Raw genomic sequence first — 72089 nt, forward strand, 5'->3', positions numbered from 1 at the left:
TAATTCAGGTAAATTGGGCAGCTTCGCAATCAATGCCCCTTCTTTTGGCAATAGAAACATATGGACTCTTTGGTAATGGTACATGGGACTATCTCAGACTTAGCCTTTCTCTTTACCATTTGGTCAACCGGGTTGACTATGGCCGATCCCTTTCCATTGGGAAGAGAAGACTTTTCTGGACTTCCAATGTCTCCAATGTCAATGTCCATGAAGGTTTGGGAAGTAGATCTTCCAATCAAATTTGCTTTACCAGTGCCCTAAATCATTGTTGATTCAGCAGCAACAAGCAAATATGTAAGATCAATAAGAGTCATGTCGTGGTCTGTCATTAGGGAGTGACTGAAGAACCAAGTCAACAGCCAGCTACCTCAAGACTTCGACACCCAACTCTCCCAGCCTATCAATATGTAACTTCATCTCCAAGATGTAAGCATATATAGACTTTTCTTGCCAATAGGAATTAAGTGACCTTGAACTTTTCAAGAACTTGTGGGTTAGGGAGAATAATTGGAGGAGGTGGAAGAAGAGAAGTATGATTTCCATGATCCAATCGTGGGACATCATCTTCATTAGGAAAGCTTGTTTCAAGAGATTTGGGAAGATCATAGTTGTCTGAACCAGACATCTCCAATGGGAGAAATTCAAGTCAGTTGATTTAAGTCCTTAATAGAAAACCCAATATGAAATATTAAGGCTAGGACCCAACACAATATTTTATAACTTGGAGGAGGGATGCCGTAATCCAAGCTACAAAATATTTGAAGGCATGTGAATGACGATTCACTAATTTTCACCATGAAAAACGAAATAGGTATTAGGTTTTAATTGGATTGAAACTCCAAGATCTTTTGAGATTCATTGAACTTTTCAATGGCATGTTTAAATCTCGATTGTGCCCCCTCAAGTTTGTGACTGGGATCCCGAGGATCACAAACAAGGTGTGAATAACCATGCAAATTAACTTGGTACCCTTAATTTTATCACCTAATCGATGCGCCGGTTACCCACACGCGCTCCACCGATCTATGATAAACATTAAGTCACCCTTCCCCACTCTTACTAGTCCGTGTTAGTGTGTCGGTTACCCACACACGCTCCACCAATGTCTTGGTAAGGTATTAAGTGTAATTTCATGGGTTAGCACCAATTTCACATTTTCCTAAAGTAACTAAGATTGGGAATTTATAAAAGGTTTAGTTACTTTATATTTATCATTATACTTTTAATGAGAATTATAGTCCTTGTCCTACCCGTTCGACTAACGACCCTCCACCAGTCAAGGAAGCGGTGGGTGAGAGTGGACACCCATTAAGTTGCCATTTTATAGGCAACAACCTTATACCCCCCTTATAGACCGACTTCGTGAATGAGGCCTACTAACGGTAAGACTGACTTGCTCTTATACATATATATATTATTAACTTATAATACTATAAAGTATAAGGGTTGAATTTTAACTTTTAAAACTCTAGGGTTTGGAATTAAAGTGTGTGTGAGACTTTACAAATTCCAAAACTTGAGGGCAAGTTTTGAAACTATTTAAAAACATTTTATTTCTATAACTTATGAGTTTTAATGGTTTTAAAGAAAAAACTTTTGGAATTCCATAGCTTGAGGACAAGTTATGGAGTCCATTAATTGGCATTTAGATCAAGAATTACACTAACAAACAACTTGCAAATAATTCCTATGATCTACTAAAACTCATAAGTATGAACATTCATGTCAACAATTTCAAGAATCATATAAACATATACAAAAATTAAAAATTTGATAATAACCATTGAAAATGGATTAGAATAATCATTATCACACTAAAAACAGATTTTATAAGTCCAAACCAGTTTCGAGTAATGATTCTAGTCCATTTCTAGCAGCAAAACTCGAAAATCTGCACACAGGGCCTCCTACTCGTCGAGTGCAAGAACCTACTCCACGAGTAGGATGAGTTTACACTTGGAATCGTCGAGTCCCTCCATGGACTCGGCGACTCCACTGAACAGTGAACAGTTTTTCGACTTTTTTTTAAAGCATTTTGCATCAAGTATAATGAAAACAAGCATAGGATCTGATACCACTTATAGGTTTTGAGCATTCTAACACTCCTCTGGTGTACATGCAACCCTAGAAACCTTGGATCTATGTTTTCTCTATTATACATGCAAATATGATTTTTCCAAGGTTCTCATCCTAACTAGCATACCATGGGGTACTTGTAATATAAAACTTAGTAGGATGACATACCTTTTTCTTGTGGTTGATTCCTTGGAGCTTCAAGAGCTGAACACCAATAATGTGGATGCCTCAAGTGGAATCAAAAATCACCAATGCAACTTGGAAAACTTGAGAGAATAGTAAGCACACTAGAAATCGGTCCACTCTTGTTCACTCACACACTCTAGTCATTTCATGTGCCAAAGACCTCTTTATATAGTATGGTGGGTTAGGGCTACATCCATGTAAACCCTAATACCCATGACCTTTCATTTCCATAGGATCCATGGGTTAAAAACCCCATGGACTATCCATGCAAGCTTAGCCCATCCTCAATGAACATTGGCCCATTCTATATATATAAGAGTCCATATTTAATTAGTCTATTTTGATCACCAAATTAATTCTTGATCAATACTAATTAAATAATATGATTTCATATTAATATATTATAACTTATAATATATTAATAAATCATAAATATACTATTCTCAAAAGTTTATTCATACAAATTGTTTCGGTGAAGTGCAACCCAAATGGACCATGCTACTCTCGGGTTGAGTACATACCAATAATATTTATGGGCTTAGACATCTAATCCAACAGGTTTCCAGACCATACCTCTTGCGGAGTCTTCAAGTCAATAGTAGTTGATGGTGATCAGCTCACCAGATAGCAAGGGTGTTAAAAACCCCATGGACTATCCATGCAAGCTTAGCCCATCCTAAATGAACATTAGCCCATTCTATATATATCAGAGTCCATATTTAATTAGTCTCTTTTGATCACCAAATTAATTCTTGATCAATACTAATTAAATAATATGATTTCATATTAATATATTATAACTTATAATATATTAATAAATCATAAATATACTATTCTCAAAAGTTTATCCATACAAATTGTTTCGGTGAAGTGCAACCCAAATGGACCATGCTACTCTCGGGTCGAGTACATACCAATTATAGTTATGGGCTTAGACATCTAATCCAACAGGTTTCCGGACCATACCTCTTGCGGAGTCTTCAAGTCAATAGTAGTTGATGGTGATCAGCTCACCAGATAGCAAGGGTTTTAACTGCTTCCGCCCAGAATTGCTTGGATAAGTTAGCAAATATTTGCATGCACCTTGCACGCTGCATGAGTGTTTGGTTCAGTCGTTCTGCAACTCCAATTTTCGGTGGTGTGTGTTGTATGGTGCGGTGCCTCACTATACCTTCTGCCTTGTAGAAATTATCAAATGGAGCATTACAGAACTCCAACCCATTGTCAGTCCTCAGAGTCTTGACCTGTTTTCCAGTCCTTTTCTCAACCATGGTCTTCCACTCCTTGAACTTCCCAAACACCTCATCTTTGGTCTTCAGAAAGTACAACCAAACCTTCCTTGAATACTCATCAATGAACGTCACAAAGTATGAGCATCCTCTTTGAGATTTCACTGGTGCAGGACCCCACAGATCTGAGTGAACGTACTCCAGGATTTCCTTGCTTGTGTGTTGACCGGTACCGAACTTCACTTTCCAATGCTTCCCCTTAACGCAAGTTTCACAAAACTTTATCTTTCCAGTAGCCTCTGCCCCAAGCAGTCCTTGTTTACTTAGAATTGACATGCATTTCTCACTCATGCGCCCCAACCTATGATGCCACAACTATGTCTTGTCATCACCTTCATTCAAGGATTCGGAGATAGCCATCGTTCCCATTACCGTACTGCCTTCTAGGATATAGATCCATCCACGATTCATCTTCCCTTTCATTATAACCAGAGAGCCTTTGGTCGCTTTGACCCAGTCACCTTCACCAGCATATCTTATCCCATTCTTATCCAATATGCCAAGGGAAATTAGATTCTTCCGAAGTTCTGGAATGTACCAACAATCTAACTTCCTGACCATGCCATCGTGCATCTTGATCTGCACCGTGCCACTACCTTTGATAGGGCTGTGCATGGGTCGGTTTGGGTCGGTTTTGGACCCAAACCCAACCCAACCCATAAATGGTCGGTTTCTGGTTTTTAGAACCCAATAGGATCGGTTTCTGGTTGGTTCGGTTTCTTGGGTTCTGAGGTCGGTTTGGGCGGTTTTTCGGTTTCTTGGGTTCAACCCATACATTCATGGGTTCTTGGTTTAAACCCATAGGTTTTGGGTTTTAACCCATTTTCTATAAATGAAGCAACAAGTTAAATACTTCAAAAAACACCAAATTTAAGTTAAATACTTCAAAACACATGAGTCTTACAACAAATGGTCTATTACAAGTTACAACCAAAGCTCAAAAGAGTCTATTACAACCAAAAAACAATCAAGTATGGGTCGGTTTCTTGGGTTGGATGGGTCGGTTTCTTGGGGCGGTTTGTCGGTTTTAAGTATGGGTCGGTTTCTCGGGTTGGATTGGTCGGTTTCTGGGTAAAAACCGAAACCGAACCCGATTTTTCGGTTTTTAAAAAATTCAAACCCTAACCGTCGGTTTTGCTTCGGTTTCGGTTTTTTCGGTTTCGGTTTCGTCGGTTTTAGTCGGTTTCTCGGTTTCTTGGTTTGGGTTTGCTCACCCCTAACCTTTGATACTAATCACCCAATCATCACCCATCTTGATTGTTCCATCCCACTCTTTGAATGATTTGAACCAGTCACGATTATACGTCATGTGATAGGATTCTCCAGAATCCAAGACACAGTCAAGTAGAACTTGATGTACATATAGTTAATACATCACCATTGTCCCCTTCATCAGAACTTTCCTGAACCACGAGAACAGTGTTATTGCTGCTTGATTCACTCTTGGACTTCCTATTCTTCATTTGTGGACAATTTTGCTTGAAGTGTCCCATCTCCTTACAGTTATAACACTTGGCATTCGATGAACCTTTATACTTCGACTTAGAGCGTGATCTCCCTCTGTTTCCCCCTTTCCTCTCTTCTGTCCTTCCTCTTACTGCGAACAAACTAGAACTGGACACCTCCTCTCCAACTGAAACTTTTCTTTTCAGTTCCTTAGACATCAGAGAGTCCTTCACATCATTGACAGTGATTGTTGTCCTACCTTTGAGCATGTTATCAACAAAATTATCATATGAGTTAGGAAGAGAACATAAGAGAATGAGCGCCTGATCTTGATCTTCAATCTTCACATCAACCCCTTGTAGATCCAAGATAATGCGATTGAAGTTATCTAGATGATCTTTCACTTGGGTACTTTCAGACATTCTGAGAGTGTACAACCTTTGCTTCTGATACAACCTGTTCGTCAGTGAGTTTTTCTGGTACTTGTCATAAAGTTTATCCTAGAGCCCAGAAGCAGTTGTTGGATCCACGACCTCCCTCAATACTTCATCTGTTAAGCTCAACGGAATGACACTATATGTCTTTGTCATAATGTCCAACTTCTTATCAGCCGCCATGTCCTTTGGTAGTTTTTCCTCTCCTTCCAGTGTCGTCACACATCCTTGTTGAACCAGAAGAGCCCTCATCTTCACCTTCCACAAAGCGAAGTCATTTGAACCATTGAACTTCTCCGAATCAAACTTGTGAGTAGACATCTTTAATCACAGGAATACAAACTGCAGCTTTGATACCACTTGTTAGGAAGTAAAGCGGAAAACTAGCAAAATACCATAAGCACACAAGACACAGTATTTACGTGGTTTGGTCAAGGTGACCTACGTCCATGGGTGGGAGGGGAGTATTCTTTTATTTCAGATCTCTCAAACAGAGGTTACAAGTACAATTACGCAGAGATTCGCCTATTACCCTAGAATTCAAGATACAAAATGACCTAGCATGCATCCCTATTTATACTTGAGGGATCAAACCTAAAACCCTAATGGGCCAAGCCCATTGGCCCATTAATGGAGGCAACCAATCATATTCCGCCAAGCAACATCTCCTGGAACATTCTTGAGCATCATATAGGACTTCAAAGCATACTTGGCTCATCAAGGACCAAGATGGTCCAACTTGCACCATGATGGCGCAACAAGTGTATGGATAGCGCAACAAGGTTCAAGTGTGGCACAAGAACATCAAGATTGAATCAACAACACCACCTTGGCGCAGCATGCATATACATGGAACAACAAGGCCATGCATGGAGCAAGAGCATACTCCGTGGGTCAACATGAATACCATATGGCGCAAGAGGGATCCTCATGGCGCAATAGGAACCCCTCATGGTGCAATAAGGAGTATAATGGTGCAAGAAGGTATGCCCTTGGCGCAACAACATCATTATTCGCCCATCCCTTCAACATATGGTGCAACAAGGTTCCCTTGTTGCTCTATATCACTCCTAAGTGCTCCAAACCTCTTCCAGATGCTCCAACCCCCTTATGTATGATCCGTTCCTTTGGCACTTGATCCATTCCTCTGTCAGACGATCCATTCCTTTCTCAGATGATCCATTCCTTTCTCATGTGCTCCATGAACCCTAAGTGATCCATCGAGTTCCAAGTTCTCCAAATTCTCCATGAACATGATCCAAATGCTCGAGTCACATATAACAAGATATGTAGCTATAGCTGACCCTTATCCACAAAGGGCATCTAGAATATATTGAGCCCTCAAGTCATCTCTCCTACATGATCTTCCTTTAGGGAAAGATTTAAGGTATCCAAATACACAATAATTCTCTGCTACAAGGGGAGGTTCAGAAAATATGGGGCTCTGCATGGATGGGGTGGCCTAAATGGTTACTTGTCCTCCGAAGCTTTAATAGTATCACCATTGTATGACACACCGCCAGAAGAGCATAACACTTTCAGTGATGCAGTCAAATGCCCATCTGTAACCTTACGGAGGCACTGTCTAATGTTGGTGTTACTTGGTGGTGTCTCCTTTTGAAAGATGCCTCCACCCTGTCCCATGAACCCCACCCTAATATTGTCTAACATATTTTTATCTAACATGTTGATGTCATCCTTTTTACCCCATGTATCCAAGGACTTCAAGATAGAACATTGTTGTAAGTATTTTCTATTCCCAGACCTACATTCTTGTCTATTCTTGGCCCTAAACACTTGCAACGTGCAACGGGGAAGGAGTAACAGACAAATACATGCCTCAACAAAACCGGGTTGGGAAATCACCTTGTAAAGAACTATTTTCAAAGCCTGAGAAAAAACGAGGCGACAAATGTGGGGGATACTTTTCAAAGCCTAATAAAAAGCGAGACGATCAAGGAGCCCAACGTCCAAAACCAAACCCACAGTAACATTTGTTGAGGACTCTTGGGTGGACGAGTTTAAGATACTAAAAATGTAACGATCAAGTCGTCAGCCCCTGTAATAAAACGAACAAGACCATTCGGGTGATGAGAAGGACGACTAACAGCATGCAAAGTCACACACTTCCCACACATCCGTTCACAAAAAGCCTTCAATGTTTCCTCCACCGCCATAAATAAACCATCGTCACTAGAAAGTGCTTCACACAAAACACATTTACAATATTTATTAAGGATATGATGCCTTTTGATGTGTGAAATCATACGGACAATCCCCTTACTTCCCACTTCATCATTTAGGCAAAGCTTCTGAGCGGACACGGGAAAATACCACTCGAATTTGTAGAAGAAGAATCAATAAAAGAAAGCAAGCCTCGAGATGAAGCTTAATCTATGAAGCATGAAATTAAAAGGAGAAAGGGAAATGACACACCAACACATAGTTGGTGTGAATAGGAACAACTCAAATTAAACAGACTACATTATCACGAAACATAAAGCTGCAACCGGAGGGAAAACTGGATTTGGCATTTTATCAAACACTTTGAGGGCATAAGAAATGTCTCCTGGGAATTCCATCTTCTTCCATTAAAAAACCAAACCATGTTAGTTCATAATATTTTGATGGCAAAGCATTAGCATGGTTTCTAATCTGAAGACAAGTTTAGTATTGAAGGACTTAGGAGGGGGGTGAAGAGATGAAGTCCTAGAAGTCTGATCAAACAGAGATTTCTATTGAACAAACAACCTCTTTTAAACAAAATATTGGACTGTCAGCGCTTTCTACAAGTGTATCCAGCATCCAGTGACAAAGATCGACTTTCTTGCTCTCGTTCTTTTCTTCTGAAAGCCGATTCATAATCAATTTGTACCCTCCCAAGAAATCAATCGAAAGTCTTCTTTCCTTCTTTACCCTTGAGAATTATATGTTTTTTTTGATATTTTAGGTTGAAAATGAGGATATTATCTTGTTGTGTTTCTTATTTTGAACAGAATCACGAGCCATCATCTGATACTATGCCGAAAAGTACAAGTCACAAGGAACCAATTTACTAGGAAAGACAATCGAAGAACAAGGTCCGTAAGGAATGCGATTAAGTGTAACTGGATGTTGACAGAAGAGAATGACAGTATTATACTTGTTAAAAAAATACTTATGAAAATGAGAAACTCATTATACTTGTTGAAATATTGAAAGACATATGCTATCGAGGAATCCCATATCATCCCACATTATTGGTGACCTAGGTCCAAAATGGTGGTTATTGGAGGTATACGATGATGCTAGATGGTAAAAGAGGGAGACAAACAGAGTTCAATGGTTTTCAGTGGTGTGTGGTTTCGGCAGAGTTGAGAGAGAGACAGGGGTGGTTATGCAGATTTCTGGTGGTTGCCGACTAGAAATCTTGTGGATTTGATGTTGGATGTAATTGGTGGTTGTTTGATTATGATTCTAATATGAAATCAAGAAAAAAAGGTGGGCAAAATTCGACAAAGGTTATAAACGTTACGTTATCTTATGTACGAAGCTTATTAAGGGCTTCTTCATCACAAAACAGTTTGAAAAGGCAGTTAAACGCATCCAGATGCTCGAATCTCTTGGTGAACCAGATGTTTTCGCCTATAATGCAGTAATCAGTAGGTTTTGTAAGTCGGCTCAAATTGATTCAGCCAACATAGTGCTAGACTGGATGAGAAATCAAGGGTTTCACCGGATGTGGTTACTTACAATATTCTAATCGCAAGTCTATGTAGTAGAGGGAAACTTGGTTACTTACAATATTCTGATCGAGAGTCTTTGTGGCAACATTTATCTTGATATTCGCAGTATTCATACGACATTTAATGGTTATCTAGTTGGAGATGGGTTTCAAGGTAGGCATGATGGGTTTCAGTTTTGGGTTCAAGGGATTCTGGAAGAAAAATTGGATTAATGGCGAGAGAGAGGGGGGTTAATTGGTTTTCTATTTTGTTTTAAGATATTTTTAATAAAAAAAATAACAAAAGAAAATATCATGGGCAAATCCGTCATTTTAAATATTATTAAAAAAATTGAAACAAACTCGTAACAAAATGAAAACTTTAGACATCTTGTGCTAGTCCAAACTTATTTGGACCAAAATGACAATTTTCAACTAACCATAAGAATCATTCTTGCAGTTTTGCCTATTTATTTTTTGTATTTTTGTGTTTTTATTTTTGTTGTTGTGAATTTTTTTTTATTTCAATTAATGAAAATTTATATTTATATTTAAACTGAATTGTTTAAATAAATTAAAAAAATTATAAATATAATACAATTGAGATGGTAATGATGTGCCAAAAAAATAACAACTAAGACACAACTCGTTCCAGATGTTGGTAAAGTACATTTATGTGGGTCTCAATCCAGATATTGGTAAAGGACATTTATGTAGAATTACTAAGTACACAGGAACGAAGCCCTTTAAATGATACGTATAAATGGTGCATGAGGACTTTGTTATTAGCCACCACAAATTAATAACGATGGCAACATATTACCAGCTTTGATTAATTAATTATATCAGATTCAAACACATGTAAGTTGCAAAAACTGGTACTTTTTATTAATAGGATGGATGGTAGCTTAGAGTATTGAATGTACACATGTTATAAAAACTAAATACAAAGACTACCGACAACTAATATTAATGCAAACATTAATATTTAACAATACAATTCGATGATTCATGATTAACCTTCTTTAGTGGCAAATTTAAACAACAAATACTACTATCTTCAATGTATTCATTAATCTGAAAAACACGAAAAAAAAATATGCAAACGGAATATATAACATTTATTTAAGCTTTTTTGTAACATTATTCATGGCCAACCATTTTTTTTAAAATTCCATACACTTTATTATCTAGAGAGGTAACCTATTGTGAAATTTGTTGCAAATTGGTCGCCGTGTGAACATATTACGGTATCAATTTATTTTTATTTAAACCGTATATCATACAAACTATAACTGATATAAAACTTTTTATACTAATATCATACCAACTTGTTCGACTATCAACAAGTTTAGTTGATACAAATTAATAATAATATATTACTAAATTCTTTATAATTTTCAATTTTAATAATTAAAGACCACAAACAGTATTTGACAACTTTACTATCTATTAAATAAATTAGTAATGATTACTTAGTTGGTACGATATTATTAACCAAATATGTTGACTATCAAACATATTGGTTGTTAAGTTTCTTACTTCGAATAATCATATGTTGATACATATTTAAAAGCCCTAATGATATATACATGTTATAGCAAATTTACAAGTTTTATATTTTGTCCTATCTTTTATTTTTATTATGATCTTGGCCCCGTTTTTTTATATATAAAAATTCTTCTCACCTTGTTTACAATTTTATTTTACATGTTTTTAGAAAATTAATTTTACAATTTTTTTTCTTTTGCAAACTTCGTTATATAAATTGTTTTCAAAATTTTTTACATATTTGCTTTTATTTATTTTTTAAGATTTTTTCATTTTTATAAAGTAATTTATTTTTATATTTTTTTTCTAAGTTTTCTACACAATGATTTTTATTCATGTAAAAGTTGTAAAAGCATCTACTCAACCCATGTGGTCATGGAAGTTCATCTGCAATGACTCCAGAACATGAAACATAGCATCATATTTACAGCATGTGATTAGTCGGTGTATGAAAACTAGCCCAAAAACTCTTGTTATGAAAGTTCCCTTTCCACAAAAAAAGGTTATAGAAAGAATGTAAAAATCTATTTTTTACAAATTCGTTTTTACAATCGATTTTAACAAACTCATATTATATATATATATATATATATATATATATATATATATATATATATATATATATATATATATATATATATATATATATATATATATATATATATATATATATATTGTCGAAAGCATGTTAAAACTTGTAAAAGAACATTTAAAATTTTAAAAAACATGTACTAATTCAATTTTACAAAATCGAATTTTTAAATAAACATTTAGAACACAAATTGATATATATATATATATATATATATATATATATATATATATATATATATATATATATATATATATAAAAGTTGTAAGAAAAAATTTAAAAATCATGCATAAGAACCAATATGTAAAAGAAAAATAGAAAGCGAATTTTAAAAAACAAATTTATAAGAAAAAAGTAATTTTTAGAAAAATGTAGACACCAAGTTGTAAAAAAATTGAGGCAAATTTGTAAAAATAAATAAATTAGGACCAAATACATAATAAAAAATTAAAACATTGGCCAATAATGAAAAAGAAATTTGGATAACTTACAAACCTACCGTAACATGCTAATGAGACCAACTTGGAACAACTTAAATAATCGTTCGCCACTTGAGATAATAAAATGTATGAAATGATATTTTGTATACATTAAAAATAATAATGGAAAAAAATGATAAATTGTACCGTTTAAACGACCAACATAAACCAGTCTCGGGTCCACATTTAAGGTTAATCGCAGAACATTTGTAATATTTTGGGTGTGTCAAGGTTTGAAATAGATACATCCTTAGTGGAATTTCACTCCTTAACCACTATGATATTATTGTGGGGAAGAAAATAATTCGTTGGCCATAAGGGTGTATGGAGTGAAAGAAATTTTGAAGTGCACTAAGGGCAGTAACTTTGGCTACATCGTCCTGAGTTCGGGTGGTACCACTAAAAGGTGCTTTAAATGGTAAACTAACTCACTCATTTTTAGTTCAAGTTTTGGTTAGTTGTAATTTATACATAAACTTGTACCAAAATAGTAATGTATGTTTTTAATTATTTTGTGAATTAGTCTTGTGTGCTTTTAATATTTTATGAATTAGTTTTGTATGTTTTGAATTAGTTTGTATTTGTTTTAAAATTAAAAACTAAGTAGGATGGAAGGAATGGGGGCGATGGATTTTCATATGTTATGAGATAGGAGAAGTAGAAGTAAGAAGAGAGAAAAAAAATGATGTAACAGTGACGTGACAAATCGATTAGAATGGTGGGAATGATGGATTCCCTCCGCCCTAGTTCCGGTGTTTTAATAAAGAAATAAAGATAATGGGAGGGAAAATATGAAGAGAAAAAAAAGAAAAATATATATTGATGTTCCTCAGTTATAAAGAAATTAGAAAGAAAGAATTAAGAAAAAACAAATCCTTAAACATACATCCCTCTGAAATCCCTCTAATTCGGAAGGAAAATTAGGAGATGACATTTTTGGTATGTCCATCTCATATTCCACCTATTTTTTATTTGATTATTTATATTTGAAATACCAATTCTTTATGTAATAATTTATAATATCTTCATTAAATAAAACCATGAAGTGAAAAGTAAAAGCCCTAGGCTTCTCTGTTGGTTGATGCCATTCACTCGTCAATTATGAGAGTTTTACTAAGGCTTCAGGGAATAGGCTCGATATACACCATGTCATGCTCGAAGAACACCACCCTACCATAGTGGCATGTCAAGTATGTCCAGGTCAAACAACATTCTAGTGCTGATGAGAGAGAATGGAGAGGTGAGAGGATAACGACTAGTTTTGAATAACGACTATTTTTGTATTTGTTTTTTCAAATTTCAAAATACTACTAAATACATGCTACCAAATTCAAATTTTCAATCATTCTTAACCCCAATACACATTTCAAATACCTTTAAAAAAACTAGTGGTTTTTTAAATTGAAAATTGTAACCTTTTTCACACCACTATATATATATATATATATATATATATATATATATATATATATATATATATATATATATATATATATATATATATATATTAACCTTCGATTCTTTCTACACCATAACCTTCGTAATATCAACTTCCTACCACAATTCCTCTATTCTCAAAATGTATTCTTCTACCCAACTGTAACGTCCCAAATTCCATAACAAGTTTTTCACTTTTAAAAAACATCTCATTCAAACATTCATTTATTCATAAGGAAAACCTTTGTTTGGCAATCAAAAGACAACTTATTCAAATCAAAGTATAAAATAGAACATGCGGAAAACTAACCCATGATGTCGATGCGTATGTACAATCAAGTATTGTCCTTCTCACGATCCGAAGAAGTACCTGAAATCATTTGTAATCAACTGGATAAGCACGAAGCTTAGTGAGTTCCCCAAAATACCATAAACCACAATACATATACATATAGAAAAATAATGGCTACGACCTTTCGTCGTTCAACCAATAACGTGTGCATCTAGACTCACGGTTTGTCGTCAACACGAGTCTGTAGGCTCATGGCCTGCCACCGTTCGGCCGCCAACTCCTCATACACACATATAAATGGACCAACAACTATTCCTATTATAATGTGCGTATTTGGATTCATGTCATGTCGTCGTTCCATCGTCAACACAAGTCTATAGGCTCACGACCTATCGTCTTTCCACCGTCAACTCCTCATACATACATATGAGCGAATCCCGTAATCAAACAACCAATCATATAAACACTATTCTAGTCCACACATATAACTCTAATCTAGCAATCCATATATCATATCATACATTGATATATATATATATATATATATATATATATATATATATATATATATATATATATTGTAACACATGGTATAATGAGACAACTCACCTAATTAGTCTCAAAACAGCTCAACAGGTAGCTTTGGAGACAACTTGACTAACATGTATCAACCTATAATATACTTTACAGGGTTTTAACTATTTAACATGTATCAACCTGTAATGGCGTGAGGCGTGGCTTCGCCGTTACGAAAAACCACATAACATTCCTGTTAGGCGTGACGCGTGACAAGGCGTGATATGGCGTGTTATCGCGCATGTATTTTCATTTGAGACACGTTTTTTGCTCTTTGTTATGTCTTTTCTAATCAGGGATATAAGTATTGTGGTTTTTGTTAACTTTTTGTTATTAGTTATTGATATAACACTTTTAAAAAGTAGTTATATTTAATATAAATTTATATTTATGTGGTAATATAATTATAAATTAATACAAAATCGTTGCCTTACATCACGCCTTGAAAAACGTCATCATTCGCCATGGCTCATTAAGCTTGAGGCTTGGCTTTTTCGCCACGCCACGCCTCACGCCATTTAGAACCTTGCTAATCCTAGTGAATACTTCAAGTTCATACCATAGGTAGGAACCATTCGGTATATTGAGTATACTATTTGGACAATCCAGTTTAAACACTTCACTAGATCTAGCCTAGACACCATTACCGTAAGTAGATCGATCAGTATTATAAATAGAATTACTGATAAATATTGTTTATAGGTTCATAATAATGGTAAGGAACTTAAATATAAGTTACACTTAAAGCATAGTAAGTGCAATTTAACGTATAGAGTTTTCTGACCAAAGTTCGGAAAGTCATGGACAAAACTTCGACTCCGGATTTACTATAGTGCATTGTTACGAATACTTCGGATCTCAAAAAATTCAGATTTCTAAAGGGAGAAAGGGTTTCTAGAGAGAGTAACCCGAATTAGAAAGGTGCAAAGGATGAAGAGCCTTTCATTGCTATTTATAGGGACTCTGTTGGGAGGACGCATCGCTCCCCTGACCCATGTGTGACATCCCCATTTTCACGGCTAGAAAAGACCGATTTGTTTATGCTTTGTTTAAAAATCAGAGTAACATTTTAAATAAAAGAGTTGCGGAATTTGCTCCCAAAACAAAATATGATAAAGATTTATCAAAGCATTTCCGTAGAAATGAATTTCATTAAAAGACTTGAGATGTCATGTTCGATACAGATCAAAAGCATAAACAGTACAACATAAGCCTTATTACATTATTTCATATTTACAGGTCTATAATCCCTTATCTCTCATCCAAACATCTATACTCATGCGCCACTACCTGTAATACAAGAAACTGAGTGGGTCAGGCTTGGGAGCCTGGTGAGCACATAGGGTTTTCAACCCACAATAAATAAATTTATTATTTTCATCAACCAAACAAACCCGATTACTCGTTCCCGTTATCCTCACTTTACGTCCCTAAAACATCTAACATAAGGAACCTAGCCTAAAGATTTTCATCGGGGTGACAACACATGCTTCGGGGGTTCCTCAGCAATTCATGTCAAATAAGGCAACCATGTGGGGGATGGAGTACTGCTGGTGAGCACACAGTTCAAATAAACACCTACAGGTTGCGAGCCTGATAGCGTTCCATTGGACTGTCTAGAATAGTCCGTGGTCGTCATCTATACTCCGCTAGATGATTGGATCATCAATAACATCTATAACGAGGCCTCTCATTATTTTATTTTGTCACACAACAACTATTACATCTACCCATGTTTTACCCAACACATTTTGTAGATATAAAATACATATACAGTTTAAATCATTTAAAACATGTATAAAATCGTTCATCCAGCATAGATAGCAAGTATACAGATAATATGCACACATAGCACGTAATCTATATAAAATACTTCATATCTATGTGTAAGATGAAAGTAACTATGCACTCACCTGGAAAGGTGGTGACTCGGTACTCGGACAACACTTCGTTACTCTTAAAACAATTTCCCTCGGACAAAACCTAGTATCATTACCACTAGAGTTTAGTATAATATTCGCCAAGACTAATTAATAGTCTTGCTATTATTACTATTATATAAACACGAAACAATATTTCTCAACCACTATGTATAGACAGGGGCCAGACATGAAACACCGGAGGGCAGGATCATTTCGGCATAAAGCACTTCTGAATCCAGCAACCCAGGCGGCCCTCCAAACCAGATTCCCCGTACCGCGAGTAGTTAAAAAGATATTATAATGACACTTATATAACTCATAATAATAGCCTAAATACTCATTATAAGGTCCTAATAACATTATTACATTAAAACGTAAGCTATACTAAAGATAGGTTAGGCGTAGGTCACTTACATTGGGTTTTTCTCAAAACTGGGCTTCGCTGGAGCAGCGTTCCCGAGCCGAAAGGCTTTTCTTCTTGGAGCTGTCGGGCACTCTGGGGCTTCCGCCTCGTGCTAGGAAGGTTCCCTAGGCTTTTCGGGGGGTTTCGGGGCTAGAGAGAAGTTCTAGAGAGAAAGAGAGGGGGAAGTGATGGGAGGTGTGAGGAATGAAGAGGGCTTCACCTCTTATTTATAGGGGGCTGGAAGGTCACTCACATGGTGAGTTTTAAGATGCTCACGTCGTGAGCCAGCTGGATACAACTAGGCACGGCCTGGTGTTGACACGTGGCATCGCACACAGGGTGGAAATCAGCTGATTTTCAAAAATTCATAACTTTCGCATACAAGCTCCGTTTTCGACGTTCTTTTTTTCCACACGTAGGTAAAAACAAGATCTACAACTTTCATTTAGACTCTGTTGGCTAATTCTCTACTGATCTTAAATTTAACTATAGGAGGAGATTAGACTGTTAAATGAACGCGGAAACTTCGTAACTCCTTCATACGGACTCGGTTTTCGTCTGTCTTTTTATCGTTGAGTTCCTATTAATGATATCTTGAACTCTCATTTAGGTCGCGTAGGCCAAAAACCGCTCGAACTAAAATTCGAGTTTCAGGTCGTGCACTGCTATGCCAAATTTTAGAAAAATCATAACTTCCTCATACGAAGTCAGATTTGGGCGTTCTTTTTATGGACGCTCTCGGTTTAACGTATACTACAACTTTCGTTTAGATTACTAAGGCCAAAAAGTCTTCTATCGTAAATTCACTATTTACGCTTCTCGGTGTCGTGCCGGTTCCGTCACGAAACTTCGACGGGTCATAACTTCTTCGTTATAACTCGGATTCTGGCGTTCTTTATATATCCGAAATCCTTGTTTCGACCACTACAACTTTATGTAAAGATATCGGGTTTATCTCACACTTTAATTTTGACACTTATTTTTATTCTTTATTAATTATATCTTTATAATTAAGTATAACGCACATAAATGCACATAATTCACATAATACTCAAATATTTCATATTTATTACTTCAAAAAGAGTTACAATAGTTGACCTAGACTATTACATCATCTACTAATGCTTAACCCCCGAAACATGGGCGTTACACCAGGCGTGCCTTGACTTGGCGTGGTCGGAAAGGGTGCTCTCCTAGTGTAACAATTGCCTGTCATTGGGTGGTTTCGCGTCACACATGTCAGGTAAAATCTCGAATCTTCAAAAAAATCATATCTTTCGCATACGAGCTCCGTTTTCGATGTTATTTATGTCCTCGGTTTCGTATCATCGAGTACTACAATTTTCATTTAGACTTAAACAGCTAATTCACATTCCATTCTTAAGAGAAATCTACAAAAATGGTCCCATTGGTATGGTATAATAGGCACATATAGTCCAACTTCATAAAAATGGACAAAATTGGTCCTTGTGTTCTGGAAATATTACAAAGATCGTCCCTAATCCGTTAAATCTAGAAGGGAGCTATAAATTCCCAAATAAAATGACCTTTTTGCCCCTTCTTTTTTTCTTTTTCATATCTTTTTTTTAGACATTTATTTTATTAATTTCTTTATTATTAAATAAGAAATTGTCCTACTCCACCTCTACCCCACCCCTCCCATATCATCACCACCACCACTCACCATCGCCCACTACCGACCACTTCCCATTAAACATAAATCGGATCCTACTGATCACCTCCTTCATTGTAAATCCTAAATTCCCTGCCTTTGTAAACAAACCAAACTTACAAAGGTTGTGCCTAGACAGAATGGATATCTTATGGCTTTGTTTTTGCCCAAAATGGAGTTTAGATTTATTGGCTGAAATGGTCAAGTTAAAGTCAAACTCATTGTTTCCAAGGACAAGTATGTTCAACAACTACACAAAATTTCAATCTTGGTTTGATAAACCAAAAAGAAAATTGAGATTCAGTACCTTTGATTTATTGGTTGGATTTCTACAATTGTTTCTTTTTCCTTTTTACTTAGGGCTTTCTTGGATTAATTTATGTAATCACAAATAGTTTCAATTTTAATCTCATTTTTTTGAATTTGAGAGAATCTCTGCAGTAATACTATGTGAATCAATCACATTCATAAAGTCAACTTTATGTTACTCTTCTTCAGTTGATTCAACTAAGACAAAATCATTCATGTCGGCCCTTAATTCATGGATACTATTGATATTATCATCAGAAAATATACCTTGAAATTGCAAACCCTTATTTACTTTATCATCCTCTTCATCGCCACTAGATATTTTCAAGGACACGGTAACCTTCTGAACAATCCCATCAGCAGGAATCTCGTTGGAATTAAACCACCGACGACTTTCCTCAAAATCAATGTCACTGTCAGCATCTGGGTATTTTATGAAAGGGTTCGTTATTGGATAAATAGAACTCAGAATCTAAATCAATCATAAGCGAAACTCTAATGGGTATAGAACAACCTGGTGATGATGTTGAATTTTCTTCCATGGAGCTTCGAAATGGAAAATAAGGTAAATCAGGGAAGATAAAAAGATATAATCATCTTCTCACCAAGGAACCATCATCATCTGTGAGTACAATCATCAACCTGTCTTTTGGAATGTACAGAGAGCACATAAGAGACTTGTAGAGGAAGAGGAGCATCTCTATTCATCATCGTGATTTACACCCAAAAATTATTGTTCATCGTTTTAAACCCCAATACCCGTGTTCTTGAATTTTTCATTCAAACATGAAAATCATAAGTGAGGATGAGAGGCTTGCAGAGGAAGACGCATATAGATGTTTGGTCATCTTGCCACAATGGCATGATTCACATACATCAAAAGAATCTGAGCCTGTTGATTCTAAGATTTCGTCCTTTTGAAGCTTAGCAATGCGAGTTTTGTTTATGTGCCCAAGTCGACAATACCATAAATAAGTTTTATTTATGTCTGACTTTGTTTTCTTATTTAAGTTGTACTTTGAATTGTGATTTTGGTATGAACCATTTAAATCGATTTCAGATATTCCATTATTGGGACTAGTCTCAAAATAGAACACATTATCCTTAAAAATAGAGATGCTTTCAAAATCAAAGTCAAACTTATAACAAAAACCTTATTCATACAAACGAGAAGTAGAGATAATATTCATAGTTATACTCGGTACATAACAAAAACTGTTAAAATTAAGATTAAGACCATTTGGAAGCAAAAGATGATATTGTACTATGGCTTTGACAGCTAATCTAGTGTCATCTCCCACATGGAGTTCCAAATCGCCATCTCTAAGTTCTATAACATTCTTTAGTCCCTGCAAATCATTGCAGATGTTAGTACCACTTTCAGTATTGAATACCCAATAATTAGTAACGAATGAATATAATTCAATCACATGTATACCTGAGGTGCCAACCTGGTTGGCCTTGTTTTTCTTAACTTCCTCTAGGTACTTGGGACAGTTGCGTTTCCAGTGTCTCCTTTCATTGTAGTGAAAGAAATCAGAGTCAGCAATATCCTTAGGCTTAGGAGTTGGGTTGGTTGTAGGAGGCTTCCCTTGACCCTTTCCTTTGCCCTTGCCCTTCTTGGAAGCTTTACTTTTCCCCATACTGGTATTATTACCGTTTTTCTTTTTGAAGATTTGACCCTCACAGATCATCAGCACTTGATTATTCCCATATTTCTTGATGTTTACCTCGGCATTCTTGAGCATGTTATCAAGCTCATTAATGATCCTCTCCCAGTCATTCATGGCGAAGCTCATCACAAACTGGTTGAATGACTTAGGCAATAAGGCTAGGATCACATCGGTCGCTAACTCATCCCCAAATAGGAATCTGAGGCAGGGAAGCTGCTCAACATAAGCTTTTATTTTGAGTACGTGTGCACTCAGATAAGTGTTGGGTTTTAGTATACTACAACATCCTATGGTGCACATACAACCCTAAATGCTTTGGATCTATGTTTTCTCTAATTATACATGCAATAAATATCCAAAGCATAAGCCTACAACTAGCATATGATTTGATGCTTGAATCATAAAATATAGTAAGAATAATTACCTCTTTGTTGTAGCTTGATATATTTGGCCTTTAAGAACTTAGCACCTCAAATGTGATGCCTCAAACGGTTTACAACACACCCTTGAACAATTGGATGACTTGAGAGAGATTACTAGGCACACAAATCGATTATGAAATCCAAGAACACTTGTTGTAACCGATTTTAGCCATGGGGTTATGTATATATATGTAGGAATCCAAAAGTCATGGGTAAACCCTAGACCATACACTTTGGGTTATGATCCATATTTCAGGTGGGCTAACACTTCATGGAAACTTACATAAACTTAGCCCATCATGGATCAATTTCCCAAACCATATATATCATTGATTTACATAATCAGTCCCCGTTAATTTAATTAGTCTCCTTTGATCACTAAATTAATTCCAAATTAATTCTTGATCAATACTAATTAAATAATATGATTTCATATTAATATATTAGAACTTATAATATATTAATAAATCATAAATAACCTGTTGGGATTAAAACCCTAATTGAGATTTGATGAACAAGATGCGGAAAATAAGAACAAACACAAATAATGAAGATTATGTCGAATGATCACTCGATTTATTCAATATGAGGAATAAATTACACTTTCAGCATAGACTAAAGAATCTAACACTACATAAGAAACCTCACAACGCGGCGGCTACATTTTGCCTCACTCTTAACCCTAATAATGAATAATACATGACTATTTATAGGGAAAAGACAAGTCTTGGGCTTTTAACCTACACTTCATCAAGGGGCCCATTGTCATCATCCATGGAGTGCTTTGAAACCCTACAATCTCCCCCTCAAAGTATGGAATGGATGACAATGCTTTAACTTCCAAAACAAGCATCTAGCAAATAAAAAGATCTGCAACGAGGAATATATGAAGCAATCCATGAATCTTGATTCTTCAATAGTCTTCAAACACGGGCTCTAGGAAATATAAACCAAGCACTGAAGTAATGTCTTTAAACTTCATTTTCGAATGTAATCCCAAAAAAAAACTTCATGAAAACCAAACCCGCCATAAAAACCCATTTCAGAACAAAGAAACCGAATCACTTCTTGTCTTTGAAGAGCTCCCCCTCCAAGTCACAATGATCTTCAAATAAGCTAATGATATAATCCATCAAAAAATATCATGTAACAACCCAAACGTTAAGATTCATAATGCCACTTGATCGAGAAAATACTAGAAGTCGGAGATATAACAAGTCCTTAGCAGAGCTCGATAAAGAACTTCCGTTGTAAAGGATACTTCTCTGTAAAAGCTTTAGCAGAGCTCGATGAAGAACTTCCGCTGTAAAAGCTACCTTCATAATTCTACCACAAGCTTTAGCAAAAATCTTCAACTTTGAAAAGTCACAAATCCAATTTCGAATGGCCATACCAAATTCTCCCCCGATTTATAATCAAAAACATGATTATAAAGCTTTCAAATGGTCATGAGAATGATCTTGAATGGATAAAAATTTACTAAGCTCCCCCGCGACAAAATGATATACACAATGAAGTATAAAATCCGAAAAAGTCGTGAAAATTTTGACGTTATCACGAAAAACGACTTTCTGAACCGCCGAGACTTGATGGAATCCTTATTTTTCTGTTCACGAAAAAAAATATGTGCGTTAAAGAATTCAAAACTGTTCACCAGCCCTTAAAATTGCAAACTTTTCGAAAAATGGGCTGAAATTGTCACTTGCTGAAAAACAGGGGCTGGAATGGTAATTCTGCATCAATATACCCCTTTATTTGTAACAATTTCTGGGATTGGTCCAAAAATATCAAACTGTGAAAACAACAGGGACCAAAAGTGCCAATTCGCTGGAGTTATAGGGACCAAATATGAAACATTAAATCATCTTCTTCCCCATTTAGATGCCTGATAAAAGGGATGCAGCGACTGGAACAAATGCGAGACCCCAAAATTAATACCCGCGAATCATACTTTCGTTCCAAGTACTAGGATTGTTTGAGAGATGTGAGATGCGAATCGACCATTCGTTCCAAGTACAAGCAACCGAAACCAAGTTCGGTCCAGGTACATTGAACCGAAACCATGTTCGGTCCGAGCACAGGTTCGCTTTCGATCCTTCCCTCTTTCGTTCCAAGCATAATCACGCGAACCCAAGTTAGATCGAGGTTCGTTCCAAGTCCGTCGATTATACCCCAAGGCGAATCTTCATTCTCAGGTTTGCTTATTGGTCTCACTCTACATTCTTTTCAAGACCTTTCGTTCCAAGTTTTAACAAACGAACCCAAACATTCCAAACTCCGAATCAATTGGCTCCGATTGTTCGTGAAAAGGAATGCAAGCACAAACAAACAAGCTCCAATCGTTCACAGGTGAGATGTTCGCAGTATCTCAAATTTTGACTTTTCGTTTGACTGGCAATTGTGAACAGATCCACACCAATTTCATCTGAATTCCAATCACGACTGTGAGTCCATCCAATACGAACCACACTTCCAATTTTGACTTTTGAATTGACCAGTAAAGGTGAATTATATGCTTAAATCATTCCTATTGATTTCCAATTCCGATTGCGAATCAACAACTGAGAAACCCAAAAGAAACAATTTGATGCGAGACAATGTGCTCCTATAGCCTCTGTTCAATTGTCTTCATAATTCCGATTGAGGAATAATTGATTCAAACTGTGATTCTTCAAATCCGATTTTAAGATATTGATTGAACCTATTAACAGTGAAGGCTCGTTCCAAAAGTGTGATTAACAAACAAAATTGCCAGTCCATCGCAACAACTGCCTTCGTTTATTTAATCCAATTTTTATTTTTCTTTCATTGACCGACAAAATCGATTATTGACAAACCCAAAAACATCTTTTCTCAGATCAATACAATCCCAAATAAAAATCGATATCCAATAAAAGAACGGATTCACAAGTTTGAACACAAAATCAAAAATCGATTTTGATAATAGCATCGTTCACAGATAACGACTCATGAATGGAAGAACAAAGAATTCAAGATACGATATTTACAGCTGGGTTGACTGGTAATAGTTATCAAAACAACAATCGATTATTCAAGTGTTGACAAACAATAGCATCAGTCAATCGTTGATAGTTAATTTTGACGAACTTAGATGGATCGATCTTTCGAAAAACCATACCAAGCAGAAGTGACGCAATCGGAAGTTCTTGATATTGAATTAAAGCAAAAGGGATGGACAATGAATAGTGAGTCGGCCAAAAGATTGGGCCAGATAAAAATAAATTGTACGCACGGATCAATTGGGTCAAAACAAATAACTAAAATCGATTGATTTTTGGATTAAGCGAACAAACAGATCCATTATGAACATATGAACGAATCAGATTGAAAAAATACCATATGAACAGTATAAATCTCCATGAACAGTAACTTGTACAAAAATCTTGATTCCATACCGCCAAAACACCAAAATCTTCAATAACTTGTGCAGAAAATCATCAAATCAAGAACCGATACTTCAAAAATCAATAGATCTTCAAAGACCCGCTCTGATACCACTTGTTGGGATTAAAACCCTAATTGAGATTTGATGAACAAGATGCGGAAAATAAGAACAAACACAAATAATGAAGATTATGTCGAATGATCACTCGATTTATTCAATATGAGGAATAAATTACACTTTCAGCATAGACTAAAGAATCTAACACTACATAAGAAACCTCACAACGTGGCGGCTACATTTTGCCTCACTCTTAACCCTAATAATGAATAATACATGACTATTTATAGGGAAAAGACAAGTCTTGGGCTTTTAACCTACACTTCATCAAGGGGCCCATTGTCATCATCCATGGAGTGCTTTGAAACCCTACATAACCTCTTACTCAAATATCCATCCACAAATTGTCCTGGTGATATGCAACCCGAATGGACCATGCTACTCTCGGGTCAAGTACATACCAATTGTAGTTATGGGCTTAGACACCTAATCCAACAGTCTCCCACTTGGATAAGTCTAATAACTATTATTGCAAGTACGACCCCAAAATCCCGACTAGCAATCGTAGCTCTTAAAAGCCGATGTCGAACTCTGACCTAGTCAATGACGCGTCCATTAGATAAGGGATCATATATTCCTCCATTCTACAAGATATCATATGGACTGAGACATGGATTATAATCATTCTCTCTGTCCATCTGTTGTTTCCCGATTTTCGATTTATGACGACCGATTAATTGAACAAATCAAATTAGTCCAGGCTTGGCCAAGCACTTAGGGTGTCATCACTAAATCATCGAGGGGCCCACAGATATCGCTTTTATCCCTCTAAGGGTAAAAGGAATGGATAAACTTCAACTCATATTCTTGCTATATTTACTCATCAAATCACACACAACAATGCGTTTTATAACACCAAGTTTCTGGTGTGTTTACGCATCATCAATGTGCAACCGATTTGTAAGCTACAACTCACACGTCTCTGTTTTAAGAATATAAGATATTATCGTCTCACAATCACTCGTGATAAAATCTATGAAGTGATTCACATGAGCGTGGGTTTAATCTAATACTCGAATCTTATTCCAGGAGTACTCATGAACATTGCAGCAAACTTGTGCTATGTCTAAAACACCTAGACAATCTACATACCCATTCATGACAGTCTAGCTTCAATACCTACTTTCAAAGTATGATCGACTGTGGATAGTTTGAACACAAGTGAAACACAAGAATAATCGGGAAGTCAAAACATGCAAAGTGAAACACAAGAATAATCGAATCCAATATGGTCTCAGAACTTATGAATATAAATAAAACACTTATTATTTAATCACCATATTGATTACACATTATTCATTGTATAATGTTTCGATTAATCAACTTGATACTTGAATTAAAACAATAGTTATCCCATGCTCCAAGCATGCACAGTATGTTTACCTATGGTCCTTTCTTTGTGAAATAGATGAATTGACAACATTTCAATGATGCTCATTTCACAATTACAAATCTTTATCATAAATGTAAGAATACCAAATTCTTGCCATTTGCTATAATCTGTTTAGATTCTAAACTTATATGCAATGATCCTCTTGTAATGACTATGCACAAAAGTCACATAGACTTGGCAACATATATTACAAAGTCTTCCAATGGAGAGCAATTCCATGGAAACGAAGTCTCACATTCAAAGTACATTTCTTTGAACATCCTTCTTGCATTAAGTCTTCTAATATTACACAGATTTAAAGAGTAAATTCCACTTATGGAAACATTTCCATATTCCCATTTTGACTGTCACTTCTGAACAAGAGTTGCCTCTTTTCAGAATATGTCAATATGGTCCTTCCAAAATTTACAATATACTTCCAACTGTCCATAAGCAACCAATCATTGGTAAGCCTCATATTGTCCTCGACAATTGCTTAACCATTTTAGTCATCTCTGGTTCTAGTCCTTTTTCCCTCTTAATGCCTTAGGCATTTGTAAAATTAGAACAAATTAATATTAAAGCATATGTAACAATCCTATACCCGAAGCATATGGGATACGATACATAATGTTTCACATAAAGACATGATACTTTACCAGTCTCTTGCTACAACATTTCCATATATAGAATTTCCTTATGTCGAATATTTTCAACATAATATTCATGTATATCCTTGACTAAATTTGATTAAAATCTTAATCTAAGCTTTTAGATTTGAAATGAAGTATGAATTCCTCTCCCTTAATTATAGCAAAACAACTATTCAAACCCTGCGAATTGAAACTTTTGTTTTCTATAATTAACATTGCTAACTCGCAACACTTAACGTAATAATTGTGCTCCCACTAGCATAAAAATTACATTCTTATTAGCATAATACTTATGCTCCCACTAGATTTGACATGTACCCAGAAATCAGCTGGACTTCTAGAAATCAATACTTATTGACTTTCTTACCACAGTTCAGAATTCTGATACGAGATGCTTCGATAAGACTTTATCTAGACTTCTCAAATTCATACACCTTTCCTTAGATATCTCACATGTGTGTCTAAACAATTTTAGAACTTACAACAATAAGTCTCAACTGTTTAGACCTTTTGCCATTTCTCACAATTCGAAGTATGAAGAGGGATGTCGTAATAATAATCGAATTTGAGAATGCAAATATCACAATTGCTAACTATTTAAAATCCACTTAGTGAAAGCGTTTCCTCACAATCATTTTCATGAATTGGAGAGAAACCTTATGACACTTAGATTTTATGGTGTATGTGTTCATATCCATGTGAATTTGTCATAACCATAATCACAAGACAAGTTTAGTGACAAATCCAAACTCATCTGGACTGAACCTGTTCAAACTTAATTTATTGCCACCTGGCAGCTCAAGGGCCTACCATTGCTTCCAAGTTGTTATGCAAACAGTTGAGAACTCATAGAAGTCACATGCATAGTCAACTTTAACTGGAATGGGCACAGAAACACGAATATGCCAACACGATAGGTTACAAACCTCAAGTCGTGTGCTAGTGATTACCAATAGTTTCATTCTTGATTAGTTCTTGAAACTTTTCAAGATCTTTAAGACTCCCACTGACCTCTTGACATATAATATTCTCTTGTCAAGAAACATTCCTTTACAAACAAATATTCAAGAGTTAGTGTGATTTCTTATCAAGACAAACACTTATAACAATTGGTCTTAGTTGGTCTTTGTTTTATCCAAAACATCACAACTTACCAATTTCAAATCTACAAGAGTAAGAAACATTTTACTCTACATTTGATGAGTGTTATAAACCTTTCTTAAGACCATGTCACTCAAGTTACAATCTTGGAGTATGACTCTAAGACCTAATTTTGGAACGTAGTATGATTTATCTTCTTGATTTAACCATTTCAACAATTTGTGATTCCTCTTCTTAGCCATAAAAATGCACTAAGATGTTCTTAGAGGATCAATTGTGATATGGTTTCATAATCACTAAGATGATCATAAAACACGATACTAAAGTACTCTCCCTTCTTCTCAGATTGGAGAAACTTTTATCTTTCTGCCTAATTTGATTCTTCTTATTCGTTCTGCCATACATTGAAACTTTTCCAATGATTCAGAATTACACTTAATCTTGTAAGCATAACCATATTTACTAAAATTTAGTAAATCATAACGAATAGTCTTATCGTTCTTTGTGGTGGACCTGACTAGTGCACAACCAAGTGTACCCGATCCTCCAATTCTTCACTTGACTCACATATACATGTGAACAAGAAATTAGTCTTAATTTCCCAAAGACGAAGTTCTCATTCATCACACAATCCAAGTTGCATGATTCCAAATTTCTATCCAACTGAAACTTGGGTGGTGAGAATCTTTCCTTATTTGGTAAATCTTGACACTACCACAAACGAAAGAATCAAATCCTTTTTCCAATATTGCTATCAATGGAAACATATAAACAATAATTTTCACAAATGCCACTGAAAGGAAACTTAAAGTAAAATAAAATCAAAATTCTCTTTTATTTATTAAAATTGCGGAAAACTTTTCCTTACAATGCAAATACAAATGAAAACGATGTTGTTATCTATTCCTAAGCAATCTACCATAACTCTTAAGCAGCAGCTCAAAATTCTGATCATCGAACCATGCGATTGAAATCCACCTCTTCAAGATCAAAATCAGCTTACTCTTCCTTTAAGCTTCCTTTCATTCCTTTGATCCTAAAGTAGAGTCAAACTTTTTGACTTTACCATCCTTGCGATCTTTCAGGTAAATATGGCAGCTTCACAACCAATGCCCTTTCTTTGGGCAACAGAAACATGTGGACTCTTTGGGAATGGTACATGAGACTATCTCAGACTTAGCCTTTCTCTTTACTATTTGGTCAAATGGCTTGACCATGGCCGATCCCTTTCCATTGGGAAGAGAAAGCTCTTCTGGACTTCCAATGTTACCATTTTCAATGTCCATGGAAGTTTGGGAAATAGATCTTCCAATCAAATTTGCATTACCAGTGCGCCAAATCATTTCTGATTCAGCAACAATTAGCAAATAGGTAAGATCAATAAGGGTCACGTCGCGGTCTGTCATATAGTAGTCTCCTTTGATCACTAAATTAATTTTTGATCAATACTAATTAAATAATATGATTTCATATTAATATATTAGAACTTATAATATATTAATAAATCATAAATAACCTCTTACTCAAATATTCATCCACAAATTATCCTGGTGATATGCAACCCGAATGGACCATGTTACTCTCGGGTCAAGTACATACCAATTATAGTTATGGGCTTAGACACCTAATCCAACAATAAGATCCCTCATCCATCTTGCAACTAATGAAATAATTCAAGGTCTCAAACCTTTCTTGCTTATCCAGAACTTGAAACATGATTCTGAGTTGCTCAATCATGTCAAATTCTTCATGAAACTCAAATTTTTTCGAAAGCTTAGGAGTCATTGTTGCAAGGATGATGCAAGCCACTTCGGTCGAATCATTTACATGTTTTCCCGAGGATCTTTCAATGCTTTGGCAGCATTGGCTGGGAGCTCTTCTGGGATAGTTTCATCAAGGACATAGTCCTTTTTCCCAAGCTTGAGGACAACTCTAAGTTGCTTGAACCAATCTAGAAAGTTGGGTCCGCATAGTTTTTCCTTTTCGAGGTTGGATCGGATGGTGAGTGATGAGGTGGTTATAGTTGGGGCAGTCATCTACAAAATAATAATATTCATTTTAATACCTTTGATATAATTTCTTTTCAAATTAATTAACCTTTAAATTAAATTTGAAAAGCTAAGATCCACATCAACTAAAATAACTTGGGACGGTGACCCACTACATAAGTGATTTTGTTGATCAGTAGGTTGCGGTAGCCAATTACAACTCTTACGTAATTCTTAGATTAATGGGATCCAAAAAAACATTTCTTTGTTTTTGATGGCATGTTCATCCTATTTATGCCTCAAAACTCTTATGCTTAGGTGACATGTATCACATAAGAAATTGATCAAATCATTTATTTAAAAAACTTGTGAATTATATTTAACAATGGTTAGGTGACATTTATCCCATAAGTAAATATAAAACACCTTGGCCATTTTGAGTGGATTGCATAGATTTTTAAGTGGATTGCATAGATTTGAAATTTTAAAATAAGGGCTTTTATCAATGTTTTATTATTTTAGCATTTTAAAAAATTTTGCATCATAAATATTTCATGCATAAAATATTATATAGTACATCTAAAGTGTTCCAAAAATTATGAAGTTGAATTTATTTCACAATCAGTTTTACAAGTTAAAATTTATATTCAATTTTAATTCGACGTTATAACGATTGGAACCGATTTTTAACTTTTTAATAAAACAACCTTTTATTATAGAGTTAGAGAGTTTAGATTAAGTTTAAAAATCATTTTAAATATTTTTATATCTTTAAAAGTTTGGCTATTTAAGAGTTCTAAAAATGTAAAACGTTTTTTTAACAAAAATTGAATTTTTGACATCTTATGTTGGAAACTTTTATTTTAAACTCTTAACCCCAAGTTTGATGTTATTTTTGTGAAAATGTTTTTAGCATGAAAAACACATTCACATACATATAACATTTTATAACAACGAAAAATAAATATCTCAAGCATGCATTTTAAAGTTTAAAAACAAAGCCATTTTCTAGTAATATTTATTGTGAGGCATCACAACAAATATTAAGTCATTTCCTAAAAGACTTAATGGGACACTAGAAGGTCTTCAAAAGGCTCCATGTCCATGCTCTATCTTGTTATATTTTTATAAAAATAAAATACAATTAGTCTAAAAACTAATTTATTACATACAAAAATAAACAAATGAAAGAATACATATTTAATAATTACATCATCATATGAATAAATAAATAACAACCACAAATGTCCTAATGGATTTTCTATACACAACAAACATATCAAAAAACAACTCTTTGTTTTTTCTAAGGCAACTTTTATATAACCAAAATGCATGAGAAAATGGTTATATAAAAAATAAACACTTTTAACTACCAGTTGTCAAAGAAAACAAATATGGAGATTTCTTTAGCCGAAAAGAAATCCATGCTTGTTATCCAAAAACCAAAGATTATCATAATATGAAAAATCTTTCTAAAATTTAAAAGGTGGCTCTGATACCACTGATAGACTTTGATACATAAAATAGATAGGTTTTCACGAAACTAGCAACAAAAGCTATAAAAATTTCTTATAAATTTCAAGTATATAACAAAACCAAACCATCAAGGTTCCTTTTAAAGAGGGTAGAATGAAGTTAAAACAACCATAAGGTGTTTTAGAATGACAACCTTTGAATCATTTGGACCCTCTTGGATTTGGGGTGTTGAAGTAGATGTCAAGAACAAGAAGCTTGATCTTCTCTACAAGTAATCCACCATAAAAAATAAGGTTCCAAAAATGATATTTTTCTTCTTGTATCACTTTTTTCTTTAAGCATTTAAGTACTTAACAAATAAGCACTAAAGGAAAACACAAAGTAAGCACCAAATCTTCACACTTGAACTTCAAAAGATGAGAGGAAGAGTGTGCATAAAAGCTACGACTTTTAGAGATAATAAGAGGCAAAAGAACTTAAACAACTAGCTCATTTTTCATGCATAAGACACCCTTATATACTTCCATGGAAAGTAAGGTCAAATCATGAAAATACTCTACAGTATTATAAAGCATAAAGGTAAGGGAGACAAAGCGTGAAGACATACATGGGGAGGCTACACAAGAAATCTCCCATGCCCTAGCTAATTCGGCCATGGAGAGAAGAAAAGAAAAAAAAATTATTCCAACCTTTTTAACTATGGTAGAGTAAGTCACTGATTTAATTATGGTTAACCAAAGCGTCCAAAACTTTGTACATGACTTATTATATGATATCAAATCATATAATGACTAGTTTGTTGTTTCTTTTATCATTATTTTTATAAAATAATAATTATTCTCTAATTAAATACAAGAGTTGAATTTATTTATTAATAACAAATTAATTAATAAATATTCAATAACTACCAACTTGATTAAGGTGTGACCCTATACGATCATATGTCATTAGCAATTTCACTCAATAATGATTCTTGGGCATATAGATCCAACAAAAACACGAAATAAAGTCGGAACAAGAGTTTTCAGGCTATCTCATTTAGATCACGTGCAACCCTTAAGATACTCAATCGACGATCTACTAACCTAACATAACCCTTAACTGAACAAACATATCTAAGAAACTTACACTAACTGTCTACAATCCTTTGTGTATTCTATCACACCAACTGAAACCATGTATCCAAGAAAACTTGAAAAGTTTCAACATATCTCTAATGATATTCTATTTTCTTACTACAACTCCACATTCCCACGGGAGTCCTTAGATCCTTTTACTTCATTATACGTTCAACCCTTATTTACATCACCACAACACCACTTTAACTGACGAGGCGTCTCCGAAGCTGAATCGCTAGAAACGAAAACTTCTCACACAAGTTTTAACAAGGAGTCGCTACTATACCTGAATCTTTAGTTATTCATGCTAGGGGCTCTTAGTTAACATCAACTACTACCAATAACATCAAGACCGTCTAGTCAAACCTAGATCAATGAATCGATCCAACAATCCTATGTATACTGTTGATACATATGCAAACCTCGGAAGGCATTGCTTCCTCTCTTAATGAACATAGACCATCCCAAATGATTCCTTTTTATGTATCTTTTATTTTACCTATATGCACATCAGACGATGACTTGAAACGGTTATATGACGAAAACGCTCTCTCCTTTGAAAATGATCCTAATGCTGTAATTCTTTGGCAAATGATAACTAAATCCTTACTGAGTTCTTACCCCAACTCTCTGAGTCTGATGTATACCTTGAATTATACATCATTTTTCTACAAGAAAGCTTTCAACAATCCCTTTGGTGAACAACACGACCCACTAAATTACTTACTAACAGCTTCTACGCTACGAGGATAATCCCTACATTCGGAAGGCATGAACTTTTATGGTTCTCTCAGCTATCTGAGTCGTACCTGGGAATTCGGTAAACTCATGGATCCTACCTAATGCTTAAAATGAAAGTCTAACCATCCTTGAGAAACACTTCGAGAATCTCATAACCGATGGGTATTTAGAAAAAGACTTGCTTCTTCTTTCATCCGTATAATGAAACCGAAACTAACAACCTCCACCCACTTATGCCACAACTCTCCTAGACCTTGACGTCTAAACTGAAATTCGAACTACTCTTCGCACTTCCGCCTTAAGGGTCGGTTCTCCCCCACTTGGTTTCGACCCATTATCTACTTCTACTCATAACTGATCAAAGCCCAAGCTGGATCTACATGTATGATTTGTAGCTCCTTTTGACTTTGAAGAAACTATTAATTGTCATATCAATGAATTTGACGCTCTCAACGTAGCATTACTGCTTTGCACACAACAACGATCTTCTCACATAACACACCCAAAAACTAAACAAGACCAGGACAAGTGTAAGGTTGTCTAGAAATGCACCAACACACATATATAACTAAGAGGATATTCCTGACGTACTAGAAATACTAGCAACAATGACATTTGTTGAATTCAATCCCTCGTTCTTGCTCCTCCAATACAATCAACCTCATCACATTCAACCCACTCCACCTAAATGGCATGCCATACATTTAGTATGAAAAAATAACGTGGAAGGATGCCAAAATTGAGGTAGCATGATGACACACATTACACCACTCCTTCAAACCTAATAATTGCTTTTCTTTTTAGTTTGGGTTTTTGTGTGTGTGTTCTTTTCTTCCTGGTTTGATTTCTTAAAATCAAAAGGACTTTCATCATGGGTAAACTTATTGTGATTTGATTTTGTATATGTGCTTCAAATGTTTTTATGATTGTTTTGAGCTTTGAATCGATAATTACGCAAATTTATTACTTTGCTTATAAATTTATGTTAATGATCAAATATCATAACTTTTTTTATTATCATTTTCAATATTCTTTTAATACAATCAATTTGAATTTTATTTTACTCTGTGAGAGGAATATGTTTTTGAATCCAGACATGTAATTCAATCTTGATAATAATTCAGAATTTTAATGAATAATCTGTTTGTTTTAATAGAAAAAATAAATTGGCTTTTGCCATATAGATCAATTCTTTTGGCTGAAGTGTCATGTGACATGATAACCGAATGACCGCTAAAGGGAGGATGAAACCATGAAGGAATGGGAAGGAGGTACTGCCAGTACTTCCAAGGTGTGATTCCTTCAAGCAGCGGTTGTAGTGGGTTGACAAAAATGGAGTGATTTGGGGTTTATTTAAGCTGCTCAACCTTTTACTCTTTCATGCAATGACCACTTGTACTTTATGCTTTAATACTTGTTCCAAAATAATTTTATACGTTTTTAATTAGTTTGTGAATCAGTTTGTATATTTTTAATATTTTGTAAATTAGTTTTGAATAATTTTTATTAGTTTTTGTTTATTTTAAAATTAAAAATTAAGTGGGTTGAGTAGGTTGGGAAATATAGGGTTTCTTTGTGTTGTAGGTTGGGAAGATAGAAGAGAGAGTAAAGAGAAAAGTTGATGTGGAGATGATGTGTGAGTAGATTGAATGAGTTGGGAGGAAATGACTCATTTCTCCCTAAATATAATCTTAAAAATGGCTTATTTGATACCACATTTTAAAACTAAATGATCTAGAGTACTCAAAAAATAATCAAGTACCAAATCAATATATATGTGATAGTTGGTGGGCATGTCGGAAACCCTTTTTAGTTAACTTTTATATATATATATATATATATATATATATATATATATATATATATATATATATATATATATATATATATATTAAAGCAAAAGAGCTTAGGGAATATTAGTCTTTTTTAGCTTCAGAGTTTAGCCACACAAGTTTTAAAGTTGACAATTTTGGTCCCTACCAGCACACTCCCACCACACGTGTCCACATCTGCTCCCTCCATCGCTTTTGCCAGCCAATCGTCTGCTTCATCACCATATATATGTCTTTTTGATTAAATCCAATCTCATTAGCAAATCATCGTAGGAGGAGGAACAACAACAGACGCAAAGGTCGAAGCCCCGTCTTCGATGATTTTTGCTTCACCGATGCAAAGATTTGTCGATGCCTTCTACAATCCTCCGAAAAGAATATTGATTGGAAACGGGGAAGAATCCAACCAACAACCAAAAGGTTTATCTTCAAAAGGGAACATATAGATTCAGACTTTGCTCCTTCTATTTCTTTGGCACCGTCTTCCTCTTATCTCAATTTCTTCTTAAATTGGTGTGAGATCACAAATCCAATCGACATGTACTGGGAGGTGGTGAGACTGATGGAAAATGTGGTTTAACCGGCTGGAACGGTTTTAGAATGGAACGCGCACACACCCCCATCATTTTTTCCCATAAATTTCCTCTTATTCTCGCCACCACCGTCATAGGAAGCACTTCGATTAGGGTTTAACTCCCCCAATTTCACCTCTTGTTCGTTGCCTTCGATTTCCACCACCTTCTATGTTTGGTATTCTTACTCTATCTTCCTCATATCTATTCTAATTGTGCTTTCCCAAAGATTCAGTGTTTGTTTCTATTTTGTTTAATCCATACATTTGCGGATCTACAAGCACCTCAGTCTTTGTTTCTTGGACACTCGGAAAATTAGAATGTAAGATTGATTCTTTGCTATGATTTTTTGTTTATATATGGACGTATGGATTCAGTGTTTGTTTCTTTTTTGTTTAATCCATACAGTTGTTGATCTACAAGCATTTCAGTCTTTATTTCTTGGACACATATGCTGACTAGATCAAAAGGGCACTGAGAAAAGTCAAGTTTGAAGTTACCCACTGTGGAAATATGCACCGAAAGTATTGCATATATGGTTTAACATCACAAGCCACACGACAATTAAAGTAAGAAGCAACCATATGCTGCATATTTATTATTTATTTTTAAAAAGATTTAAACTACATTTCTATTTCCTTCCTTATTTATGCCAAATTTCTTGCTTACATGATGACAATATTCATTTTTTTTTCAAACATCAGCTTTCCTATTGATGACAGAGTCACAATGAAATCTATGGTTGAATATTTCCGGGAAATTTATAGATTTTCCATCCAGCATAATCAATGGGCGTGTCTGTAAGTTGGAAATACTCAGAGGCCAAATTATCTCTCAATGGAGGTTATAAAATTACTTCATTTTCTCTCATTTGATAATTGTTTAACAATAAATGCAATCTAATGTTGTTAATTTTCAGGTATGCAAAATTGTAAATAGCCAAAGGTATTCCAAGTGGCTAAATGAGAGACAAATAACTACCCTTCTTACGGTCATATGTCAGCGGCATTGGGAAAGGGAGAAGGATATTTTAAAGGTTTTTTTTGTTTCTGTAAGAGTAAATTATATATATATATATATATATATATATATATATATATATATATATATATATATATATAGGGATAGGTTATTTTGTTTCTTACATTTATTGTGTGCTAGAATGCACCAATAGGAATTTAGTAAATTAAATAATTATTTAATTAATAAATATAGATATTAAATGATTTCGATAATTATATGTATATTAAATGATATCCATAATTATAATTCTCTTTTTATGGAAACTAATTAAATCTGTCATTAATGTCAGCAATAACATTTTTTTAGAATGAATTCGCATCTAGGTTTTTATATATGAGTTCGTATTTTGTTTCAGGACTCACTCACTTAAAATACAATAAAGTTGCATGGAATATGAATAACGAGAGTGTATTCTACTAGAATACGCTCTCATTCTGTTGGAATACACTCTCATTCTTCTAGATATGAATTCATTCTGAAAGAATATTATTGTTGACATTAATGACGAATTTAATTAGTTTCCATAAGAATGAGTTATAAGGATGGATAGCATTTTACATACATATAATTAATACTAAATTCCTATTGGTGCATTCTAGCACACAGTAGATGTGAGAAACATTTGGACATACCTCTCTCTCTCTCTCTCTCTCTATATATATATATATATATATATATATATATATATATATATATATATATATATATATATATATATAAAGAACTATTGTGTTTTGGGCGCTTTTGTTTTTTAACCACAAGTACTTTTTTTTTATCAAATTAGACTTTAAATGTTTCAGACATATTTGGAGTTTAATCATTTTAAAGGTTATATCATGTCAAAATAGTTAATTTTGAAATCTTTGTAAGGAAAACCTACAAAAAAAACAACCATGATGTTTTGGATAGTTTTGCGGTTTAAACTTTTATGGCTTTTGTCTTTTTAATTAAATAATGTTATATTATTTACTTTTGTTAAAAAAGTGGGAACTTTGTAGGCCAGTTATTCTTTGGAATTTTACTTAACATATAATTTTGGAGGATTACTCTATAAATATGTGTTTTGTTTTTGCATACTGTTAGTCACAATGCTTACGGTCAAGATCCTTATGCTAAGGAATTTGGTATAAAAGTTACCCAAAATTTAGCCTCTGTTGAAGCCCAAATATTACCTCCTCCTAGGGTAAACGAGTTACTTTTTTATTTTATTTTATCTGGATAACCTACCATTTATTAAGTATTTGTAACTTTTTTATTTGTTTTTTAGCTTAAATACCATGGCACATGCCGTGAAAAGGATTGTCCGCCTTAAGTTGGCCAATGCAATATGATGAACAAGGTAACTAGATGTTTTTATTTTCAGTGTTTAAATTAGAAAATAATAGCATCCTACTTTGTTGCATTCTAATGATCTTCCTCTTTCTTTCTATCTTTCTTTCTTCTAATTAAATGTTGTTTAAAAAGTATTAATTAAATGTTGCTAAAATGTTTTTTGAGAAATTGACACACAACACTTTGGTAAAAAAAACATGGAAAGAAAAAGTAATTTGGAAATAACAGTAAATAGATTAAGAGTGAAATCCAAAGTATATTTTCTATTATAATAGGCAACAAATTGAAAGTATGTTGCTGGAATTATTGTTTAGTGGAAAAATATTGATAATAATCATGAACTTCCTGTTTGTTCCTGGAGACATAAACCAGAAGGAAATGCACATTGGTCAAAGAACAAATCATATTTGGATGACCTGTTAATTAGGGTTTAGAAGCAAAGTTTTAATAGGATTTGAATGATCCCTTAGATTAATTGTTTGTAAAAAAAAAGTAGTGTATAAGCGAATTATTGACTTACTTTGATATAGATATGAACATATTGAATACCCATTTGATCAATTTTGACTTTTTCTTACAGAGGTGACAACATGAATGCAGGTTTTAGAGGAAGCAATTCCAAATCCTGTCGGGTACATGTGAGATACATATATGCATGTGGATTGCCCATGTGTTATTCTCTAAAAATAATAACACAACCTTTTAATAAGTCGATATTTTAAATGTGATTACAATTTTTCTGTATTGATTTTAATTACTTGATGAATGTTATATCAGTCAAACATATACTTGAATGATGATCTCATAAAATGGGAAAGATAACATGTCCGAATCCATGTGCATATTTTCTTACTATGTTGTAGCGGATGCAACCATATTGAGGTTTATGATGGAGGTTTGTTGGAGTCCAATGTTGGTTGCCTTCCGTCTAACAGTTGACTAGAGTGACGAAAGAACTTTTGGATTAAGATGTCTAAGTCAATAACTAAATTGGTATATTCTTTAATTAAAAACAAAGTCCTTTTTAGGTTGCCCTCATAACCGGTAACTGAATAGAATGACTTTTAGAGAGAGGGGTTGATCTGTTAATTTATTATATAATTAATATATTGAAAAAATGACTTATTAATATATTATATGATTAATATATTAATTTGAAATATTAATGATAAATTAAGAATTAATCACAAATTATTTAGAATTTATTTCGGGTTAATTATAATTAATTGGAAGTGCAAGGACTTAAGTTGTATATCATTAATAGTTGAACAAGAGGGAATTCCAGAAGCTTCCTAGCCTTGGACGGTTTTGGGGGGGATAATTAAGGTTTATGGAATATTCCTTATAGATAAATAAGGGTTGGGATAATTACCAATTTGAAATATATTATTATATTGTTCAAATTAGGGTTTCAAGGGTTCCTTATCAGCTATAAATAGGACCTCTATGGTGCCCATTTTCATCCACTTCTTCTCACTCTCACAGAGCTAAAATTTTGCTCTAGCATCGCCTCTCCTCAAGTCTTCTAGTAGCTAGGGCTTTGGGTACAATCCATTAGAGGCATTCAAGCTTTTGGTGCTAGATTTCCAAGGAATTTCAAGAGGATTTGGTGTGATTATTTACTATAATAATCAAAAGGTAACCCTAATATGATGTGAATTTAGATTTTCAAAGCCTTCCCTTAGGGTTTCTTGATGTTCATAGACAATTTCTATCAATAGAGAAAACATAGATCCATTATAGGTTGCATGTGAACATAAAGGTTAAGTGTTTTTCCGCTACATATATTTTTTTTATAGCCTAGAAAACTCATCAGTGGTATTAGAGCCATTGTTTTCTGTTGATTAGTTTATTATTTGAATTGATCAAATTAGGGTTTATTGACAATAAACCTTATACCTTGCAAATTTCGACTTTGCTATGGTTTCTTGAAACCCTAGCCTCCCTAACCTATTTTCGAAAATGCTAGGGTTTCCCTTAGGGTTTCTGGTTCCCTTAAATTACTATTTTAAATGCCTTAAATTTTGAATAATTAAAACCTGACCTGTCCATATTTTCAAAAACTAGAAGGTTACGGATTATGATTAAATTTGAATTATTTTATTAATTGTTTAATTAAATATAATTATTTAATCCCTAATGATTTAAATTAATTTATGTAATTGGTTAATTAAAGGATAATTGGTAAAACATTAATTGGTTAAAATTAATTAATAAATAGTTTAATTTCGAAAATTAATTTTAGACCTAGTATATTGAAAATTTTTAAAAATACACCTTACACGATGTAATATTAGTTGTTTGTTGCTATATGTATAAGAAAAGTCAGTCAAGTCAATAGTATACCTCTAACACGAAGTCATGCTATAAGAGAGGGGGGTATAAGGAAACGACCTATAAAATGACCGTTGAATGGCTGTTTATTCTCACCTACCGCTCCCTTGTATGGTGGCGGGTCATTTGTCGAACGGGTTTGATAAGACATAACTTCATTAAAAGTGCGATACTATAAAGTACTAGAACCTACTTTAAAAATCTCACTCTAGTTACTTTAGGAAAAATGTGAAGTGTATGCTAATTCATGAAAATGCACATCACTCTTTATAAGTCGTTAGTGGAGCGTGTGTGGTTCACCAGCACACTAATTTAGGACTATATAGTTGAGTGATGGACAAATAGAAAAATATAATTGTTGATGGAGCGTGTGTGGTTTACCATCACATCAATTTAAGATGATAAATGACATTGAGGTTGCCATAGGGTTTTACATCATTATTCATATATTATTTGTGATCCTTGGTATCCCAGTCACAAATTAAAGAGCGTAATCTGAGATTAAACATGTCATTGATAAGATTCAATGAATCTTAATTGATCTAGGAATTTCACATTAGATTGAAATTGGTATATGTATATTACCTACCTTGATAAATTCACAATTAGATTACGACATCCCTCTTCTTTATTATAAATTGTATTTTGGATCCTAGCCTTGATTATTTATTTTGGGTTAAATATTAAGGATTTATATCATAAACTAAAACTATGTCTCTTTATATAAATGTATGGAACCAGTGATCTCGGTACTAGTCAAACTACCACTCCCCAATCGAACTTCACTCTTCTATCGATTCTGGCAAAGGAGAAGCTAACTGCTCCTAACTACAAGGATTGGATGCGAAATGTGAAGACGACTCTTCGGTACGAGAACAATGAATATTTTCTCGAAAAGCCTCTCATTGAAATCGATCATTCTACCGCTACTCCTGAGTAAATTGTTTCTTACAACAAACACTCCGATGACACCACTAAGGTCGCTTGCATCATGGTGGCCCCTATGGAACCTGAGTTGGCAAAGATCTATGAGGACTACTGGCCTTATGAAATGTATATTGATCTTGCTGAAACTTTTTACCAGAAAACGAGGCAAGAATGCTATGAAGTGGTCAAGTCTCTCGTGACATGCAAGCTTAAGGAAGGATAATCTGTTTGTGCTCACGTACAAAGAATGCAGAGATACTTGGAGCAGCTGGAAAGGCTCAATGTGTCGTTTGAAAAGGAGTTGGCCATTGACATGGTCCTCAACTCTCTAGGTCCTAGTTATTATCAGTTTGTCCTAACTTATCATTTGAACAACACAGAGACGACATTGAACCAGCTCCACAACTTGTTGCAAACTACTGAGTCGAGGATGACGAAAAATCATGCTCCTTCTGTGACAAGTACTCATGTCCTGGCCATTGGATCTAGCAAAGGGAAAAAAGAAAGGCTCTTTCTTAATCCAACTAGAATGGGAAGGCCCTTGTCGGAGGGTCTAGCAGTACCAAGACGAAGCCCAACTTTAATGTCCCTGCGATCAGTGATCCCAAATAGGACACTTTCTTCCATTATGGTGAAAAGGGTCATTGGAGAAGAAGTTGCCCCCAAATACTTGTAGGATTTGAAAGATTGAATGATCGAGTCGTCCTCTTCACGTATTTACACTATTCAAGTCAATAACACACAACTTTCTCATTCTTGGATCCTTGACATAGGATGTGGTTTCCATATTTGTTCTAGTTTGTAGGGGCAAATAGAAAGTGAGGAAGTGGAGCATGGAAGGTTGAACCTGATCATGGGGAATAGACATTCATCACTTGTTACCAAGATTGGGACTTATGGTCTTATGCTCATCAGTGGTGTTAGGGTTGATTCGTTAAATTGTTGTTATTCGTCAGATAGACGCAAAACATTATTTCATTTTACGCATTATTCAGAAAAGGTTTTAGATATTCATTTGATGATGATATCTATTTTTGCTTATAAAAATGGTGTTTTTATGTTTAAAGTTTCACCTTGTAATGGTGTATATGAAGTTGTGACTTGTGTTGATAACCTAGGTAATAGTGTGTTTCATATTGATTTGTCCAATGGTGTGGACAAGGCATGTTTATGGAATTGCCGTATTGGGCACATAAACAAGAAATACATCGCCTAAATCCAAAAGGATGGAGTTTTGGAATCATTTGATCTTAGGACAGATGATGAATTCAAATTGTGTTTACTAGGCAAGATGACTAAGGCACCTTTCAATGGAACATTTGAAAGAGGTGAAGGATTATTGGACCTCATCCATATGGATGTTTGTGGGCCATTCAGATCCATCACAAGAGATGCCAATCGATATCACGTGACATTTATGGATGATTATAGTGGATATGGTAATATCTACTTAATCAAACATAAATAGGAAAATTTTGAAAAGTTCAAAGAGTTTAAGCATGAAGTCGGGAATCATTGGGCAGGAAGATAAATATGATCATATCTGACAGATGTAGTGAGTATCTTAATATCGAGTTCTACGACTATCTTAAGGAATGTGGAATTGTTTCACAATTGACTCCTCCCAGAACACCACAACTGAATGGTGTGGCTGAGAGGAATAATCCAACCTTAATATATATGGTTCATTCCTTGATGAATCGAGCTTCTCTTCGAATTCATTTATGGGGGTATGCCTTACAGACAACCACCCATATCATGAATCTTGTTCCAACAAAGAAGGTTGACAAAACACCTCATGGGATGTGGAAAGGGAAAGCTCCCTCGATCGTACATATCAAGGTCTGAGGTTATGAGGCGCTCATAAGACGAGAGACTAATGAAAAACTTGAACCCAGAGCCGAGAAGTGTTATTTCAATGGCTACCTACATAAGTGCTTTGGATACTTGTTCTACAAACCTAGTGAGAATGTGGTCATTGTAGCTTGAAGAGGAGTCTTTTAGTGAGAGAGAGCTCGTATTCAAAGAGGACAGTGGGAGTGTTATTTATCTTGAAGAAATTCAAGAGTCAATCAATGAAGGAACCCTAGACAACACTAGCACTCAACTCTAGGAAATAATTCCAGTTGAGCCAGTTGACAACTCATTACCCCTTCGTCGATCTAGTAGGGTTAGCATGCCACCTGAGTTCTATGGTTTCCATATAACTTTAAATGGTGATATGTTTGTCAGTGAGCATACAATGGTAAATTTGGATGAACCTGCTAACTACAAGGAAGTAATGGCAGGCCCTAAGGCTGCTAAATGGAAGGAGGCCATAAAGTATGAGATTCAGTCCATGTATGACAACCAAGTACGGAACTTGGTTGATCATGTACCTGGTGGAAAGACATTCCGGTGCCAATGGATCTCCAAGAAGAAGACTGACATGGATGGGAAGGTATACACTTTCAAAGCAAGGCTGGTTGCTAAGGGCTTTACTCAAACCCAAGGGATTGACTATGATGAGACATTTTCATGAGTAGCTAAGATAAAGTCAATCAGGATAATGCTTACTATAGCTGCATTTCATGATTATGAAATATGGCAAATGGATGTTAAAACCACTTTCGTCAATGGGAAGTTATTTGAAGACGTAGAGACATGAGTCAGTCAGAGGGTTTTTTACATGCCAAGTTTCCTGATAGAGTGTGTAAGCTTGAGAAGTCCATTTATATATTGAAACAAGCATCTCGCAACTAGAATCTTTGCTTCCATGAGGAAGTGAAATAGTTTGGATTCTATAGAAATGAAGATTAGTCATGCGTATATGTCAAAGCTACTGGGACTATAGTGACCTTCCTAGTGTTGTATGTTGATGACATACTCCTTATAGGAAACAAATTTCCAACCTTGCAAGAAGTTAAGTCTTGGCTTGCAAAGTGCTTCAATGTGAAGGATCTAGGGGAAGTGGCTTATATTCTGGGAATCTGAATTCATCAGGATAGAAAGAATCACCTTATTGGTCTTAGCCAGAGTACATATTTGGATAAAATACTGAAGCGTTTCAGTATGGAGAATTCCAATAAAGGAGAATTGCCTATTCATTGTACTGTTAAATTAGGTAAGACTCAAAGTCCCAGTACATATGAAGATATAGCTGACATGAGTCGAATTCCATATGCTTCGGCTGTAGGATTGATCATGTATGCAATGACATGTACTCGCCCTGATGTCTCTTATGCTTTGAGCATGGTTTGTAGATTTTAAGGGAAATCCTAGTAGAGCCCACTGGATTGCGGTAAAGAATATTCTTATGTATATGCGAAGAACAAAAAACATGTTTCTAGTTCTTGGCAGCATTGATACGTTAAGAGTGAGTGGTTGCAACTTTACCACTTGGATATAGGTATTTTTCCTTTTTAGTCCTTGAAACGAAATTTATTTTCGGAAAGGTCCCCTCGTACGCTGGGTGTACGTTTTGGTACGCTTAGCGTACATGCATGCCATTGAATAGGAATCTTAGCCACGTACGCTAGGCGTACGTTGGGCGTACGCAACCCAAGTTGATAACCCTAATTTTAAGGAATGAGCCCTATTTAAGAATCTTTATGTCCTTTGGACCCTCACCTCTATCAGCCTCCACTACTGTTTACGTCCCTAAAACCCTAGTTTACCATTGTTAGTGATTTTTGAGCTTGGAAGTAACTTTATTGGCCTTTTTGGTGTGCTTGCAAGAAGAAGAACATGGTGGTCAAGCTTTGGAGGATGTTGAGCTTCAAGATCCTAAGTCTACATCACCTTAGGAAGCTTTTGAAGGTAAAAAGCTCTTACCTTGGTGATTCCTTTTGGTTATTAAAGTTAGGGCTTGTTATGAGCTACTTCTTGGTCCCATGAGCTCTCTTGTGAGTTTGGCCAACTCCAGGAGTTTGAGGTGTTAGATCTTTGTCCCTTAGAGGTGTTAGATGCATAAAAATGTATCTTTTGTGTTAGATATAAGCCCTTGCATGAATGAAGATCCTTAATGACAGACTTGTTGGACAATAGTAGATGTTGGGCTCCATTAAGACATGCTAAGGCATAAAGTTGCCAACTTTATATCTTAGAATCTCGTTTTGGTCGAGATTTGGAAATTTAGGTATGGGGCTGTAAGGAATAAGCACTTAATGGCTAAAGGTGGCATTCAGCATAGTACGCAGGGCGTACCAGCGTGTACGCAGCACGTACTGGCTTGCGGACTCGTACGCCAAGCGTATGTAGCATACGTCGAACGTACACCCTTCAGTGGGTTTTTGGAGTTCGGTTGGCCTTGGAATTTTGGTCTTTAGCTAGTTATTGGGCTTTGGCCTGTTTAGGGTAGATTGGCTTCAGGTTTTGTTGTGTGCCATTAGTGACTCAAATTGGGCCTTATGGACCTTGGGGCCCAATAGGGGTTATGGGTCAAGATTGGTTAGTCCCATTATGGGTGTGGTATTGGGGCCCTACCCTTAGGAGTTTAAATGTAAATCTAGGCCCATGTCTAAGTTTTTATTTACCATTTCCTAATTAGGGAAATTTGTGTACGTTTAGTCTGGGATCTTTCGGATCAGTAGCCGAGAAATTTGTATTTTTCAGCAGATTGAGGTGAGTCTTCTCACCATGTTCATGGGTCGAAGGCACCAATGCCGGTCCATTTCTTATTACGTAGATTGTTGTTGACTTTGGTGATAACTGTATGGAAGACCATGGGGGTAGCCCATGACACTTGAGTGTAAGACCGAGATTTGGTCCTTGGATTTGGAAGGAAAGACCATGGGGGTAGCCCATGACACTCATATGTAAGACCGGGATCTGGCCCTCGACATTGTGGGTAAAGACCATGGGGGTAGCCCATGACACTTCTATGTTTACTTTTAGTATGTGGTATGATTAGGAAACTTACTAAGCTTTTGCTTACAGTTTATATTGTGGTTTCAGGTACTTCCAGTACTAAGGGGAAGGGTCCAGCTTGATGACACAACATTCACTCCTTACTAGTTTTCCGCATTTTGACATTTTACTCTGATGATTTGACACTAATATTATTGAATGGTTTTGGAACAATGTGATGATTATAACTTTTGTATTTATTTAAAAATGAAATATTTGATCCTGGTTTTTAGGCTGTTACAAGTTGGTATCAGAGCCTTGGTTTGAGGGATTCGGGCACACTTCGGAGTGTCTCAAAACTCAAACTAAGGAAATGATAATCTTTTCAAAATAAAAATAACTGTAAATTTTGGAAAATATTCTTTAAAGAAAGAGGGGAGTGTAATGCGTGCAATCAGCCGAGCTCAAGTAAGTGTTTCCCAAAGTTACCATACTTATGTGTTATGATTAGTATGCTTGATATGTGAACTACATGTTAGAATAGGGTTAAGGATATCTTTAGTAACTATATGATAGAATTGTCTAAGTTGTGTGATGCCTTATAGCTCGGTAGATTTGATGTTATGTATTAGTTGGAATTGATATCGGCTCAGTTGTTTGCTATGTGTATGATTTCAAAGTTGCATATGCTTAGGATTGTATAGCCCTAGAATGATCGGCTTGGCCTCATTTCCTATTCCTTGTTTGGTTGTGGATTTAGGGTAAAATCCTCATTCGACAGTCTATGCGATCTTATTTTGTGTACAACTTGCATGCATAGGGCAACCAACAGTGTTGATTCAGGTTCTGTGTATTGCTAGTGTAGAAGTTGAGGATTTTCTATAAGAATCTATAATGTGCATGTTGTGTAGCATAGGTTGTTATGTTACAATGGGGTAACTTGGATGAATCATATTGGCCTTGAGGATGGTACATGTATATGTGGAAGGTAGTATTGGGTCTGTACTAATGAAAACATAGGACTTGTACCTAAGACAAGGGCTGGCCTGGAATCTCTAAGGAGGCTGGTGTCGAGGAGTCCCCTCGAATCTATATGATTGATGGCTTTTATGTTGTATTTTCAGTTTGAGGATGGTGATGACTACTCATGGAGGTTCAGGTTCAGGTTCGGGCTCTGGTTCGGGTTCAGGTTCAGGCGTTGAACTAATTGATGAGCGGTTGCATGAGCTTATCGCAACCAAGGTTACCCACGGCATCCTTGACGCTACCCCAGTGATTTTCGGCATCATCAAGGAGGGGATTATGGCGAGCATGGAGGAGTGGCTCAGGTTATTTTGAGCCGAGATTGTCGCAGGTCAGTTTGGGCCTCGAGCTCCCTCTTTCCGGGAGTTCAAGGTATGCGGGGCGCATGAGTTCTTTGGGGTTAACGACCCCATATCTAGTTGACGTTGGATCACTGACATGGAGAATGTCCAGCGAACAATCATTTGCCCTGAGGGGACAAAGGTTGTATTCGCGTCCTGCTTGCTGAGGGATAGGGCGCAGGACTGGTGGGAGGAGGTTACCCGAGCGGTCGGGACAGCAGGAGTGGTTGAGATGTCGTGGGAGGACTTTGTTCAGAGATTTCAGAGGGAGGTTTCACCAGACATTGAGGTGCAACAGCTGGCGAGGGAGTTTTATGACCTTCGCCAGACCTCGGAGACTGTGACGAAGATCACCGCCCAATTCAGGGGGATGGCGTTGTTGGTTCCGCATTATGTTGTAGATGAGGAGATGAGGAAGAAGATATATCATGATATGCTGAGGGATGGTATTAGGGAGTTCGTGAGCTTCTCGGGGTGTAAAACCCTGAACGACATGATCGAGAAGGCTCATGAGCGGGAGATTGAGTTGGAGCTTCGGGAGAAGCGGAAGCCAAAGCAGGTGCATAAATTTGTGGGTCCGGCCAAGAGGCCCAAGACCTCCGATAACCACACCAGAGCCCAGCAGGGTTGGGGTCGTTGCACCAAGTGCGGCAAGCCACATAGTGGAGCTTGTTGGACAGCAGGCTCAACATGTTTCAGTTGCAACCAGTCGGGCCACATGAGTAGAGACTGCCCCAAGAAGGGTCTGTTTTGTTTCCATTACAATCAGACCGACCATGAAAAGGCCGATTGTCCGAGATTAACCGGATGAGCAGTGGTGGCGCCCACGCCAGCCACTTTGAGGATTACCGACGACCGTCGGGGCAAGGCGGAGACCCCTGTGGTGAAGAGTAGGGCGTTTCAGTTGACCACCGATCAGGCCCGTGCAACATCGGATGTTGTGACCGGTATGTGTTCTAGCCTTATCTTTTATTGTTTCCTTTATTTGTGCTTATTTATATTATTATCTTTTATAGGGACCTTTTTGGTTAATGGTTTGTCTGCTCATGTCCTGTTTGATTCGGGGGCTACCCGATCCTTTGTGTCTCTTGCGCTCAACAAGAAGTTTTGAGACACTCCGGGAACTCTGAGTTCCCCTCTAGAGGTGGAGATTGTGGATGACCGTACCGTGAGTGCTTCGAGGGTCTTTCGAGGGTGTGTCCTGAACATGTTCAATGAGAGGTTTCCTGTTGATTTGGTACCTATTTCATTGAGGGGATTGAAGGTGATCATCGAGATGGATCGGTTGGGGACCAATGGGGTCGTGATTGATTGTGAGCGGAAGTTTGTGAGAGTTCAAACCCCAAGTGAGGGAGAACTGGTTATTTCTGTTAAGAGTTCTTTGCATGGACCAGCTCTCTGTTCAGCTGCAAGGGCTAGGAGGTTTCTGCAGCAGGGATGTTTTGGCTTTCTGGCTTATGTTTCAGACACACGAGTTGAGGCTACGTCAGAGTTGAGCAAGGTACCCATTTTGCGGGATTTTCCCAATGTTTTTCCCGAGGAGTTGACGGGAGTGCCTCCCGAGAGGCAGGTTGAGTTTCATATTGATTTGATGCCTTGTTCGGCTCTGATAGCCAAGGCGCCGTATCGCCTAGCACCGTCTGAGATGCATGATTTTTCTACACAGCTACAGGAGCTGCTAGACAAGGGTTTTATCCGTCCGAGCAACTCTCCGTGGGGAGCACCGATTCTATTTGTGAAAAAGAAGGACAGGTCGCACAGGATGTGTATCGATTATCGGGAACCGAACAAGCTAATGGTGAAGAAACGTTACCTAATTTCGAGGATCGACAACCTATTTGATCAACTTCAGGGTGCATCTTGGTTTTCCAAGATTAATCTTCGGTCAGGATACCATCAGATGAGGGTCAGGGATGAGGATATACAGAAGACAGCCTTTAGAACTTGTTACAGTCATTACGAGTTTGTGGTGATTCCTTTCGGGCTCACAATTTCCCCAACAACATTCATGGACCTCATGAATCAGGTTTGCAGGCCAATGTTGGATCGGTCGGTGATTGTTTTTATTGATGATACTTTGGTCTACTCCACAACCAAGGAGCAGCACGAGCAACATTTGCGAGAGGTTTTGGAGACTTTGAGGGGGGAGAGACTTCATGCCAAATTCTCCAAACGCGAGTTTTGGTTGCCTGGGGTGTAGTTTTTGGGGCACATCATCAACCAGGAGGGAATCTTGGTGGACCCGGCCAAGATCGACATTGTGATGCGTTGGGAAGTTCCGAAAAACACATCAGAGATTCGGAGTTTCATGGGTATTACGGGGTATTATCGGAGATTTATTCAGGATTTCTCCAAGATTACGGTGCCTCTGACTTGTCTGAACATGAAGAATGTGACCTTTCGGTGGGGTTCGAAGCAACAGATGGCCTTCAAGACACCGAGGCAGAGGTTGTGCAAGGCCTCAGTTCTCGTGCTACCTGAGGGATTGGATAATTTTGTGGTTTACTACGACGCTTCTATTTTGGGATTTGGAGCTGTTCTTATGTAGAGAGGTCATGTGATTGCTTACGCCTCGAGGCAGCTGAAGCCTAATGAGGCGAACTACCCCACACACGATTCGGAATTAGGAGCTGTGGTATTTGCCCTCAAGATCTGGAAGCACTATTTGTACGGAGTCCATTGTACTATCTACACCGATCATAAGAGTTTAAAGTATTTGATGGATCAGTCGAACTTGAATATGCGGAAACAGAGGTGGTTGTATGTAGTAAAATATTATGATTACGAGATTCTGTACTACCTCGGGAAGGCAACTGTGGTGGCTGATGCTTTGAACCATAAGGTGGTATGCTCATCGATCTGAGATATTTGTTTGAGGATGACTGTCACCTCGCCTCTGATGGATTTAATCAAGGAGGCTCGGGTGGAGGGATTGAAGAAGGAAATTGGAAGATCGAGGGGATTAGAGGGCAAATTCCTTTGTTTGTTAGAGACAGTCGGGGGTTGTTGACGCAGTGTGGTAGAGTTTAGGTTCCGACGTCAGGTGGGGTGAGACAAACGATTTTAGAAGAGGCTCATAAATCCAAGTGTTCTATCCATACGGGGGGGCTACAAAGATGTACCGATATTTGAGACTGATTTACTGGTGGCCCTGTATGAAAAGGGAAGGTGCTTGGTTTGTCGAGCGGTGCTTGACTTGTAGAAAGGTCATGGCCAAGCATCAGAGACCTCACGGCAAGGTGCAACTGTTACCCATCCCTTTGTGGAAGTGGGAGGAGATCACTATGGATTTCATCACAAAGTTGCCCAGAACGGCGCGGGGCGTTGATTCTATTTGGGTAGTCGTGGACAGGTTGACCAAGAGTGTGGATTTTATCCCGATTGCCAAGAGTATATCCGTGGAGAAGCTAGCTGATATTTATGCTCGGGAGGTGGTAGTCATGCATGGGGTGCCCGTATCGGTGGTTTGGTACCGGGATGTTCGTTTCACCTCCAGATTTTGGAGGAATTTCCATGAGGAGTTGGGTACTCAACTGCATTTCAGTACAGCATACCACCCGCACACCGCTGGCCAGAGTGAGAGAATGATTCAGACACTCGAGGATATGATTTGGGCATATGTGTTGGATTTCAGAGGGAGTTGGGATACATACCTTCCTCTGGCTGAGTTCTCCTACAACAACAGTTACCATGGTAGTATCGACTGACCTCCTTTTGAGTTGTTATATGGAAGGAGGTGCAGGACCTTGGTTTGTTGGGATGAGGTTGGTCACCGGGTCATAGGAAGCACCGAGGTGGTGCTTAAGACTACCGAGTAGATTCAATAGGTGCGCGACAAGTTGCGGGTTGCACAGAGTCGTTAGAAGAGTTATGCTGACCGATGCCGTTCGGACCTTGATTTTTAGGTGGGGGAGTTCGTGTTGCTGAAGGTGTCACCTTGGAAATGTGTCATCCGATTTCTAAAGCAGGGCAAGTTGGGTTCCCGATTTATTGACCCTTTCAGGATTACTGCCCGTGTGGCCAGGGTTGCTTACCGGCTGGCTCTTCCTGATGAGCTTAGCCAGATCCATAACACTTTCCATGTGTCTCAGTTGCGGAAATGTGTAGCCGATGATTCAACAATGATTTCGTTGGATGATATTCAGGTGGATGAACACATGAATTATGTGGAGAAGCCAATTGTGATTCTCGACAAAAAACTAAGATCCTACAGAACAAGGTGGCGAACTTATTGAAGGTGCAATGGCAGCACCGGAAGGACTCTGAGTGGACGTGGGAGCCGGAGGATGAAATAAGGGAGCACTACCCAGATTTATTTGCATCATCGGACTTCGAGGACGAAGTCTAATTCAAGTGGGGGAGATTTGTAACACTTGGACCCAAGTACTTTTCCTTTTTAGTCCTTGAAACAAAATTTATTTTCAGAAAGGGCCCCATCGTACGTTGGGCGTACATTTTGGTACGCTTAGCGTACATGCATTCCATGGAGCGGGAATCTTAGCCATATACGATGGGCGTACATAACCCAAGTTGATAACCCTAATTTTAGGGCATGAGCCCTATTTAAGCATCCTTATGACCTTTGGACCCTCACCTCTATCAGCCTCCACTACTATTTACGCCCCTAAAACCCTAGTTTACCATTGTGAGTGATTTTTGAGCTTAAAAGTAACATTACTGGCCCTTTTAGTGTGCTTGCAAGAAGAAGAACTTGGTGGTCAAGCTTTGGACGAGGTTGAGCTTCAAGATCCTGAGTCTACATCACCTTAGGAAGCTTTTGAAGGTAAAAAGCTCTTAACTTGGTGATTCCCTTTGGTTATTAAAGTTAGGGCTTGTTATGAGCTAATTCTTGGTCCCATGAGCTCTCTTGTGAGTTTGGGCAAATCCAGGTCTTTGAGGTGTTAAATCTCCATCCCTTAGAGGTGTTTGATGCATAAAAATGTCTCTTTGGTGTTAAATATGAGCCCATGCATGAAAAAAGATCCTTAATGAGAGACTAGTTGGAGAAGAGTATATGTTGGGCTCCATAAGACATGCTAAGGCATAAAGTTGCCAACTTTATGTGTTAGAATCCCTTTTTGGTCGAGATTTGGAATTTAGGTAAGGGGTTGTAAGGAATAAGCACTTAATGGCTAAAGGTGGCATTCAGCATAGTACGTAGGGCGTACCAGCATGTGCGCAACGTGTACTGGCTTAAGGACTCGTACGCCAAGCATACGTAGCGTACAACTTTTGGGATTTAGCTAGTTATTGGGCTTTGGCCTGTTTAGGGTAGATAGGCTTTAGGTTTTGTTGTAGGCCATTAGCGACTCAAATTGGGCCTTATAGGCCTTGTGGCCCAAGAGGGTTATGGGTCAAGATTGGTTAGTGTCATTATGGGTGTGGTGTTTGGGCCCTACCCTTAGGAGTTTGAATGTAAATTTAGGCCCATGGATATGTTTTTATTTACTTTTTCCTGATTAGGTTAATTTGTGTATGTTCAGTGTGGAAACTTTCGGATCGGTAGCCGAGCAGTTAGTATTTTTCAGCAGATTGAGGTGAGTCTTCTCACCATGTTCATGGGTCGAAGGCACCAATGCCAGCCCATTCCTTATTACGTAGAATGTTGTTGACTTTTGTGATAATTGTATGGAAGACCTCGGAATGAAGCATCGAAGGAAGCGGCTTGGCTGAAGAGCTTTATTGGAGATCTCAGAGTTGTTCTAACTACTCTAGGACCAATGGAACTCTTCTGTGATAATGAAGGTGTGGTTGCTTTGACAAAAGAACCAAAGGATCATGGCAGATCCAAGCATATCGACAAAAAGTACCATTACATTTGACATTGGGTTAAAGGACACCTTTTGGTGAGGAGAGTATCATTAAAGGATAATGTTGCAGATCCTTTCACTAAGGCTCTAAGCATAGTCAAACACTACCAACATGCTAAGAGCATAGGCTTTAGAGACGATGTTAGTTTTAGTAGTTAGGCGATATTTTGAAACTTGTAATAAAATAAATGTAATTGTTTTTTTTTTGTGAATGAATAATAGAGAATTATTTATTAGTATTGTACTGCCTGATTCAATTATTTATTCTTGTGTTTCATTTTGCATGTTTTACTTCCTGAGTAATTTGAATTATTCAAACTTCCACAGTCATTCATATTTTTGGAAGTGAGTAGTGAATTAAGATTTTCATGAATTGATTGTAGATTGTGATTGAGATTAAAACATTGCAATTGAAATTGCTACAATATTCATGAGTACTTTGAAAATAGAGATTTTAAGTATTGGATAAACTCACACTTAGATATTACTTTATGGATCTTGTCACGAGTAATTCTAAAACGATAATATCTACTATTCTTCAAATGGAGATACATAAGTTGTAATTTGCAAATCGGTTGTGTATTGGTGTTGCGTAACTTGATGTTATAAAATGTAGTATCATATATGATTTGGTAAGTAAAGGTTACAATTATTTAATCAACGTTTTTTCGTTCCTTTTGCCCTAACAGGAAAAGCAATATCGTTGGGCCCCTTGGTGATTTGATGTTGATATTATAGTGTTGGACCCAACCAGGACTGATTGATGTTGTAACACCCGGAATCTAGAAGATCAATGAAGGAAAGAAAACCCTAAATCAAGAAGGCTACTCATCGAGTCCCGGGAGGAACTCAACGAGTAGGAGCGAATTTTGAGTCGCGGGTTAAGTGACCTACTCGACGATTTGAAGGACCAACTCGACGAGTTGGTCTGGGTTTGGGAAACCCTAAATCCGGGACTTGGTGCCCTATTTAAGCATCCTATTCTCCCTCCCTTGGCCTAATTAATAGCCCCCATTGTCCAAAACCTAATCCACGAAACTCTAGTGTCTTTACTGAGTGTGTGAGCCATTTTTGAGTGATTTGGAGTGTTCTTGAAGCCTAGAAAAAGAAGAAGGAGTTTGAAGGTTCAAGGAGAAGTTATAGATCCAGGAATCTCGTCCCATTCTCATCACTTTCTGGTAATCAAGCTCCTAACTTGCCTTTTAGTTTCTTAGATCTCCTTATGGTTACTTTTATGGGGTTTTTGTCCAAAAAGTATGATTTATGAGTCATAGATGTCCCAAGTTGATTATACTTCTAGATCTGGAGTCACTAAGAGTTGGGAAGGCATAAAGGTGCAAACTTTATGCCATTGGAGTCCCATGCAAACCTTAAGGATGATGTTATGGCCTTTTTAGCCCCAAAGGGCCATGCATGAAAGTAAAGTTTGAGGCTTTACGTGTTTATTGGGTGTCTAGGGCCTAGATCTTGGTTCTCCTGTTTTGGATTGGAGTAATAAGGATTTTGGATAAAGATTTATGTCTTAAGGATCTAGGGTTTTGAGCGAAACCCATTAAGAAGGATTAGGAGTGGGTAAAGTTGGAAACTTTACCCTTAAGAGGTCATTTCCAGCATATAGGCGAAGTTTGGGGTTCAGATCTGAAGTGTAGGGGCTTAATCTGTTAAGATGGCCCAAACAGACTAAGGGACTCGGCAAGTTGGATCGCGATTTTAGGGTTATTGAGTTCAAGAACTCGATGAGTTGATAGACTAACTCGGCGAGTTGAGTCAACTCGGAGCGCTGGCTTTGACCGTTGACTTTAACTTTGACCAAGGTTGACCTAGTTTGACTTTTGAGGACATTTTGGGACTAGGTGTCATTTTGGTATTGGTAGCTCGGGGAGCCAAAGGAGCAGCAGTTCGAGGGAATTGCCAGTTAGCAGCCAGAGGAGTGTCAGCAGGACTTCAGCAGTGCAAGATGAGTCTCCTCACTGTGTGTATGGGTCTAAGGTCACAATGCCGACCCATTTCGTTTATGCAGAGTAGGAAGACCCAGGGGTTAGCCCTAGGCATTGTATGCTAGTATGTTATTCCGGACCAAGGTCCGATGTCGGGTGGTGCCCGAGGAAGGTCTATATGTATGTTATTTTGGACTAAGGTCCGATGCCGGGGAAAGCTCGAGGAATGTTTGCATGTTAGACTATACTTGTTGTGTGTGTGATACTTGTATGTGCCTGGTAGGGAGGTGAGTGTGGGCGAGGTCTCGTATCTCACAACTAGCTGAGTATTGACGGGGTTCTGTATCTCATTATTAGTAGAGCAGAGGCGATGACCGAGATAGGAGAGAGGTGAATGTGAGCGGGAGCCCGTATCTCACTATCAGTAGGAGCGTGGACGGGGTTCCACGACTCATCAGTAGCAGGACAGGGGCGGGGCCCAAGTTAGGTGAGGCCTTAGAACAGGAATACAGTAGAGTATGTTTGCTTTATGTGCTAGTTTGTTTATGTGATTGTATGGGTATAGCGGGCGGGGCCCAGAGACAGGCGGGGCTTAAGAGAAACAAATTTGTATACCGAGTGGGGCTCGATGCCAGGCGGGGCCCGATGTCGGATCGAGTCCGATGCCTGGCAAGTCCCGATGCAGCGGGCGGGGGCCCAGTATGTGGTTATATGTATGGTATGTGGTAGGTTGGGGAACTCACTAAGCTTCTTGCTTACAGTTTTCAGTTTTGGTTTCAGGTACTTTCGGTTGCGGAGGGAAGAGCTCGGTATGACTGCATCACACACAAACACACTATAATGTTTTAGCCTGGTATGTTTACTCTGATGTTTTGTTACTCTAATTATGATGTTTTGAGTTATTGACTATATTTTGATGAAAGGATTGATAACTATGGTTTTTACTTAATGATTTTTAAACGAAATTTTTAGACCGTATTTTTGGGATTTTTCAAGTTGGTATCATAGCCTTGGTTTGAGGGATTCGGGCACATCCTCGGGTGTGACTGAACTCAAAATGAGGACTTGGTATGCAAATTTTCAAAAGAAAATCATTTTTATAAAAAGAAACTTAGAAAAAAGAAAAGAATTTGAAAAGAGAAAAGGGTGTGGTGCATGCAATTAGCCGAGCTGAAGTAAGTTCTCCCAAATTACCCATACAAGTTTATGTTATGATATGAAATGTGAATATGTGAACTGTATGCTAGATTAGGCTTAAGGATCTAGGAAGGACGCCTTTTATGCCTCTTGTATGTGCTTGTAGACCTGCATGCTAGTATTGATTAGATAGTGGTAGGATAGCCTGTTTAGGTTATGCCTGAATGTGTGAGCTTAGAATCGCATGCTAGTACAGATTCCTGATATGCGGACAGAGTTGCTTGATTACGTGTCTGGTTAGATTTTCCATTGGTCTGAATGCTGTTTGCTTTGTGCTTTGTGGGACTTTGAGTGATGGGAGTTAGCTACTAGGTGAATACGTTAAGTTACATGTGACCAGGGTTGAATAATCTCAGAGTGCTGGATTTTACTCTATTGCGCAGCTCTTGTTTGAGTCTAACCGTTGTAGGGATGAGTCTTTTACTCGAAGGATTATCCGAGCCTCGTTACATGCGATGGTATCTGCGTAGTAGTTAATTGGCATTATGAAGAGTCTTTCAGCAGCTGAGGACTGTGTTTGGGTTGGAGATTGCCCTAGGGCAAGCCTAGGATGAGATTAGTGCTGGGAGCGATAGCAGTAATGAAAGGGACTTGGTGGAGTCGAGGCAATCCTTGAGGAAAGTATGGATAGATGTGGAAGGTAATAGGGGCCCATACTACTGAAAGCAGAGGATCCATACTCGATTCAAGGAGGGCTGAAATAAAACCAAGGAACTTGTAGTGCGTGTGTGATCCCTCGATAGTGATGATTATTCTGATGGATCTATGATATGTTGCAGAATGGTGACGCTACGTACCAGACCAGTTGGCAGTTCAGGCGCGGGAGAGGGATAAAGCTCGGGCTCTGGAACCGAGCAGATGGATGAGCAGACGAGGGAGTTTATTTCGTCTGAGATCACGCGCAACATTTTAAAGCAGACTCCTGTGATCTTTGGTTCGGTCAAGGAGGTTATTCTGGAGCTTATGGATGAGAAGCTGAGTGCTTTTCGCATCGAGGTGGCGGCCATGATGGGGTCACGCATATTGACATTTCGGGAGTTCAGAGCTTGTGGGGCTCCAGATTACCATGGGGCTAAGGACCCCATCGCTAGCAGCAGATGGTTGGCTGATGTCGCCAACGCCTTCCATTCTAGCCGGTGTCCCGAGGGGGACAAGGTCCGACTCGCCTACTGTCTTCTGAAGGACAGAGCACGTGATTGGTGGGAGGAGGTTGGACATGTTGTTGGGGATGATGCCGCGTTGGACGCGATGACATGGAGTGACTTCTCGGCCAGGTTCAGGGCTGAGTTTGCACTAGTGATTGAGGTGCAGAAGTTAGTGCGGGCGTTCCAGGACCTCCAGCAGACTACAGAGACGGTGGCTGAGATCACCGCTAAGTTCAGGGAGAGGGCTCTTCTTGTTCCGCAGTATTTAGCGGAAGAGGAGATGAAGAAGGCCCAATATCACGAGATGCTGAGGAGCGATATCAGACAGTTTGTGAGCCGCTCCAGCTGCAAGACGTTGAAGGATATGATCGCTCGAGCCAGAGAGAGATTGATTTAGAGTCAGAGAGGAAGAGGAAGTCGAATGAGGCACAAACATCTGAGGGTTCGGGCAAGAGGCCCAAGAGGTCAGATTCGAGGTCGAGAGATTATCAGGGCCGCAGCCGATGTGGCAAGTACGGCAGGACACACGAGGGTGCGTGTAGGAGCAGTAGTGGTGGTGATTCTGGCTGCTGCAAGTGCGGCCGGATAGGTCATTATAGAAGGAATTGTACTGCTACCACCAACCAGGGATCAGACCTGATCTGCTTTCATTGCAGTTAGCAGGGCCACAAGAAGGCCCAATGTTCGAGTTTCGTTACATCAGGACAGGTGATAGCACCTGCCCCTGCGACTATGAGGATCACTGACGGATGCCAGAGTCGGGCAGAGGCACCTGCGGCGAGGAGCAATGCATTCCAGTTGATTACAGAGGAGCCGCGAGTAGCCCCCGATGTGGCAGGTGCGTATCTTTCACTTCCTTATTAGTTTTTATTTATGATTTTATTGTTATGGTACTACATCGATATTGGTAAGAGTATTTCAGAATTTTGTGGCCTGCTTGTGATTGAGTTATATGCCATCTGCATACCCTGGATTCTAGAATAGTAGTTAGAGGTTGTTCCCTTTTAGAGTAGGTTCCTCAGGATGCGGTAACTGTAGCAAGCATGTTTGGAACTCGGGAAGCGTTTCGCTAGCTTTCAAGGGAGGCATCGTTTTGGTATTGGTCAGTTAGATCACTAGCAGTGGTAAGCGTGGGTTGACAACAGATTGGTCAGAGGATGGTGAGAAGAATTGAGAATTCTTTCCAAGCTGAGAACTGTAAGGAGCTAGTTGAATCGAAGTGGGGGAGAACCATCCAAGCATTTAGGAGCAGAAGTAAGTGTGAAACAAGGTTGAGATCGCATCCTTGTTGAGAACGAAAGCAGCCCAAGTGATCGATTGGATTGGGGAGCATGTAAGTTGGGAGTTTAGGAAACTTCCCAACGTTAGGTTCTTTTGATAGTTGATAGTTGGTGATGGAAAAACCAGAATGGAGAATTCTAGTCAGGATATGAGATCAGTTTGGTATGATAGGTCGTGCGGGTGGTCGACGATGGATGAGTTCGGTTTATTAATAAGCGATAGAGACGGCATGGAAAGTGTTGTAAGACTGCGGGATATCCATAGCATTCACCTGCAGCGAGACAGTGTGGAAAGTGTTGTAAGACTGCGGGATAGCTGTAGCATTCATCAGCGGCCAGATAGCGGAATGTAGGCGGAGGCCCGTATGTCCTAGTTAGCGGTGTGTGGGCGAGGCCCGTATCTCCTAGTTAGCATGGTAGGGATCAGGAAAGGATATTTCATCGATATTCAGTATGGAGTTGGACCTGCATAGCCCTAGATAGGTGAGACCTAAGGGAGAGGCCGCTCCGAGATATAGTTTGGGTGAGACCCTTGGGCGAGGCCCGTGTACTTATAGCAATGCGGGTGGGACCTGGTAGAGGCCTTAGGGTCAAGATATGGGATCGGGAATCCCAAGAATAATAGAGCCAGAGTGGCTAGGTAGATAGAGCAGTTTTGATAGTCGAAGTTTTCTTCGGAAGTCGCTGGGAGCGACTGAGAGATTGAGCTTGGGTTCAGTAACCGGTGGGAGTGCGGTAACCCAGTTAATGATAGAGCAGTTGGGACCAAGGTAGTCTCGGTTCATCCGGAAATCGGATCAGAGGCAGCAGGATCTACGGATATGTAATGACGAGAGAATTTTAGTATGGAGCAGCTAGTTGACCGAGAGGTGCTACGCCATTCACAGCAGGTTTAAATAATCGCAGAGTGAAGGATTTGACTCTGTTGCGCAGCTCTCGTTTGATTCTAACCATTGCAGGGATGAATCTTTTACTGGATGGATTATCTGATCCATTCGGTGGGGTTGGGTGTTCAGCACCGGGATATAGGAAGATGAAGCATTCAGTAGGTAGCAGCGAAGCGACCGACACTGGGAGTGGCTGGAGATTTAGTTACAGCTAAGGATCTGTCCTTCACTGAGATAGGAAAGGTTGTTGTGTATGTACAGTTGCCTTGAGAAGACCGTGGACCGCGCAGGGTAAAGGATGAACCCCTTGGATGTCAAGTGCAAGTACTCGGGGAGTACCAGAAGGATTGTCGGATGGGTAAGAGCGATGTACCCAGGATTGATAGTGATTAGAGTGCTCTCAATATTTTTACCCTCCAAGGGTTAGCTTCTTGCTCAGGAAGACCGGACGGAAGGCCATTAGAAACGGTCCTTCGAGGATTAGACCAAGCAGATGAGGTATGAATCGTATGGGGATGCTGTGAGCGGATTACAGGGTAGTTGGCCGTAGCGGACTTCGAGGACGAAGTCTAGTTTAAGTGGGGGAGAGTTGTAACACCCGGAATCTAGAAGATCAATGAAGGAAAGAAAACCATAAATCAAGAAGGCTACTCATCGAGTCCCGGGAGGAACTCGACGAGCAGGAGCGAATTTTGAGTCGCGGGTTAATTGACCTACTCGACGATCTTATAAGTCATGGATGTCCCAAGTTGATTATACTTCCAGATCTGGAGTCACTAAGAGTTGGGAAGGCATAAAGGTGCAAACTTTATGCTATTGGAGTCCCATGCAAACTCTAAGGATGATGTTATGGCCTTTTTAGTCCCAAAGGGCCATGCATGGAAGTAAAGTTTGAGGCTTAACGTGTTTACTAGGTGTCTAGGGCCTAAATCTTGGTCCACATGATTTGGATTAGAGTAATAAGGATTTTGGACAAAGATTTATGTCTTAAGGATCTCGGGTTTTGAGCTAAACCCATTAAGAAGGATTAGGAGTGGGTAAAGTTGGAAACTTTACCCTTAAGAGGTCATTTCCAGCATATAGGCGGTGTTTGGGGTTCAGATCTGAAGTGTAGGGGCTTAATCTGTTAAGATGGCCCAAACAGACTGGGGGACTCGCCGAGTCCAAGGAGGGACTCGACGAGTCGAAGTGAGTTGTCTCGTTTCTGTTTTCGGTGGAACTCGACGAGTCTGAGGATGACTCAACGAGTTGGTTCGCCGAATCGCGATGATGAGTAGTCCGAGAATTCGGCGAGTCAGGAGGTGACTCGGCAAGTTGGATCGCGATTTTAGGGTTATTGAGTTCAAGAACTCGACGAGTTGATAGACTGACTTGGCGAGTTGAGTCAACTCGGAGCGTTGGCTTTGACCGTTGACTTTAACTTTGACCAAGGTTGACCTAGTTTTACTTTTGAGGACATTTTGGGACTAAGTGTCATTTTGGTATTGGTAGCTCGGGGAGCCAAAGGAGCAACAGTTCGGAGAATTGCCAGTTAGCAGCCAGAGGAGTGTCAGCAGGATTGAACAGTGCAAGGTGAGTCTCCTCACTGTGTGTACGGGTCTAAGGCCACAATGCCGGCCCATTTAGTTTATGCAGAGTAGGAAGGCCCGGGGTTTATCCCTAGGCATTGTATGCTAGTATGTTATTTCGGACCAAGGTCTGATGTCGGGCGATACCCGAGGAAGGTTTATATGTATGTTATTCTAGACTACGGTCCGATTTCGGGGCAAGCCCGAGGAATGTTTACATGTTAGACTATACTTGTTGTCTGTGTGATACTTGTATGTGCCTGATAGGGAGGTGAGTGTGGGCGAGGTCCCGTATCTCACCACGAGCTGAGTATGGACGGGGATCCGTATCTCATTATTAGTAGAGCAGGGGCGCGGCCCGAGATAGGAGAGAGGTGAATGTGGGCGGGGGCCTGTATCTCACTATATCAGTAGGAGCATGGACGGGGGTTCCATGACTCATCAGTAGCAGGACAGGGGCGGGGCCCAAGTTAGGCGAGGCCTTAGAGCAGGAATACAATAGAGTATGTTTGCTTTATGTGCTAGTAAGTTTATGTGATTGTATGTATACAGCGGGCGGCGCCCAGAGATAGGCGGGGCCTAAGAGAAACAGATCTGTATACCGAGCGAGGCTCGATGCCAGGCAGGGCCTGATGCCGGCGGGGCCCGATGCCGGAGCGAGTCCGATGTCGGGCAAGTCCCGATGCAGCGGGCAGGGGCCCAGTATGTGGTTATGTGTATGGTATGTGGTAGGTTGGGGAACTCACTAAGCTTCGTGCTTACGGTTTTCAATTTTGGTTTCAGGTACTTCCGGTAGCGGAGGGAAGAGCTCGGGATGAGTGCATCACACACACACACACCATAATGTTTTAGCCTGGGATGTTTACTCTGATGTTTTGTTACTCTGATTATGATGTTTTGAGTTATTGACTATATTTTGATGAAAGGATTGATAACTATGGTTTTTACTTAATGATTTTTAAACGAAATTTTTAGACTGTATTTTTAGGATGTTTTAGATGTGCTCAATTTGTAGTCTAATAAAGTCTTTATAAATTGGGAAATCGGGAAACAAAATTTTGGAAAATGAGATTGATTTTAATCCATGTCTCATGTCCATACAATATCATGAAGAACGAAGGAATAACTTATCACTTACCTTAGGGCCAACGACTGATTTGAATCAGAGTTTGAAAGTGGCTTTGGAAAGCACACTTTGTTGTTTAGTTCAAGGTCTATGCATGCAATTGTACTTATAGACTTATCCAAGTGGGATACTGTTGGATTAAGGTGTCTTAGTTAATAACTAAATTGGTATATTATTGAATTAGAAGCAAAGTCCTTTTTGGGTTGCCCTCATAACCGGTAACTGAATAGAATGACTTTTGTAAAGAGAGGCTGATCTGTTAATTTATTATATGATGAAAAAATTGAAATAAATGATTTATTAATATATATTATATGATTAATATATTAATTTGAAATAATAATAATTAATTAAGAATTAATTAGAAATTAATTAGAATTAATTTCGGGTTAATTAGAATTAATTGGAAGTGCAAGCTCTTGAGCTATAATTGTTCAATAGTTGAACAAAAGGGAACTCCAGAAGCTTCTTAGCCCTGGGCAATTTTGGGAAGGATAATTAGGGTTTCTAGAATATTACTTATAGATAATTACCAATTTGAAATATATTATTATATTGTTCAAATTAGGATTTCAAGGGTTCCTTATCAGCTATAAATAGGACCTCTAGGGTGTCGATTTTCGTCTACTCCTTATCACACTCACAAAGCTGAAAATTTTCTCTAGCCTCCTTTCCCCTCAAGTCTTCTACTGCTAGGGTTTTGGGTATAAGCCATTAGATGCATTCAAATTTTTGGTGCTTGCTTTCCAAGGAACTTCAGGAGGATTTGGTGAGATTATTTACTATAATAGTCAAAATGTATGTAACCTTAATCTGATGTGAATTTTAATTTTCATAGCCTTCTCTTGGGGTTTCTTAATGTTCATATATAATTATTATCAATAGAGACAACATAGATGTATTCTAGGTTGCATGTGAACATAAGGGTTAAGTGTGTTTCCGCTACATGTATTTTTTATAACCTACAAAACTCATCAAGAACATCAACCGACCATTGCTTACATAGCATTGCGCACGTTGTTCATGTAACAACTGTCATGGGTATGCAGGCACATATAGATCCATTGGTCACAAAAAAACATGTTTATTATCCATTGGATCGGAAAAGACCATACCTGTCCCATTTTGTTAATTTTCATTATTTTCACTGTATTTTATATAACTTTGAATTGAATTTCTACTTTATTTTTTAATGTATTTTGTTATAGGTAGTCATTATGCTTAAAGTTACTGTTAAAGTTATGTCTCCGTCATACAAAATGACAAATATCACAAATCAAAAAATTTCTTGTAAGCATAAAAATGACAATGCTTGTGTAGCATATTTCATATTTTTGAAAATATTAGATATCCAATTTCCCTAAATTGATTGTTGATATTTGAGAAATTTCTTGAGATTTAAATGTTTTATATTATGTTTTTCTCTACGGTGCTGGAGCGCATTCTCAAGAGAAGGCAAGCCTATGCCTTCTATGGATGTTATTTATTTTATTCAATCAATTAAATAGAAGTATGACCCAAATTTTTTATTATGTTTTATTTATCATTTCACATGTAGTTGTTCTGATAGATAAATGTGATTTTTTTTTACAATATTTGGTTTGTGGATAGAAATCCATATTCCATTTCATGGTGTATTTGGTTGCCAAATGAAAGGAATTCCATTCCATTAGATTCCATGTTTGATGGATTACAATTCCTTCACATTCCAATTATCTCGGATATTAATTCCTTTGACATGTTTCATTAATCAAACGCCCCAAAGTTGTTTTAAGTTTCTTTCAATACTTCTTTTGTTTGCCTGACTCTTCTCTTTATTCCATCTGCAATGTGCTCCATGAACATGTAGTTGATGTATTTAAGAGTTTTATAAGAATCTTAGGGTGCGTTTAGTTGCGGAAAAATGGGTCGTTTTCCGGAAAAAATTTCCAAGAAAAATGAGAATTTTGAAAACGCGTTTAGTTTGTCTATTTTTCCAAATTTTTCACGGAAAATGAAAATTTTCCGTTTTCTAAAATTACAAAGAAGTTGGAAATTTTTGGAAAACCAATAATCATTGTTTTCAATATTTTTCTAATTCCAAAATTTTTCTAAAATATAAACACACACTCACCCACATCTACCTACCCCCACCTTAACACCCCCAACCCACCACACCCCTACCTACCCACTCCCAAGCCCACCCTCACAAACACACACACACACAAACACACACACCCCTACCCACACCCACACCCCCACAAAACACACGCACACACACACCCACAAACAACCCTACACTCACCCTCACCCCCACAAACATACACACACACAACCCACACACCCCCACCCCCACCCCTACCCCCTATACACACAACCCACACAAACCCACACCCACACCCTCCCCCACCCCCCACACATACACACACACACACCCCCACACCCACCCCCATAAACACACACACACACACACGCACATCCACCCCCACCCCCACAAACACACATACACACACACAACCCACACCCACACCTACCCCTACCCCACCCTACCCCTACCCCCTACACACAACCCACACCCACACCCACCCACACCCACCCCCACCCCCACCCCCACACATACACACACACACCCACAAACACACACACACCCCCACACCCACCCCCATAAACACACACACACACACACATACAACCCCACATCCCCACCCCCTATACACACACACCCACACCCACCCCCTATACACACACCCATACCCACCCCCACCCCCACGAACACACAACCCCACACCCACCCCCACCCCCCACAAACACACACACACACCCCCCACAAAAACACACACACACACAAACACCCCACCCATACCTATCTCACACCTACCCACCCCACCCCTACCTACTCCAAAGATATGAATTAATGCATTAAACTTAGCCCAAAACATCATATGAATAACATTAAAATAAAATGCACCATGAAATGATTTGGTAACCATGGATGATCAATCTCAGATCGATATGAGGTAGGGTGAAGTGGGGTGGTATAGGGTGGGGTAGGGTTGGTGGTGTGGGGTGGGGTAGTGTGGGATGAGGTAGGGTAGGGTAGGGTGGGGTGTGGTGGGTGGGGTGTGAGTGGCGTTGCGGGTTTGTGTGATGTTAGTTAAAATAACAAGAATTGGAAAATGAAAACTCATAGAAAAATGCACATCTAAACGCGTTTTCTAATTTTCTAAAACAGAAAATGAAAAATGAATAAGATTTAAGTAAACGCGTTTTCTAAATTTTCCAATGAAAACTGAAAACGGAAAACGAAAACTAAAAACGGAAAACAGAAAACAGAAAATGAAAACCGTTTTTCCACAACTAAACGCAACCTTAGATTCTTATACTTAACTTCATTTTCAGCTATGCTTCATAACTAGAATGTATTTCTGAATATGATTGCTTTAGAGTGAAATTGAATGAATATATAATGTTAGAATCTGTAATCTTTTATCAAACCCGCAGTAAAATACGAGTTTTTTTTTACTAGTTTATTATTATTTTAATGAACTTTATTATAAAGTTGTTTTATCTAATTTATTACTTTTTAAATGAACGTCGAAATATTGCTTAACAATAGTATTAATAGAATAAATATATTACTATTTAGACAAAATTTCACAGTTGGTCCCTGTGGTATACAGAATATCGCATTTTGAGGACTTCCTAGCAACAAGTCACGTGATTGGTCCTTGTGGTTTGTAAAATTACATGAAAGGTCCTCCTGCCGTTAAATATAACTTTTCAGTTGTTAGATTTTAATAAAAAAGACTATTTTGCCCTTATACCAATATTGCAATACACTACAAACCTCAAGGACCATTTGTGTAATTTTCTAAATTTTAAATTTTGTATATATAAAAATTATAAATATAAATTTTGTATATATATAAATTATAAATATAAATTTTATATATATGTATATATATAATTTCAACAATTTGATAATTTGTTTTTATCTTTTTGACATTTTGTTTTCTATTTTTATTTTATAATTTTAGTTATTTATGGTTTTTAATGTTTTTATTTATTTTGATTCAAGTAAATAAACTTAAATTCGATAAACCATATCGAAACCTTTTTTTCTTAATTGTAAAATGAAACGTTAATGTATTTTTTAATTTTATGTTGTTACGGTTTATTTTATTTTTTTTACTTTGATGTATCATACTTAATATCGTTAGCAACTTTATGTTTTCATTTATCATTATCATTATTTCATATTTTGTTTTCTATTTTTGTTATAATTTTAATTATTTAACATTCTTCTATTGTTTTTATTTATTTTGATTCAAGTAATGAAAAATAAAAAAACAAAAAACAAAAACTCAAACACCAAAGTTGTAATATACTCTAATATATTAATACATTTTACACTTTTCATATTTTTTGGTTTTTGTCGTATTTTTTTTTATTAATTTTGGTTATTTATGGTTTTTTGCAGACTTGTTCAATGTTTTACATGATTATTTCATAATATAATTAAAATGTAATGTTTGTTTGTCATGTTGGGTATGTACCTTTTTATGCTTATATACTTATATTCTTAGGATTAAAGTTAGATTTATTGACTTTTGAAAATTTTGCTTAATATTTAATGGTCTCCGAATAATCTTCTGATTAATCATTGTCTACCCGATAAATCCCCTTAACTTCAGTCCACGACTAGCTAACATCTAGCGTTTTTTTACAGCCTTGCTTTCAATTAATATCATTTTGATTAATTAGTGAAATTTGAAAATATTTTATACCCACCGTTTAGATAAATTGTTGGTGAAGATTTTTCTATAACTTATCCAATATATTATTTATCTTCTATTTTCTTCGATGAGTACTATTTTCTTCAATGGCTTCATCTACATATTTTATTATTCTAATAAAATATGAAGGATTCTATATTCATTTGTAAAAGCGGGATAATAAAGCTTATTGTCTCATAATTTTTTATTCGTTAATGTTAAACTATTCATTCATATTCTTGAATTGAGAAATGCTTGTTTATATTCTTTCAAAAGAAATAGAGGGTGATTCTTGAATATAGAACTTATGAAAAGTTATTCAGTTATATTTACAAAAATAAACATAACTTTTTTATTTACACAAATCATAATAAAAAAAAAAGTTACAAAAACCATAAATAACCAAACTTAATAAAAAAATGCGAAAAAACAAAAATATATGAAAAATGTAAAATGTATTAATATATTAGAGTATATTACAACTTTGGTGTTTGAGTTTTTGTTTTTTTGTTTTTCTATTTTTCGTTACTTGAATCAAAATAAATAAAAACAATAGAAGAATAATAAATAATTAAAAGTATAACAAAAATAGTAAACCACAGGGACCTTTGATGTAATTTTACAAACCACATGGACCAGTCGCATGACTTTTTGCTAGGAAGTCCTCAAAATGCGATATTATGTAAACCACAAGGACCAATTGTGAAATTTTGTCTACTATTTACAATACAAAGTAAATAAAAAGATAACTACTAGAGGTCTTTTATTTTGAAAATATACAAAGATGATAAAATTATTACATATATAATTATAAAAATGTTATATGATATTACGAATTTAATATGAAATGAACTAATTAGTAAAACATATTAAAAATTTAAAGTCGATATATAATTAGGGAAGTAGAAATGAAATGTTACAGATGTTTCTTTTTAATAGTTAAAGAACAAAGGTTGTTGTGGAAATTAAATTGTACTTTTTTTATAAACTCAGGACACAAAATGGTACACATCTTCATGAATTCAATGACACTCGACCAAGGTAGCCATATCTTCAATTGTTTATCATAAAATGGCCATCTACTATGCAAAATAATAATAAATAAATGATGAGTTTAATATATTTTCCACTAAGTAGGAAAAAAATCAAAATCGACTAAGACCCCGTTTGATACGCATCTTTCCAGGTGTAAACAGATCTTTCTGGCTGAATGGACCGGAAAGACTGATTTTGCACAAAAAAAGGGTCTTTCCTGGTAAGATATGTCTTTCCCAGAAAGCCTCAAAATCATATCTTTTTGGCTGAATGGGCTGGATAGACAATTATACACCAAACCCCGCCTCTTTTTTTTTCTTTATTGGATTATTAATTTTTTAAAATTTATTTTTTATTGAATTATTAATTTTTTTCATCATTCAGCACAGTCAATCAGATGTACAATCAAACAGCATGGTTTCTTTCCCAGTCAGAAAACTTTCACAGACAGCACTTTACCAGATAATACTTTTCCAGACAGAAACTATCAAACGGGACCTAACATAAATATTTCTTAAAAATATAAACAATATAAGATGTAATAATTAGTTCAAATCCCATTAAAAACCTTTCTTAAAGGGTAAACAAAAAAATAGCCTCACATTGTCTTTGTAGGGTTTTGAACACACAACCTAAGTTGTATAAACAATATGTCCCTTAAACCATTTTTGCTACACCTTAATATGTTGACATTTTCAAGAAATATTCGTATTAACGAGAAAAATATATTAAATTCACAAATTTGAGGCTATAATCCGCGAATTTTTTCTCTGAAAAGGTAATTTAACGAATTCATGGACTTGTTTTTTGCAAAATATGTGATCCTTTTATAATAGACGTTGAAATGTGGTTATTTGGATAAAACTTAGACCATCAGCTTTTCCAATTACCCTGCTATCAGTGCAATAAAAATGTTGTTTCAAAAATGGGTGGTCCCACTGCCACATCAACTACTACTTTAAATATAAAGAAATCAAATATCCCGCTATTTTTTCTTCCTACCATATTCCTACATATTTACGATTGTGATACTTATCGTATTTAATAAAATTAATAAGTTTTTATTACACTTGTCAATTGTCATCATCTAAAAATAATAGGAAGAAAAAGTATACAAATATTTATTTTCTCTTATATATATATGATCATTTAAATTTCTTAAAACTCATTGGGATATTTATACTAACAATTTTTTAAAACTCATAAATATTTTTAAGCTATTAAAGTATGATTTTAATAAAATGTTTGAGCATTTTTAAATCATAACACGAAACTATTTAACTATACGTAAAGGGGAACACCAATATAAATCTTAACTTTAAAATCATCAAGTTCCGGTAACATATACTTTAAGGTAATAAGTTAATATAAGAATACAAATATTATAATATAATAAAATAATTCAAAAGAACAATTGAAAGACTTCCAATATTGCTCTTCGCTTCCAAATATGATCATTTTAATAAATATCTCATTAAATTTACAATACATATGAGTAATGGCTTAACATGAGGGTCATAATAAATGTTCAAAATGAGAGATAATGAATGAAGCTGCTGATATTTTCACATAATATCTAAAGTGAAGGTAAATTAAATAATAATAATAATAATAATACTTACATATACAATATAAAAAGGATCTTATTCGTACACAACAATTTTTCTCCATATACAAAAATTTATGTTTTAAAATGTTGTATTGTACAACTCTATAAAGCATAAATTACTATATAACTAATCCATGATTTGTTGGTGTTTGAGTTCGTTTAAGAGTTGAGTCAAAGGGTCAACTGTAGTGTCATTCAAAAAGTCATCTTTACCCCTGCACAGTAGCAACTCTTGTTGAAGACTTTGCACAAGTGTTTTAAGTTTCAAGATATGTTTTTCCTGAGATAAGATAATCTGCAATTGAAAGATTACATGCAAGAGTTGTAAAAACAAGTCATAATGTGGTAAATAAAAGTTAGATTTTTTTGAGAACTGTTAGTGGATGATTACTAATCTTTTGTACACGTTTGACTAATAAATTTAGGTCAAGATAAATTTTGGCAAAAGTAACTATTTCAAATGTCTCGAAAGCACCAATTTACACACTTTATTACCCAAGTTTTAATTTTTGTTATGAATTTGTTCTACCCTTTTTTCAATTTTGTTTTTACATGTTTCTTAAAACTTTTTTTTTACAAATTTTACTTTTTTTACAATTGTTTTAGACAAAATTGCAAAAATGGTCCCTGTGGTTGGTAAATTTATGTGGTTGTGATCCAAATTATTCCAAAAAAGTTTGGCGGTGTATTAGTGGTCTAATTTTGAATACCTTGTGTGGTTTTGGTCCCCATGTTTGGCATTTTAGTGTGGTTTTGGTCCATACCCCACCTGAAATGACGAATATACCCTTATATAACTTTTTTTTTTTTATTTTTTTAATTGTTTTCTTATTATTTTAATTAAAAATAAATACACAAACGAAAAATCCAACCCACCCTACCCACCCCTCCTAAGTCACACCCACCCCACCTCCTACATCTCTCACTCCTTACATTGACTCCATTTCCCTCTCACACTTCATTTCTTGACACCACTACTTCCGATGGACCACCACCGCCGCTGGACCACCACCTTCTACATGTCACCGGACCACCACCACCGTCGGATCTGCCCCTTTTTAGCCATAAACCACCACCGTCGCCGGTAACCCTGCCCTTCGTCTTCGTTTTCACAGTAGAAAACCACCGCCAACGCCGCCAAATATACTTTTTTTTAGCTAGAAACCACCACCATCTCCAGTAGCACATCCCTTCATCTTCGTCTTCTCCATCGAAAACCTTATCTTCTTTTGGAAAACTCTAACGATCGTACCAGTAGAAGAGGGAGAAAGAGTGGTGGAGAGACCCATAACATCGCAGTCCAGATCTATAGCTCGAGTCGTCTTCTCTGGTGAAGGTGGTTTAAGAGTGGTTTTCAGATCCGGCGATAGAGAGGGAGAGGCTTCAGATGACGATGGAGATGGAGAGCCTTCTGAAAATCCTATTTCCGATGAGAAGGGAGGTGGCTCCGACGGTCCACATCGGTGTTAAGATGGCTCCGTTGAAGGTCGTTTGGGTATGGATGGCTAGATGGTTTCTGACGGTGCTTCCTAACAAATGTGACAACGGTTTTCGATCTAAGCATGTTTTTCCGATGTAGGGGAGATAGGGGTTTCTGGTCAGCGGAGAGAGAGAGAGAGAGAGAGAGAGAGAGAGAGAGAGAGTGGACGATAGATGATGGTGGTTGGCGGTGGAAGGTGGTGCACGGTGGTGGCAGTCGTTGATGGTGACAACAAGTGGTGGAAGTCGGTGGTGATGGTGGCAACTATGGGTGTGTTCTTGAGTGTGTGGACGCATGTTCATAAGTGTATGTGTGTGTGAATAAAATCAGATAGAGAGGGGGGTGGCCATTTTTTTATTTTTAACTAATTAAAAATATTATGATAAATATATATAAAAAAAACAAATCTAAGGGGCATAATAGTCTTTTTAAGTTGATAGGGACCAAAACCAATAAAAAGATCCAATCTTGGACCATTGGTGCACCACCAAACTTTTTTGGACCAAAACCACAGAATTTTGCCAACCACAGGAACCATTTTTGCAATTTTGTCATTTTTTTATAAAACTATGCTTTTTAAAAAAAAGTTTCTATAACATAACCTTTTTGACAAACTTTTATACAACTTTTGCCCGAATTATTTTGTAACTCTTTTACAAAGTTTATTTTACAGCTTAGTTTTTTACAAATATGTAAAAAAGACGAGTTTTTACATTTTCTTACAACCTTACATGCATGAAAACAAATATGTAAGAAAAAGTTAAAAAACAGATTTATAAAAACGAATTTATATAAAAAAATTACAAAAACCAAAAATCTTTAAAAAAATATGCATAAAAACAAATATTTAAGATGACATTGGGAAAAAAAGTTATAAAAAATGTAAAAAAAGTGTTAAAAGAGAGTTGGGGCAAATTTTGGAAAATCAAAATTCAGCTAGATTCGTAACAAAAAGTAAACCTTTGGTCAAAATTGCAAAAAAGAAAGTTGCTAACCTATTGTAAGTGTTACTGTAAATCGGTGTTTTATAGACACTAAATGTGTACAATTGTAAAATCCATTACCCTCACAAGTCATTATCCCTTTCGATACAAGTTTTAAAATAATTAAATCAGTGAGTTTCCATGTGTGATTAGCCATTTAGGCTATGTTTGGGTACTAGCTGAAAAGCCAGTTATTAAATAAAAAACTAGCTGATAACTGAAAAACTAGTTGTTAAATACAAAGCTAGTTGATAGCTGAAAAACTAGCTAATAAAAAATAACGTTTGGTAAAACTAACCGAAAGATATAAATTTACATAAAAGGGCATTTAAGAGAATGTGTTTCTATAACTAATTAAGGGGCATATTTGTAAAACTTTAGTAAAACTCCTAAAAAGCTAATCTAAATAGCTTTTTAAAAAGCTAGCTTATTAGCTACTTTTTGATTTTTGCCAAACACAACAACATAAAAAAACTCGAAAAATAAGCTAGCTTATCAGCTAGCTGTGGCGTGTCAAACAAAACCTTAGCCTCAAGAGCTTTGGTTTCGGTATCGAGGGCTTCTATCCATCTATTGTGTTTTAGTGTTAAAGACTTAAATCTCTCAAGTGATTTGTAAACACTGCCATTTTTT

General features: G+C 36.9%; 2 protein-coding genes across 2 annotated transcripts in view; one reads left to right on the plus strand and one right to left on the minus strand.

Moving 5' to 3' along the window:
- Positions 1–46742: 46742 nt before the first annotated feature.
- Positions 46743–47456, plus strand: LOC145121605 (uncharacterized). The gene has a single exon (XM_079057324.1). It carries the CDS (start codon positions 46743–46745, stop codon positions 47454–47456), a length of 714 nt encoding a protein of 237 aa, XP_078913450.1.
- A 21498-nt stretch (positions 47457–68954) lies between these two features.
- The window catches only part of LOC145120585 (uncharacterized), a 3950-nt gene continuing 815 nt past the window's right edge, over positions 68955–72089 (minus strand). Inside the window, exon 3 of the mRNA XM_079056391.1 lies at positions 68955–69288. Within this exon, the coding sequence (XP_078912517.1) occupies positions 69121–69288 (168 nt within the window). The 3' untranslated portion in view covers positions 68955–69120. The remainder of the gene's footprint in view (positions 69289–72089) is intronic.

Source organism: Lactuca virosa, chromosome 6, assembly GCF_052849685.1.
Source record: "Lactuca virosa cultivar CGN04683 chromosome 6, Lactuca_virosa_CGN04683_v6, whole genome shotgun sequence".
In the NCBI taxonomy this organism is placed as follows: domain Eukaryota; kingdom Viridiplantae; phylum Streptophyta; class Magnoliopsida; order Asterales; family Asteraceae; genus Lactuca; species Lactuca virosa.

Excerpts from the sequence above, each read along its gene's own strand:
- LOC145121605 (XM_079057324.1), top strand. The coding sequence starts at position 46,743 with ATGGAGAATGTCCAGCGAACAATCATTTGCCCTGAGGGGACAAAGGTT.